The sequence below is a fragment of the Puma concolor genome, chromosome A1, assembly GCF_028749965.1.
Source record: "Puma concolor isolate L17-30 chromosome A1, mPumCon1.1.hap2, whole genome shotgun sequence".
In the NCBI taxonomy this organism is placed as follows: Eukaryota; Metazoa; Chordata; class Mammalia; order Carnivora; family Felidae; genus Puma; species Puma concolor.
Window position 1 is genome coordinate 153,222,965 of NC_141667.1, and position 65,018 is coordinate 153,287,982.

Here is a 65,018-nt window from a genome sequence, read left to right on the forward strand (position 1 = left end):
GGTGTTTGGGCGAGGGGGGTGGGGAAGAAGAGCCTGAGTGAATGAGGAGGCAAAACCCTCAACTCTGCTAGCTGGCCTCAGTTTCCCTCCAGTGCAAGAGGAAGTGGGATGAGGGGTCTCCCCAGGGCCTCTCTGCTCCTGGCTTTTGCGGGTGTGGGATATTCCATCCAGAGCCCTGTCTGAAGCCTGGCCCAGCGCCCCCCCAGCCCTGCCCTGACCCCCACTCAGGAGGGCAGAGCCGGGCAACCAGGCCTGGCCTCTCGGCCTTTCTGCCTCTCCCCCTCTCCAGGGAGTTGACAGCCCCTCCCGAAGCCCTGGAGAGGGCAGGAAATGGGCCCGGTGGGCCTGTTCGCAGGTAGTTGAGACAGGAGAGGAATAACCATATTAAAGGCCCGGAGGTGGTGGGGCCTCACCCCACCAGGCCCCCCTTGGCTCAGCCCCCTGCAAATCTCACACTCCCAGGCCAGCAGCTTTGAAGTCCTGGAAGGGGTGTGGCCAGCCCCCTCCTCTGAGCCCCCACCAGCTCTCCCTCCCCCAGACTCCCAGACTCCCAGTTTCCTCAAGCCACCTCCCCATCCTGTGCTGAACCAGAGCCTCCCAGTGCTGGGACCCCCAGGGCAGCAGGTGCAGGGCCAGCTCTGGGTCCCCCAGCCTGGCACCGAGTGCTGAGCCCACCCCCCTTACACACACGCACCCTGTCCCCAGGCCCTGCATGGTGTGACCCCCTGCCCTGCATCGCAGCCTGGCTTGAATGGGCTCCAAGATACCCCTGGCCAGGTCTTTGCCCTTGCCCTGTGGTCTGGTCTGGGGCACACAGTCCTGCCCTGGGGTTTGGGGGACACAGCCCTGGGATCCTGTCTTGGGATCATGACTCTGCTGCGGGGTCTGGTCTGGGGGACACGGCCCTGCCCTGCAGTCTGGTCTGGGCACACAGCCCTGCCCTGGGGTCTCATCTGGGGGATGCTGCCCTGCCCTGTGGTCTAGTCTGGGGGACATGGCCCTGCCCTGGGGTCCAGTCTGGCAGGACATGGTCTTGCCCTAGGGTCTGGTCTGGGGCACATGGCCCTATTCTGGGGTCTGGGGGACACAGCCCTGCCCTGGGATCTAGTCTGGGGATCATGATTCTGCCCCAGGGTCCCGTCTGGGGGACACAACCCTGCCCCGGGGCCCAGTCCAGGAGACACAACCCTGCTCTGGGGCCTCATCTGGGGGACGTGGCCTTGCCCTGGGGTCTCATCTGGGGAACACGGCTCTGTTCTGGGTCTGGTCTGGGGATCATGACTCTGGTCTGGGGATCATGACTCTGCCCTGGGGTCTGGTCTGGGGGACATGGCTCTGCTCTAGGGTCTGGGGGACACAGCCCTGCTCTGGGGTCTGGCGGACACAGCCCTGTCCTGGGGCCCAGTCTGGGGGACAGAGCCCTGCCCTGGGGTCTGGGGCATATGGCCCTGCCCTGGGGCTCGGTCTGGGATGACCTGGAGTGACCTCACTCCCTCTGCTCCCCCTTACCCCAAGCCCCAGGTCCTCCCCAACCTGCTCATCCCTCTTGACATCCGTTTCCCTGTTGGAACCCCATCTGCCTTTATGAAGCCTTCCTGTTATCCTAAGGACAGGGTATTGTGAGGTCTCGGGCTGGCAGTCAGCAGCTTCCTCTCTGGAAGCCCCTTGGCCTCTGGCTAAAACGGGAACAGAGTACCTGACCTGTCTATGCCACCCTCCAACCTGGATAAGCTCAGTGTGGACTGTACATGATCCCCAAGGACAACATCCAAGGTTTGAGGAGATTGGGACAGTGCCTCTCCCATCCCACCTGGGTGGGGGCACTGCCAGCCCTACTGTTCATAGGCACCAATGGGTAAACTGAGGCATGCTGGATGAGGGCGCTCTCCCCTGTGTGAGTGCATGAGGGCCAGGCCACCCCCATGTCCCTCCATAAAGTGGGGGAGATGGGAGCACACTCCCACCTGGCCCAGTGACCTTGGCCCTGGAGGGTTAGGTGGTGATGGCCCCTTCGCTACCTTGTGGGTCACCTGGAAGGGCTTCCAGGAGGACGTGAACATGGGGCACACTTTCTATGGCTCTTTCATCCTCTCCCAGGCCCCTGAGGCCCCCTCCACTTGTGGGAGTCCATCCCTGTAGCTGCCAGGACCAGGCGGGGTGCCCAGGGCACCAGGGAAGCCCTGGGAGGGCCCCAGCCAGGGAGCCGCCACCGCCCGCCTGGCAGCTGGGACAGGAGCTAGTCAGAAGGTGCTAATAGACGTTTAGCTGCAGGCTGGCACCTCAATCACGTCTCTCTCTCTCTCCTTTTTTTATTTGAGTCTCTGGAGTGCACGGTAAACAGTCATTTGGCTCTTGGGGCCCTGCAAATTGGTGTTTATGGTGTGAGGACCAGGACTCGTCCACCAAACAGCCCAGCTGGCAGGGACGGCATCGTCTGCCACCCTCCCCACCCCCCACTGTGGAGGCCCAGCTCTAGGGGTGTCTCATTCCCCCAACTCTAAAGGACGAGGCTGTCCTGCTTCCCACAGCCCATCTAAGTGGGAGGGTTGGCACATTGCAGTCAATCCTGGAGGGGCTTCCAGGAGGAGGTGAGACTTCCATGGCAGAAAGGCCCCTCCAGAGAGGAGGTCTGTGGGCTCCAGCTTCCCCAGGGGTGCCCTGCATCCAAGCCCAGTCCCTGTCACCTAACAGGCCTCCTCCAAGTCCCAATGGCAAATGTCAGGACCCCCCTCCCCCCCACACACACACCCCTTCCCAGCCCCACAGCCATCAGCACAGCAGACGGCAGGAATGTGGGAAGGCTGGAGCCTCAGTGCGCAAGGCTTGTGGGACAAGGGCACTGCCTTCCTGTCTGTCCCTCGCCTGAGAACTGGGTGCAGAGAAGCAGGTAGGCCCGTGCAGAGCCTCCAGAGCGTCTGAGCACCCCCTCTGTCCACAGTCCACACGGTTCTTGCTAGACCAGGCCCCGCCAGCCTGTAGCCTGCAGTCTGCAGAGAGGCAAGGCGGAAAGTGAGTAGGGCCACTTGAGGTCTGCAGCCCTGTAAGTCACTCTTCCTTGAGTGTGCTTTTAAGTCCCAGGCCTGGGCCAGAACCTTGGGAACTGAGGCGGGGGGCCACACCACCTTCCTGGCCACAGCCCGGAGCTAGCTCCTCCTCTGCTCCAGAACTTTCCATAGCTCCCCAGTGCCCACAGGATGGTGTTTGTGTCTCAGCTTGCACCTGCTGCGATCTGCCATCTGCGATCTGGTCCCACTCTGAGCTGAAGGGGGTCCTCTGATTCATGTCAGAGAGACTGACAGCAGGTAGGGCATGGCTTGCTCACAGGCACTTGGCAGAGTCTCAGGGGAAGCAGAGCCCTTAAGTCATACCCACCCCCCATGCCTTCTTTCACCCTTGCCTCCACCGCTTCAGCCACAGGGAGGCCTGAACAGCTCTGCATGTGTGTGCATGTGCTTTGGTGGCCAGGGGAGGGCTCTGATGCCAAGCCCTTCCTTGCCTTGTCCCTCGAACTACAGACCAGAGCCTCCAAAGGAGCCCTTCCTGGCTCTAGGGCCCAGCTCTCTGCCTACCGGCAGACCCAGCTCCCAACAGGTCTACCCTCCCCAGCCCCAGCCCCAGGCCTTAGGCAGGCCAGGCTGGATGAGACACATTAATGCCCCTGTTGGGCCACTGGCGAGCCACCCAGTACTGCCCCAGCGGCCCATATCCCTGCCAGCACTCCTGGAGATGGGGATGAGGTGGGATGGGGGGAGCAGATGTTTCCTCCCAGTTAGGGAGGACAGATGGCTGATGTGGGGAAGCCGGTGGGGCTGGGGCCCAGCAACCAGCTTGGACCAGCAGGCAGCTCAGCCCGGACCTGGGGGCCTCGACTTCCCCTCCAAGCACTGGGACTGCAGCCTGGTTCCAGACAGCTGTGAGGGTAACAGGTATGGTGGGGACTCTGATGGAGGGGGGTGCTGCAGGCGGGGGACTCCCCACCTGTCCCTGTCACAGGGCCTGTCACATGTTTCGTTCCTGGCTCCAGGCGAAGCCCCTCCCCTGGACAGACCCTCCACCATGAGCTGACCCAGTCCCACAGGTCAGGTGCCTACATCCTCAGCCAGAGGAGGGACGTGTTGGCTTCCTGTGTCCCCTGCCCTGGGGGCTCTGAGCAGGCCCTTGGGGACATACCTGTGCCGGGAAACCAACCAGGGCCTCCCCAGGGTTCCCTCTGCAGCCCTCAGGCAGCAGCTCCAGCAAGATCTTGGCACACCTGTGGCCTCCAGCACTGGCTGTGTTCCACTGTCAGGTGTCATGAGGGATAATTTCTCTCTGGCCATAAACACCACCAGACCTCCCAACGGGACCTGGATGCCGGCTCAGGCTCCCCCAGTCCCAGCCCTGCTCTTCTGGGCAACCCAGCACACTGCCTAGAGGCCCAGATGCTGGGGGTGTGGGCAGCAGCATGATGCTGTGACCTTCTCTCCTCCCATCCGTGGCCAAACAAGGCCAGCTTTTGTCAGGGCCTTGGCCTTTCATGGCCTGTGTCTCCCTCTCTGCAGCCAGGCCTGGGGATATGAAGTCTTTGAAGGTTTGGCTCACAGACCCCAGGGTCACCGGCTTCTCACCTGGTGGGCCTCAGATCCCCTCATCTCCCCATGCCAGCTGCCCTCACAGAGAACCCACAGCCCTGAACCACCTGGGGAGCCAGGAGCCCGTCTGCGGCCAGTTCTGGTCTCTTCCTCACAGATATCCTAACAGGGTGGTGGGAAGAGGCTTGAGACCTCCCTCCCCTAGAAAAGGGGCTCCTCAGGTTCTGGTGCACAGCTGGGCCCGTGGGTAGAGGATTTGGGCTGCAGAAGACAGGCCAGCCCACCCCGGCCTGGGAGCCAGAAGCAGTGCCTGGACCCCAGGGCTGGACAGAACCTAACTCAGGCCATGTCCCCCACCCCTTGGTGGGGCCAGAAACTCAGGATCTCTGAGGGGCAAGGTGTGAGGAGGTGGACTCAGGGGCCCAGGTGGGGCAACAGTCTAGGGGGTGGCCCTCAGGGGATGGGGGTGGGGGGGAGGCGGGTTGGGCGCGGGCAGGCGCTGGCGGCAGATGCCAGGACACCGCGATGCCTTCAACTGGGCTTTTTAATTAACCTCGGCCGCTCTGAAGGGCCCCAATTAAGTGGAGAATGTGATGGCAGAGTGGGGTCAGGCGGAGGGGCGGGCTTTAATTAAAGCATGGAGAGTTCCCAGCCCGGTGGCAGTGGCCTGGGCAGGAGCGCCCCCACCTGACCGTCTCCGCCCGGATCTCCTCGGATCTCTCTCCTCTGTCCCCAAGAGCCAGAGCCACTGTGACCACCAGGTGGCCTTCCACCCAGCAGACCCCAGCATGGCCCCAGGCCCCTCTCTGAGCCTGCTGGCTGCCCCTGAGACCCACCCTGCTCTCCTGTCAGTCATCTGCCCAGGAACAATTGACAAGCACTTAGTGAGTGTCTATATAGTGTGTCCATGCAAATGTCCTGCCTGTCACTGGGGGACAAAAACAGTAAAACAAATAAATGCATCAAATGTGTCGTGTGTAGTAGAAGAAAGCAGAGGTAGGGGCAGAGAGAAGCAGGAGGGGGAGAGCACAGGTACACAAAGGGAGGGAGGGAGCTTACCTGGGGTGGGCAGCCAGTGCAAAGGCTCTGGGGCAGGAGCCTGGACAGAGCTGAGGAGCTACAGGGCCCGGAGGACCTGAGGCCTGTGAACTGGAATGAGCTGGGGGGAAGAGGGCATCAGATGGCAGAGGCCATGGGCACAGAGAGGGGGAGGCTGTTAGCTTCACTCGGTGCCTCTGACCGGGCCACTCACTAGGTATCTGACCCCCGTGGCACCCCTCTCTGCTTGTTGTCCAGGTGCCTGGGCTTTGCATGATGGGATGGTCAGTGAGACGTGTCTGCAGCCCTGAGAGAGTCCATGCATCTTGACATGTGCTCCAGGCCTGGGCCTGCAGCCTGGGTGGGGAGGGTGGCCAGCAGGCAAGGGAGCCCTGCCCCACAGCGGCCCGTCTTTCCCCAGGTAGTTGGCTGAGGCTTGCAGGGCCGACATTCTACATGCCTGGCTTCCTGCAGACACGGGGCTTTGGGGGCGACAAGTGAGGGAAGCAGGGTGAGGGGGTACTCTCTGGTAAGCTAATGCCAGGCCTGCTCTGCTGGTGGGAGCGGGGTGCAGGGCAGGGGATGCCCAGGAGGGGACTGCTCTGTCCCCAAGAGCCAGAGCCACTGTGACCACTAGGTGCCTGAGCCCCACAGCCGACTGCCTGCCCAGCGGCAAGAAGTGGGCCACCCTGTGGCTGCTGTGTGCAGGCAGCACCAGGACAGGCACAAAGAAGGGACACGGTGTCCACGGGGTCCCCATCCTTCCAGCCCGTGTACCAGCTCAGTGAGTACAGAAGGCTGCCCAAGGCCCTGGGTCTGCTAATGAAGTACCACAAACGGGGGGCCTAGGACAGACACCCAGGTCTGGAGGCCAGGAGACTGAAGTCAAGGTGTCACAGGGCCTCACTCCCTCAGAAGGCTCCAGGAGGGTTCCTCCTGCCTCTCCCGGCTGCCAGGGCCCCAGGCGTTCTGGGCTTGTGGCCATGTCTCCCCAATATCTGCCTCTGTCACCACATGGCCATCTCAAACCCCCCTCCCTTGTCTCATAAGGACCCACCCTGATCCAGGATGCTCTCACCTCGAGATACCCCACCTTGATCACCTCTGCAAAGACCCCATTTCCACATGAGCCCACATTCTGTGGTCCTGGACCACCGGGAATTTGGGGTGACACAGCTCCATCCATTGTAGAACCTGTGGGGTAAACACAGGCACTGTGGCCATCTCCTGCACCTCATGCAAGACCTCAGGCCAGTACATGTCCCCGAGATGCCCCAGGTCCCGAGCCCCAGAATGATGAGATATCGTGTATGAAGACTCATCTGAAGCTTTGTGGAGCTTGTGGCCAGGCCACAGAACCAGAACAGGGACCATACAGGCAGGTGGGGGGCCTCGCCTGGGGTCCTGGACACCCTTGCATGTGCAGCAGCAGCGGGCTAGCCCCCAATCCACAGCAGAGTCCCTCAGCTCCAAGTCCTCCACCCAGCGGAGCACTGGGCACCTACTGGGCCATCAGGAAGCTGCCCAGTGGCCCACGGCCCCACTTGACAGCTACTTTGGGCTGGGGGCAGTGCAGCCTGGGGTGTGGTCTGTGGGATGTGGCCCTGCCCTGGAGGCCTGAAGACTCCAGGAGGGTCCTCCCCACCTCTCACAGCTGCCAGTGCCCCACATTCCTGGGCTCATGGCCAGGGCTTCCAGAAGCCAGAATGCGTTCTGGGTCCCCCAGACTCTGCGGGGTCCCTCCCTCCCACTGTCCTCTGTCCGGGTCCTGAAAGAGGGAGAGGGAGCAGAGACAAGGACACAGACACCAGCCCCCCTCACCCTTGGTGGGTGGACCTCAAGAGAACAGCTTCATCCAGGTGGAGCCTGGGACTGTACCCCTCACAATCTGTGTCCCCCTGCACAACCTGTGGGGGCTCAACTCCTTCCTCCGTCCCCCCACCACCACCTCACTGGGTACCAGGCCCTCCCCAGCCATACCTCAGGTCCCCATATAAGGTCTTTCACCCACCCCAACTGACCACATCACGAAGGGACCCCTACCCCTTTACCTACATTGCTCTCCCCCCAACAGGGTATAATATACTCAGATGTTCTCCAAGGACAAAAGGAAGACCCTCTAGTCTAGCTGTTCTCATCATCACATGCCTCTCCCACCTCTGACTTACTTCTACTCAAGAAATAATGGAATCTTAGCTCTAGCTCACCTTGAGCAAGCCTTACCTGATGCCTCCTGTGTTGAAAAACCATTCAGCCTCCTCTTGCATGCCACCAGCAACAGTAGTTCACTCATGTTGTCCCAACCTATGGAGCTGTTCCCTGCTCTGTGCTGGCCCCTTGCCAACCTGGCTGCACCGCCAGCCCCTGAACATTCCCAGAGAACTCTAACTTGAGCAGGCCCCAGTGCCAACCCCCCAGAGCAGAGCAGCTCCATGTACTCAGCCGTGTTCCCTGATAGGACACTGCAAACCTGGTTCCCAGGAGCTCTGAGTTCAGATACAGGCCCTGCTGGTGGCCACCAGCAGGGTGACCCACTTAGAACCCAGGTAAGAGTCCCATTGGTCTCTTTGCAGGATCCGAGGGAGGATTCCTTCAGAAATGGGAGGGCCCCTCTCTCCTCCCTGGGCCCCCAAGGAGAGAGGCAGGCTTAGGCTTTATTTCAGGTGAGAGGGCAGAGAGCAGGGGTGCCACAGGAGAGGACCAGGACCATCTGACCCCAACAAGGACATTAGGGGGCAAGAAAAGGAGGTGTCCTGTGGACGGTGGGGCCCAGGAGGCCAGGGAAGACCCAGGTCTGAGACCTCCCCCCCCCCCAGGAGAGAAGCCCAGCCTGGCCAGGCCATTGTGAGTATTCACCCCGTCCCCTCTGCTGGGGGGTGCAGCCACATGCACAGCTGCTCCGGAAAGCTGGTCCCAGCATAAAGGGACTGCTGCACACACACCAGCAACCCCACTCCGGGCACTGTGGAAGTGAAAGCATTTCCCACAGTGCCACATGAGGGTGTTCCTTGCAGCTGTGTTCACAGCTCCCTCTGGACTGGCAACAGCCCCTTCGGCGGGATGTAGCAGCCGGGGGTGAGGTGCATGGCAGCTGGAAGATGCTGCGGGGGTGAGCATGGTCTGCACCTCTGTTGGGGTGTGGGTGTTACAGGGTACACACAGATGTGTCCACGTCCCCAGGCTCACTGAATATCTGTGCGTGCCAATTTAAAAGAGAAAAACTCGGCAGAGCACCAGGACTGGGGCTCCAGAGACCCCATTGGTCACCACGGCCACTGGTCCTGTCCTCAGGCCTTGGTGTCCTCTTGTGTGGAGGTGGAGGAGGTGGGTGAGTCCTAGGACTCTAAGACAAGCTGACTGTCCCCAGCAGAATGGGAGCAAAGACTGGTTCCTCCTCCCCCGCCCCACCTGGGCTCCTGGGGAAGTGGGTGCTCAACAGACAGGCACCCTGGCCACTCTCCATGGGCATGGCCGGAGGCTGGGGGTGCAATGTGCCCCGGGATCAGGTAGAGTACCCCCCAAATCGGGGCGGGGGAGCCACAGAGCCAGGCCCAGGCATGGACGGGGCTGGGGGTGCAAGGGGACTCTTCCCAGAGTGCAGACTCCTGAAATGCACTGGCAGTCTGCACCCCCATGCATGCCAGACAGCAGGTGCACAGGCAGACACTTGCCAGCGGAAACCCAAATCCAAGAGCTTTGGGGCTGCAGTCTGTAGGTGTGGCACTGCCCTGTGTCACCCACCCTGGCCTCCTGCCAAAAAGGGCCCCTGGGCCAGAAGCAGGGAACCTGTTAGCAGGTTCTTGGGCCGCACCCAGCCCTGCAGAGATGGTTAACTTTGCGTCATGTTGACCAGGTTGAGGGCTGCCTGGATGGCCAGGAACGTGTCATTCTTGGGTGTGTGTCTGTGAGGGCATTCCAGAGACAGGAGCATCAGAAGCTGTGGACTGAGCAAAGATTGTCCTCACCAAAGCACGTGGGTTTCCTCCAACACCCCGGGTTTGAATAGAATGAAAGGCAGAGGAAGGGGAATTCTTTTGCTGCCTGAGCGACACCTCCTTCATCTCCTGCCCCCAGACACCAGTGCCCCTGGTTCTCAGCGATTACGATGACACCAGGCTCTCTGGGGTCTCCAGCTTGTGGATAGCGGAGTCTTGGAATTCCCGGGCTCCGGAACCATGGGAGCGAATCCCCATAATAAATCTTGTCTCATCTAGATCTCTGCATGTCCCTATGGTTCCCCTTCTCCGCAGAACCCAGACCGATACATCCGTGGGACCTGGAGGTCCAGCCATGCCCCAAGTGGTTCAGATGAACTGCAGCCTGGGGTGCACGTGTCCACACAGCCTGGCAACAAAACTGACCCCCTGCTAGCTCCCGGTTTCCTCTCCAGCTGGCGGGAGGCATGCTTTTACCTGGTGGATCTAAAACCTTCTGGCTCCTGGGTGGCTCAGTCGGTTAAGTGTCTGACTCTTGATTTCGGCTCAGGTCATGATCTCACCATTCGTGAGGTCAAGCCCTGTGTCAGGCTCTGTGCAGACCACATGGAACCTGCTGGGGATTCTCTCTCCCCCACTCTCTCTGCCCCTCCCCTGCTTGTGCTCTGTCCCTCTCTCTCTCTCAGAATAAATCAACTTTAAAAAAAAAAAGGAAGCACTAAGTCCTTCTGGCTACAGGTTCAGCTGTGCGATCCAGCAAATACACCCATTGCTGGCTGGGGTGGGGGCTAGGGCCAGGTCAACCACAGAGACCCCATTCTAACTACCATGAGGGAGTGGCGCAGGTGGTGGGGCTGATACTGGAACAGGCAGACTACTTGCCACCCTCTCACGAGCGGAAGGGCCATCTGAGACCCGGAGATGTTGGGGGCCACCGTCAGTCTAGAGTGGGGAGGCTGTGTGTGCCGGGGCCCCCTGACAGCCTGGTGAAATGGGCCCTGTGTCAGAATGAGGTTTGATCAGTGCCTAGAATAAATGATGCACCATTTCAAAAGGAACAGATCCAGTTACTGAAAGCTGACAAACATCTGGGGCACGTGACTTTAGGGGTGAGGATTGTATGGACAGGACGCCAGATCCAAAATGCAGTAAGGGTGGTCAGAACCTTCCAGACCAACCTCCCAGACCCAACACCTGCAGGGGGTCCTGCTGGCTGCATTCCAACTGCACCCCCAGAAAGCCAGGAGTCACGACAGTGAAGGGCCTCATGGAAGGGTCATGGCATGCAGGACTGCTGTGCCTGGTGGCCTCGGTTAGCAGCACCAGGTGCAGCTGACACCCTCCCTGGCTTCAGTGGTGTGGGAGCAGAAACATTCCCCCTGCTCCTGCAACAGCTACAATGTGACATCAAAGTATCTGAGGTTTCTGTGGCAAGTCCTGTGCGCACTGCTGTTTGGGAGTGACGCCCACATTCAAAAGGGCAGGAGATGCGAAATGTCAAGCAGAGGGTCCTAAGGGTACCCCCCCACCCCTTGTGGTGTCTGCTGAGCAGGGTTGAGAACCAGGCTGGAAACAGCCCTGCCGGGTGGAGCTGGCCTGCCAGGGAGAACCAACCACCCCAGCACAGAAGGGAGCACGGCCCCAGGCCAGGAGCGGTTCCAGTCTGTCTCAGGAATGGCAAGGAGCCTCAGGGGCAGGGCTGGGGTGAGGGTTCAACAGTAGGGGTGCAGGGCAAGGAGGGGCTGACATAAGATGAGGAATCTGAGGCAGGAGCAGCTATGGGGAGGATGAGGACGTTCAAAGGCCCTGAGGTAACACAGGACTCTCATGTGAGCGGAGCTGCTCTGTGGCCATGACCTTCTGGGATGACCAAAGAGGTAAGAGTCAAGGCCTGGTTGGCTGCAGCCCCAGCCCAGGCCCAGCCCCAGGCCCAGGCCAAGGGGCAGGGCAGCCCTGGAGTAGGGGGGAAATGAGGTGTGGATGTGAGGGCTGGGCCCACATGGTCAACCTTCAGGCTGCACCAGGAAGGACATGCAGAAGGGTGGGCTCTTGCAGAAGGGTACGGGCGCTCTCCGTACCCACTTGTCTGGATAGGTTTTGGGGTCCTCTCTGGGTCCAGACACAGGCAACACCAGGGCCCCTCTCCGCATGCTGTCCAGAGAACTCTTAGAGGGGATATGCATGTTGCTGTGGAGGAACCCAGGATAACTAGAGAGCAGCACAGAGGCAGTGAAGCACCTGTGTCGTGAGAGGCAGTGTGGGGTCGGCCGCAGGCTTGCTGGAGGCCAAGCTCCTCGGGCCCCAGTCGCAGCCTCATGACCTGCAGTTGGGCTTAAGCCTCCCTGAGCAGACTCAGCCTGCCGCGAACACTGCCCACTTCTCAGGGGCCGCAAACAGAGCTGTGTGAGGTGCCTGCCAGGCTGGGGGTCCTGGAGGGTGTGAACATCTGCACTCCCTGTCTTTCCTGCTCTTGCCCCTTTGCTCCATCCAGTCCTTGGTCTCTTCCCTGGGGTGGGGGTGGGGGTTCCTGTTTAGCATCCTGGCGTCTGACCTGGTTCTCCTCTGGGAACCCCCAGAGGAGAGGAGCTCGACCCCAAACCCCAGCCAGCCCCCACACCTCAGGTCTGGCTGAAAGTGAGAATGTGGGCTGCGGGACCCTGTAGACAGCTCACCTCGCCCCCTCCCGGCTGAAGTTGGGCAGGCGCCCTGCTCCATCCATCCATCCCTATCCCCAGACTCCAGGGAGGAGGGTCAGGGAGGCCCCAAGTAACCCTAGGTAACCTCGGGTGAGCAGCTGGGCCTCAGTTTCCCCAGGTAACCACCTGGCACTTCCTCATTCCCTGCCAGGGGCAGGGATCCTTCCCCTGCTGTGCCTGCATGGGGCCCCCATAAATGTGTGGCTTGGCCTGCAGATGGTCCCTTTCCTCAGAAGAGGACACACCAGGTGGATGGAATCAAGAGGGAAAGTGAATGCCTTTACCTAGAGGTGGATACACAGGAATTAATCTTCCTAAAACTGTGCATGTATCTTTCATGCCTATATATTTTTTCACAGCTTAAATTTCAAAGGAAGCTTCAGAAGACGTTTGTGGGAGATTGGCTCTCTGGGGGTGGGGAGCCAGCACCAGCAGAAGGTTTTGTGTCACTCCCTAGAGATACAGACTCCTGAGGGTAACTTTGCCTGAGCATTTGTGGCATGTTTAGGGCAGGAGAGACCCCCAGACAACCCAAGCAGATCCATGGAGGTCGCATTTTTGAGCTGGGAGCCTCAGGCAGAGGAGGGAGGATGATAGCACTGGGGGCAGATGCTGCGGTGCAGATCACAGACTGCTTCATCCATAAGGGGTGAGGTCTGGGGGAGGCTGGGACTGCCAGGTGGGACCTGCAAGGCCTGGCTCACAGGGCCATCAGCCTCTCAGAAGATGGGTTTGTCATTGTTTGGGGCTGGAGGGCAGCTGAGGAGGACTGGGGCAGCCCCCCAGCTTGGAGCAGACGGGGTAGGGAGGCAGAGAGGAGCAGGAGGCTGCTCGACAGGCAGCAAAATACCTCATTCCCTTCTCTGACAGGTGATGGCCCTGCTTTGTGCCCTCTACAACACACGGGTCTGGAGAACCCCTCCAACAATCGTAACAACCCTCTCGAGTGGGAGACCCCTCAAACCAGCACGAGGGGCGGGGGGAAGGAGCCCAGGTGGCAGAAAGGAGGGGAACCGGGGTTGGCAGGAGGCCAGAGTAAGCTTCCATGTGGGGTCCACAGCCAAGCCCTGAGCCTGGAGACTATGGAGAAGGGAGGCGACTGTCCGCGTCTCCCTTCTGATCCGCCCAAGGTTTCCCGGAGAAGGGGTCTCCACCTTCCAGTTTCCTGGGTCTGGGCTCCTGACCACCCCAGAGCAGCACTGTCCCCTCCTTGGCTTGGTTCCTGCTCAACCTGTCCAACTGGAAGGCTTCTTCATGTGATCTGCAGCATGTTTCCCCAGGGGCGCTCTTCCGGGCACGCGCGCGGCTGCTTGGGTCACTCCAGGACCCGGACCACCTACTGGTGGCCACCATTACCACACCGGGGGTTGGCGCCCGGGGAAAGGGACCACAGCCCGCTGCCCGCTGGTCCGCTGGGACCTGCCTGGCCGGGGAGGAAACAGGAACCCTCTCTTGCACCCGGGCGCCGCCTCTCCCGGGGCCGCAATCCCCTCTTCGTCTCAGTCTCCCCATCTACAAAATGGACCGGTGGGTTCTACCTGGCACCTCCCCTAAGAAGCGCGACAGAGGCGCGGACTGACTCCGCCCCGAGTCGGGGAAGCGAGTGCGCAAGCGCAGAGGCGGGAGGGGCGCGGCCCGGGGCGGGGCGGAGTCCTTGTCCCGGCACTCCCGCCCCCAGCCAGGAGTCTGCGCGTGCGTGCTGCAGCAGGGGTGGGCGGGGCCGCGGGCAGACCCGCCTCGTTCCCCAGCGTTCCCCGCGGCAGCAGGCACTGACGTGGCCGCCGTCAGAGCCGCCATCTTGTGGGAGCGAAACCAACGCCTGGCTCGGAGCAGTAGCCTCGCCGCGGCCGCCGAGGGTGAGGCGGCGGGCCGGGGGCCAGGGGCCGGGTGGCGGGGGCCTGCCAGGGCTACGCACGCACTGCCCACTGCCGCGGCGGAAGGGTGTTGAGGGCTGTGGTGAGGACAGGCCGGGAGGGGGCCGAGGTGAGGCTGGGGCGGTGAGGCCCGAGGCCGGGCCGGGGACCGGGGACCGGGGGCCGGCGCGGAAGGCCGGGCCGGGGGTCGAGTGTGGGGAGGGTGTCGAGTCGAGGCCGAGGTCGAGGTTGGGATGAAGATCGAGGCGGGGCGGGCGCAGAGGGCTGGGCTGGGGGTCAAGTTGAGGCCGGGTGGAGGCGGGGGGCGCCGCGACCGGGATCGGGGTCGAGGCGCGGGGGGGGTGGGGCGCGGGCTGCGCCGGGGGCCAGGAGTCCCGGGGACGGAGGCCGGGGCAGGGGTCAGTCGCACCGCGGGGCCCCCGAGCCTCCGCCGTGGTTCTCGCGCCCCCCGGAGCCGCCGGGGTGCACGCCCGGAAGTCCGGCCCAGGCCGCGGGCTCCCCAGGAAGCGGTGCTTCCTGCTCCGCCTGCTCCGCCTCCCGCCTCGGGGTCTCGAGGACCAGGAAACTGGAGCCCGCGGCCCGGGACGCCGCCAAGGTCACGCGACGGCCAGGGTTTGAGCCCAGTTCCTGTTGGCTGGCAGGACGGGGGCGGGGCTGCGGGGCGAGGTCCCGGGGTCTGAGTGCTGGGCACTTGCTGCCAGCGGAGGATCCGGGCGCTCGGCGGGCGCGTCCGCGTCTGTGCGGGGCCCCTTTACCAAAACTTGCTGCAAGCCAGGGCCTACTTCCTGGTCGTGGCTGGCGGAGATGAGAACACTCTTCCTTCCTAGTTGGCGCCTGTGGACGGGCCGTCGGGGGCGAGCTGCCTCCGCGGCCCTGCGTTTACTTGTTGCACAGTCGGGGTGGGTCTGGGCGTGGGAGACGGTAGCTTGCTTGTCAGTACCGAGTCCCGGAGCCGTGCGGCGGCCCGCCCTCCCGTTTTCCCCAGTCACCGAGTAGTTGTGTGCTGGTCGGTCCCGCAGGACTGCAGCAGCGCCCGTAGCGAGAGGAGAGGGTCCCGGAAGTGGGTGCTGCCGCTCGGGTGTCCCGGTAGGCTTGTTTCAGAACTAGTGAGCGAGTGGTCAGCACTCCTCTGTGTGCCCGCCGTCTGCATGGTCGGACCTGCGTTTCCAGCGGTGCGTGTGTGCGAGACGCCGGGCCACGTCGTGGCTCCGCTGACACTGGCCAGGTGTGTGCAGTTTTCAGCAGCCACATGAGTGGCCACAAGTGCAAGCGCTGTTCGCAGAGGGGTCTGCATGGAAGGAATGGAGTGTGTGTGTGTGTGTGTGTGTGTGTGTGTACGTACCCCACGTCCGGCCATTTCCGACGCAGAACTGGTCTGGTTGCTGGGATGAGCGCATATGTCTCTGTCTCCAGGAGGCCCCTGGCAGGAGTGTATGTGTATGAGCCCCAAGTCTGGAGGTGTCCAAGCACAGAGCTGGTTTGGTTGCTGGGTGAGTGCACACGCCCCTGTCTTCAGGAGGCCACCTGGCAGGAGTGTGTGTGTATGAACCCCATGTCTGGTCGTGTCCAAGTGCAGAGCTGGTCTGTCATTGCTGGGTGAGCGCACATGTCCCCGTCTCCAGGAGGCCCCTGGCGGAGTGTATGTGTATGAGCCCCAAGTCTGGTGGTGTCCAAGTGCAGAGCTGGTCCGTGGTTGCTGGGTGAGCGCACAGGTCCCTGTCTCCAGGAGGCCCCCCTGGCAGGCGTGTGTGTGTGTGTGTGTGTATATGAGCCCATGTCTGGTCGTGTCCAAGCACAGAGCTGGTTTAGTTGCTGGGAGAGTGCACAGGTTCCTGTCTCCAGGAGGCCCCCTGGCAGGAGTGTGTGTGGCTGAGCACAGAGGTCCCTGTCTCCAGGAGGCCCCCTGGCATGGTCCCTGTCTGCAGACACAAGACTGGAAATGTCTGGCTTGGCAAACGGCTAACTTACGTGCTGAGCAATCAGCTTCTAAGGAAAGTGCAGAAGGGGAAGCTGGTTCTGGCCTCTCATGGTTCTGCTTTGTAGGTCATGTGGTCTGGTTACTTGCTTTGTGTCATGGACAACTCAAGAGGACACTTCCACTGCACTTCCCTGTCCCGTGGGCTCCGGTAAAGTCAGCGTGAGCTATGAGCTGCGGAGGTGATGTCACAGTCACATGGAAACCCCTGTGCTCATTGGAGAGCCTGGAGGCCGGGTCTCAGGGTTCCTAAAATGAGAGAGTTGAGCTGTGCTCTCTGCTCCTCATTGGTGTGGCAGTGTCCAGTCTTTTAGAAGCGATTTTGACCTGGGAGAGGGTTGGCCGGAACCCTGCCTGCTGGCAAAGGACGGCTTTGCCGAGTTTATGAGTGTGTGGGGGAAGGGGGTAATTCCAGGTCACAGTGTAACCGCTCGGGTGCTTGTTCTGGTGATTATTAGGCACTCTTGAAAGCATAGGTGTGTGACAGTTATGGCATTGCAGCTTTATGGCTTTGTCACTGTTCAGGAAGGTGGTCCACACTTGGAGGGGTCGGGTGGCCTGATTAGTGGAAAGCAATGTGGCAAGGTTGGCACAAAAGCATCCAAGCTCCTGATTCCTAGGAGTCCTCAGCAACCCCCTCTCCCCCCCCCCCCCCCACCTCCTCAGCTTCCTTCCAGGAGTTGGAAGCAGTGGCAGAGCTGACTGATGCGGGTACGTGCCACCCTCCACTGGGTCCCCATGGACCCCTATTTCCTGGTTTCTGCACACCGTGGCCACCAGAGCTTGGCATCCTGTCATCGGCAGCCGTGACTAAAGTCGGGAAGCAACCACAAAAACATAAAAGGCAGGGAGATGTTACAGATGTGGGAGTGATTCTGTTCAGGAGGCCGACTTTTCTGTATCTCTTGAGGCTACAGAGGTGACCCTTAGTGCGTGCCATAAATTACTGGATGCCCAGTTATGATCCACACACGGTTCTAGAAGTTGGAAGTGCATGGTAGATTTGGGAAACACTAACTAGCGTTAAGCAGAATTCAATAAGCTTTGCTCCTTGAAGGGGTGCCAGAAAGGGTTCTAAGAGGCACTTCATCTGGCAAATACCTGATGCTTTTTGGTTTGTGTTACGTAGGAAATCAGTTTTGTGGAGTCGTACATGGAAGCTAAACAGGAAGCTTGGGGGTTCTGGTTCTCTAAGGTCCTGAAAACTTTACTGTGAAGTGTCAGTGTCCCATCGGTATGACTTCAGCCAGTGGCCAAGGAAACAATTTCAGGATTCCGTCTGGTCTCCTTCGTGAAGAGTGGGAATGAAGGGTGAGTTAGACATGCCAGCGTTTTGATCACTGGATCCAAAACAAAGGCTGTCTCAAACATTGCTGTCAACAGCGTTATCCTGTGAATTTTCCTGTCATCTATAGGTGAGCACGGGGTTCCTAATTAACTGAATCCATTAATTTATACTTAAAATACTGTCTGTTGTGTTGATTTTGGTGGTGAAACTTGGCTGAAGATATTTACAGTTTTCAGTGTTTTTGTCTGTCAAAGTGATGGGAGACTGCCAGTTCCTGGGGAGATGGACGAAAAGGCACTAAGTCCCCGTTGCTGGTACCTGAGGGCAGGTCCCATGCAGTCAACAGTGACTTTCAGTCTTAGTTCCTTCCCTGAAATGTCCAGGACGGTCATATTGCTCCAGTGTGGAGTTCATTGTTGACTGGATGGCTTCTTCCCCACAAACTCATTTTTAGGAGAAGTGTATGTGTAGATGTGTGTGATTAATTTCTGCGCCCTGATAGATGTGCTTTTACAGTTTTTCCTCCTGTCCCTGACGGTCAGTCTCGGATGCCCAGGGAAGTGTGCCTCAGAGGAGGGAACGGGTGGATGTGTGGTGCTGGGGCAGTGAGCAGAATGGGGTGCAGGGTCCTGCGGGTCTGGTAACAGAAAGCCTCTCCCAGGCAGGGGCACGTGGCTGTTTGGAGAACTGTCAGGAGCAGGTGAGGAGGGCAGGGGGGCCTGGGGAGACCTGCTGCAGGCCAGTGGTCCTCATCCCCAGAAAGAGTATGTTCCATGTGCCCTCAGGTCATAAAAAGTCTGATTTCTGGGACACCTGGGTGTCTCAGTTGGTTAAGTTTCTGACTTTGGCTCAGGTCATGATCTTGTGGGTTCGTGTGTTCAAGCCCCACGTTAGGCTCTGTGCTGACAGCTCAGAGCCTGGAGCCTGCTTCAGATTCTGTGTCTGCCTCTCTGTCTGTCTGTCTGTCTCTCTCTCAAGAATAAATAAACATTAAAAAATTAAAAAAAAAAAGTGATTTCCTACACTCCATCGTGGTTTGTGTACCAAACCACTTTTTCTTTTTTGTACGCAGCCTTGATAGATGTTCTGAATTTTCCAGGAATGTAACTACCTTGTAAATCAAGGGAGATTGCATTCTGTTCTCTGTGGTACCTTCTCAAGAGCTGCCCTCCGTTTCCAGGAGAAAATGGCCTGTGTGGTGGATGCAGCCGCCCTGTGTATGGGAAGTGAGCGTGTGGGTCTGCAGTGGTCCCTGGTCCCTGGTCCCTGGTGGGTGGTTCCTCGGAGCTTCCTGTGTGGGGGCTCACACTCGCCAGCAACTCACTGTCCTGTGACTTCCCTGTGATGAGCAGATGGAGCTGCAGGACGGGACGTACCCCAGCTGTGCCGGCTGCTAGCTTCCTCTCGGGATGGTGGGGTGGCACTGTGAAGCTCCACGGGCGTGTCGGCTTCGACCCTTGTGAGGACCCTTCCTGGCGGGTGGTGTGCAGGCATCTGACTTTGCCTAGTGGGCCCCTGCTGGTGCCAGAGGGGAGATAAGGATACCAGGGCACAGGCAGGTACCCGGGGTGGGGGGGCTGCCTTTCAGAGGGTGAGGCAGGCAGATCTGGGGACGAGGGGGATGGAGAGGAGGTTCTTGGTTAATGTTGGGGGTTTGGTGTTGGTGGAGACCTGTGGGGAGGAGTAGAGATGGGGTCCTGTGGAGGGTGGCACCAGAGTGTGAATGCAGGATGCTGACCTGGTCCGGCCTAGGGGTCGGTGGGGACCCTCGAGAGGCTTCAGGTGGAGAATGGTGTGATTAGGCATGTGAACCAGAGTCATCCCCCACCCCCCACCAGGGCTGCCTGAGGTTGCAGACAGGGTCGGAGGAGTGGTTCTCAGAGCTGTCCGGTGCTGGGAGTTCCGGAGGAGGGCCCGCCCCACCCCCAAGCTTCCACCAGAAGAGGTGGGGCTGCGGGTTTTTAATTTTGTTCTCAGTAATGGTCCCTCCAAGTCCCTTGAAGACCCAGACCGAGGGTTGAGGATTGGCCCCTGTGCGAGAGAGCTTCAGGACCTCCTGCCACCCTGGGTGGTTTGCAGGAGGGCTTGCTCCTACCTCCCCGTCCTTGGAGGGTGTGGACGGGGGTCTCTGGCCCCTTGGAGTCCATGTGGTAGGAGAAGGTGCAGCGACTGGCCGCAGCACGTTTGTGGGGGACCCCACCGAGAGAGATGCCCCTGACAGTCTGTTCACTGTGCACGTGCTGGCACTCCTCACCCTTCTGCCCCACTCGTGTCCTGCTCGCCCTCCGTGTGTGAGTGTGCTGAGCTTGGAGCCAAAGGGCTGCTTCCTGCGGATGGTGGAGTAACAGACTGAGCGGGCACCTCCGTGGAGAAGGTGCTGGGGGTGTGGCCAGGGTGGGGCCCCAGGGTCTCTGGACACATTCCCCTGTGTTCCCCTGCAGCTGGTCCAGGCTTGCGCGGATTGGTAAGGTCGGTGGTAGGACCCTTCTCAGGCCGATAGGTGCTGTACAGCTGCCATGGTTTCTCAGATGCTGCTTTGCCTTGTGCTCACAGATTACTTGAATTTCCCCGTTTTCGGCTCAGTTTGTTGTGCATTTCAGTGTTGTCGGTTGATGCAAATTTGCTTTTTTGATCTTCATTTTTTTTCAGTAACAAGTCTTTCAGACTTGACTGCATTTGGGGTCAGAGAGGGTATCTGTGCCCTTAGGTGTAAGCCAGAGTAGAATGGGAGGCCAAGTGTCCGTCCTATGGGCTAGAATACTGTGGGACCTTCATGACTGCAGGAGCCAGAAGTGGAAGGCCTCGTGGCCAGCAACCAATCAGGAATAAGAAAATACTGTGGAGCGGTCCGCGTCTGCCATCAGGACAGATGCAGAGAGCTGAGGGGCTCTTCCACACAGCAGCATCCTGGCCAGGCTCAACTTGTGTGTCTCCTTCTCTCGGGTTGGAGACCATGTGCCACGTGTGTCCAGGGTCCTGCGTGGACCGTGTATGCTCCGTCCTTGTTGTCTAGTTGGAAAGTGTGACACGTGTGTCGAGGGTCCTGCGTGGACTGTGTCTCGTTGGTCCTTGTCTAGTTGGAGACACATGTGACATTTGTATTCATTGGTCTTCTGTAGAAGGGTATTGGTTACATTGGGCTAGCCTACGTAGGATTTTTTTTAATATATATATATTTTTTAACAATTATTTTTGAGAGAGACCGTGAGCGGAGGACAGACAGAGAGGGAGACACAGAATCCGTGGCAGGTTCCAGGCCCTGAGCTATCAGCACAGAGCCCAACGTGGGGCTCGAACCCATGAGCCCTGAGATCATGACCTGAGCTGAAGTCAGTGTCAGACAGATTTTCCACCCACCGAGCCGCTCAGCACCCCTTAGGATTTTGCTCCATTGTATACATTTCAGAAGAACAGAAGTTTGGTGAAGTGTTTAGAGAGTAGTTATGTTACAAAACAGTAAGTAAAAGTGTAAGACTGAATAAGGGGGAACTAGGAACCGTAAACATGTTCTTCTGTTCAGTGCCTTGTTTTTTGTAGCTGGTGGTGAGCAGGGTTCGTTGCATGTGGTTAGACTGTCCCACCGGTGCCTGTTCTGGTGGACAGTGGACAGTGGCCCTTGGGTATTCACATTGCTGTGTTACTGTTGATAGGAGCTGCAAGTGATGAGGAAACTCATTTCTGGGTGTTACATTTCACATTTAATCAGAAGCTGGCAAAGAGCCAGCTAAATTGAATCTCAGTAGTGTTGTGCCCTTGGAGTCAGACCTGCCAGGTCCTGCCCCCACCGTCAGCCACCATAGGCTGAGTGTGAAGTGAGGGGTGGGGGTGGGGGCTGGGATCACTGCACAGGGGCCAGCCCTTGGGCCTGACTGGGTCCCGTAAAACACCCTGAAGGTTTGTGCCGGAAGGCCCGATGGCAGTCCTTAGGCAGTTCCTCATCAGAACTGGCCTTGGGGTGCTGGTCAGAATGATCTGGTTCTGCAGTGTGTGTTTCATATGGAAAGTTCCTAGTGGTACAGGGTGGGGGCAGGGGGGGGTTGGGGAGCTGGGTGAAGAAGAAGGTACACATGTCTTGGGATGTGGTGGTGGGGAGCTGGGTGAAGGTGGAAGATAGACATGTCCTGGGATGTGGTGGGGGAGGGGGAGCTGAGTGAAGGTGAAAAGAGACATGTCCTGGGACGTGGGGGGCAGTGTGTTGACCCATTGACAGTACTGGATGGTGTTAGAAACCTTGGAAATTCTCACAGGAGAGTAACATGGAACTGTGTGAGGTGGTGGGTGTTAGCTAGAGTTGTGAACACGTAATTACAGGGAGACACCTTGTTGCATACCTGAAACTAATACAAGGTATAGGTCAGTCATAGGAATAAAACTGATGGAAATAAGAGAGATCAGTCCACTTAGGTGCCTTGGGTGTGCCGGGCTGTGTAGTGTCCCCTCTGGCTGTGTGGATTCCTGTGTGTCACACTGCGTTAGGGCTCTGTGGTGTATCTGCCCAGCACTAGTACTGGCACGTTCAGTTTTCCTGGTCCACTGGTGTTTACAAACTAGGTACACTAGGTAATATACTCTGCTGTAGAAGAAGCCCTAGGCTACAGAATGACATGTTGTGCTGATGGGCAGGGTGATGGCCTGAGGTTTTATTTGTTTAGCTGAGGCCCTGGAGTCCAAAGCTGGTGTGCAGAAAGCAGTTTGCAAGAGATTACATGTGATCATATGGCCTACAAAAGTAGAGGGCCCCTTTTATTTATGTATGTATTTTTATTTAATTTTTTAAGAGCGCGCGAGCAGGGAAAGGGGCAGAGGGAGACAGAATCTCATGCGGGCTCCACGCTGAGTGTGGACGCAGGGCTCTATCCCATGATCCTGGGATCAAGACCTGAGCTGAATCAAGAGTAGGACGCTCAGTGGATTGAGCCACCCAGGAGCCCTGAGCCATTTTACACTTAGGATCTATATGTCAGGGATGGATGGGGCTTTGAGTGATTGATAACCTGTGCACATAGGTGGCTGCTGTGTCAGGAATGGATGGGGCTTGAGTGATTGATGACTGGTGCACATAGGGGGCTGCTACAAAGCAGTTGCTCATTCATGAGACCCTTAAAAAACGGTTCCTAGTGCATATGAGCTCTGGAAAAATCAAAACGAGGGTATGAACTGTGAGGCGGAACATGTTACTGTATGTAAGTTGAGTCCAATAAACTTGACTTGTAAGAAGTGGGGCACCTGGGGGGCTCAGCCAGTTAAGTGTCTGACTTCAGCTCAGGTCATGATCTTACCATTGGTGAGTTTGAGCCCTGTGTCGGGCTCTGTGCTGACAGCTCAGAGCCTGGAGCCTGCTTTGGATTCTGTGTTTCCCTCTCTCTCTGCCCATCCCCTGCTCGTGCTCTGTGTCTCTCTTTCTCTCTCTTAAAAAATGAATAAAAAAGGTTAAAAAAATTAAAAAATAAGGCTGAAAGATGAAGAGCTGAGAGGTCACCCAGCTTTTCACTCATGTAGGGAACTCAAACATCTGAGCTCCCCTTTATGGAGGAGGCCGAGTGGTGCATCGTGTCCGCAGTGCAGAATGGAGCCCAAACCCCAATGTGTTTGTCTCCCTGGGTCAAATCAAGCTCCAGGTTGGTGGTTGCCTCTTGGCCATGATGGCAAACTGCTCAGGTCATCTTGGTCTTCGCTGGTAGAGATTCTGCTGAGTCGATGATTTCAGAGAAGGTGACAGACTTTGTTCCTTGCTTACTCTGAAACCTCAGAGGCCTGTCAGAGGAGAGGCTGGGGTTGCAGGCGGAAGTCACAGTAAGTTTTTTCTCTTTGGCAGCTAAACCAGTCATGTTGGATTCATTTATTGGAGCGGAACGGGCGTAAACTCACAAAGCTACATTTCTTTCTGGCTGGACTGGCTTCCCCACGGAGGCCCCATTGCTGGCCTTGACCTGTAGCCACATAGACCTCTTTATCCGAGAACGTGGGCCGCCAAGGTCTTTGCTTTACGTTGTTTCTGGTCCTAACAGAGGGAAAACTTGTTCCCTCGAGGCTGTGGGGCTGGAGGGAGCCCTTCTGAGAAAGTCTGTGTTTTCATTGCTCACTGATGCAGAGGGTCATCATCGTAAGCAGGAAAGATGGATTTTGATTTGAGCTTAAGGGATTCTGGTGGAAGAGGGTGTGACATAGGCCACAGGATGGCTCCGAGGTCCACCTTTCTCCTGAGGTCCACCTTTCTCCTGTGGCAGATCCTCTGTTAGGTCTTGACATTTTGCAAAACAGTAAATGTGCTGGGGTAGGCCAGGAGCCAGCAGGGTCGTGGGCCAGGTGCAGGTGTAGACGCTTCTCGGCTGGGGGAGACCAAGTGCCCGTGTGGTAGTGTCTTGCACCCGAGACTGCACGCTCACCTCATCAGTCCCCTTGGGGCTCCAGAGTTTGATGTGTTGAAGAACCACAGGGGAAGGACCCAGACCACATTGGTAACAAGGGCTCAGCAGAGCCGAGCAGGCCAGGGGCAGTGTGTGGGCAAGTGGGGACTTGGGGGCTGGTGGCGGCACGCTGGGGGGAGGAGGCTAACCGGAAGTTTTACCCTGAGATGGTCCGCCTGCCCATGTGGGGGCTGGGGAGAGTGCAAGTGACATTTTTACCCCTCGGTCCCCAGGACTCTGTGATCATGGTAAGGACAAGATTACATTAGTGCTAAGACAAGTGGAGATAGCCCGCCCCCTCCTGTCTCCCCGAGATCACCCCTGTCGTGGCTCCACTGCAATGGCCACATCTCTAGATGAGCGTGCTGATGGCACCCCCTTGGGGGTCCGCTTGGACAGTGCGGGCTGGCCTCAGCCTCTGGATCACCCTCACCCCAGCAACAGGAAGAGTGTGGCTGGGGGAGGGATCACCTGCTGCAGAGCCAGGTGGGGATGGCATATGTTTCAAGTGATCTCTTGTGTTCATTTTCATCCTCGGGCCTTCTGTACCTGTCATCAGTTTTTCCCTTGCCCTGGGATGGCCAGGCCCCACTGTAAAGCCATGCCTGTGGCATGTCCCCTTCTTGGAGTTCTGCCTCCCTCCTCCACCTCTTTGCAGGGACATGGCCCTTGTTCTGCCCTTCCCCCATCGCCACCTTGGCTGAGGGCACTGCTGTGTCACTGGGGTAGAGTGCTGGGACCCTTGGTGTTCTCAGACTGCATCTGTGTCCGTGTCTGTACCCCAGGCTCTTTTCAGGCTAGCGGTTTCTGTGCTCCTGCAGGGTGTCACAGCAGAATCTCCTCCCCACGCTTTCCTGTGTTGTTTTTTGAAGTTTCCATCAGTCAGATGGTAAATTTGTTTGTTTGGTTTAGAATTTCTGTCCTTTCCCCCTCATCCTGCAAGCCTTGGGAGCTGTTTTCAGTTCACAGCATAACCACGGGGAAGGCACAGACTCCCTCACAGCAGCGTCCCCACCTGGGGGACCTGCATTGATGCTGCAGCACCCAGGGCCCATCCTTTCGTGGGGAGGACAAGTATGGGATGACATGGACCCATCACGTGATGGCTGTCACCACCCTGACAGCCCAGCCCCCCTGTGTCCCGAGTCATCCCTCCCTTCCCTAATCCCCGAAGCCACTGGGGGGATCCTTTTCCTGTCTTCGTGGTTTTCCTTTTCCAGAGAGCTGGGCACTTGGAGTCCCACAGTGCGCAGCTGTCTTGGATTGGCTGCTTCCACTTAGTGACATGTGGTTAAGCCATTTCTCTTTAGCGCTGAGTGATGTCGCTTGGTGTGGATGGACCGCAGTCTCTTCACCCGTCACCTCGTGGAGGACGTCTTGGTTCTTCCAAGTTTGGGTGGTTGTGGGTAAGCTGCCGTAAACATCCGTGTCCAGGATTTTGTGTAAAGGCCCAGAAGCTTGACTGCTGGGTCGCACCGTGCAACAATGTTTGTTTTTTTGAGAAACTATCAAACCCTTCCACGGTGACTGTGTGGTTTCAGGTCCCCACCAGCAAGGCAGAGTTCCTGTGACCCCCCCTCCATGCTATGCAGCTTGTGTGGGTGTGGGGGGTTTGGGTCCTTCTCATAGGTGTGTAGTGGGCAGCTGGGTGTTCTCGTTTGCATTTCCCGAAGACATACTGACTTGGAGATTTTTCTTGTGCTCATTTGCCATCTGTAGGTCTTCTGTGGGGAGGGGTCTGTTAAGGTCATTGACCCATTTTAAAATTCTTACGTGCAGTTTCAGTCTGTTGGGTATCAAGTTCTAAGTGTTTTTTTTTGGCATTTCTTAGATGGCAGTCCGTGATCAGGCGTGTCTCTTGCAAATATTCTGTCTGGTTGATCTTCCCGTTCTCTTGACCCTTGACCTGGTTGTTCCCGGATTGGGAGTTTGTAGCTTTCACAAAGTTCAGCTCATCAACTCTTCTATTGACCATGCCTTTGGTGTTGTATCTAAAAAGACATCCCCATAGCGAAAGTATCCTTTTTTTTTCCATCACGTGTGCACAGGTTTGTGTGTTTCACCTTGGCAGTCAGGTCTGCTGTGTTCTGACTCCCCATTCTTGTTTTGTGGGCACCGGGTCCCCACCTTGTTGGCTGCAGCCATGTGAGGGTTGGGGGTTCTGTTTGTTTTTTCCTTTGAAATAGTCTTCTCTCTTCCTTCCCCCCAAATTCCTTCTTTTCTTTTGTTCTCTTCCATTGGTGGCTCTTAGAGGGAGACTTGCATGGCTGTTTGCGGTCATCCAGATGCAGGCAGCCGTGGGTCCTGGCTCGGCGGCCTGTGGGTGTCTGTCCTTGTGTGCAGCACAGTGTGCACCCACACCCTCCCGCCTGGACGTGGGTGGCAGAGTTCCTGGGTCTGTTGCTCCTGGAAGGTCCAGCCACATTCTCATTGCTCCCAGAACCTGTCTCCCCCTTTTTCTGTTTGTCTTTGTTGCTTGGGCACCTATTCATTAGTGATTTCAACAGCGAGCCGAGTTTGAATGTGTGTGTTTGGTCCGTTCTGTGTTCCCAAAGGATTTGTCATCCTCTGTGTATATTAGGAGAATGGGCTGTCTGCAGAAAAGGAAGCGTTACAGTAAAGGTCGTTTTAAATTTTAATTTTTTGAATAGGTAATAGCAGCAATAAACTGTCAAAAATGCACTGAGGCGCAGCGTCCAGCCGGCTCATTCACTGGAGCGTGAGACTTTTATCTTAGGGTTGTGAGGCTAGGCCCTACGTTGGGTGTAGAGATGACTTAAAAATAAAATCTTTAACAACAGCAACAAGTGCACAGAAACCAGCTTGAAGGCCTCTGCTGGCATGCCCAGGCCCGTGGGAGCGTCAGGTTCACAGTGGGGTGGGTGATTTCCACCCAGTGCTTGACTGGACTGGCACAGAACTGACAGGCGTCCTGGCGGTAAAGTGGGTGTGTTGGGTGCTGACCAGGAGTGGGAACGTGTGTGGTCTCAGCTGGTGACACAGGGCAGACCTGTACCCTCCGCAACTCCCGCAGACCATGGAGCTCCTGGCTGCTCCTGGGGGTGGGGGCCGGATGGCCAGGCTTCTTCCTGGCCTTGCGGGCACTCTGTGTAAAGGCTGCCCAGCGCCTGGGTGCTTGGCTTCATAAAGGCAGCCAGCCATAAACACCCAGATTCCCAAACAGTGTGCATTTGAGAAGGTGGCCAGCTCTTCTAGGTGCCTGTTTGGAAATGAAAGTGCCCGCCTATGGGGAGGTCAGGCCCGGGTGGCTCCTGTGCCCTGGGGGCTATGGGATGGAAGACCACTCCCTTGGGCCCAGTGTTTCTGCTCTGAACGAGGGGAACCTGTGGCAAACGCAGTCCCTGATGTGGCCCATGGGGTCGCTCCCCCTGGGACTTCATGGCCTGTGTGCTGCCCAAGAGCCTAGATGCTGTCTAGCTCCGAATCCGGTCTGTGGGTGAGCGCTAAGCTCTGAGCACGTCACGTTGGTATGGTTGGTTCTGGCCTGCGTCACTGCCGGGATGGTTGTTTCTGGCCCCTCTTGTTGCATGGTTGAGGAGCTTGCGTCCTGTGAAAGCCACAGCCATTCGGTGAACAGCATTCCCTCTGCGGGTTGTACATCAGTCTCCCTTCTGCTACTTGGGAACCAGGTGTGGTCAGCTTCCACCCTGTGAGCTGTCAGAGGTCAGACCTGTCCTTCCGCCAGAGCGCTCCTGCGCTGCTGGCCCTGGGCAGCACAGAGACCCAGGGACCCCTGTCTCCACAGGTTTCTCTGGCCAGTGTTGCTCCCCCCAGTCTACAGCATGGGAAATATCTTCGCAAACCTCTTCAAGGGCCTTTTTGGCAAAAAAGAGATGCGCATTCTCATGGTGGGCCTGGATGCTGCAGGGAAGACCACCATCCTGTACAAACTGAAGCTGGGTGAGATTGTGACCACCATTCCCACCATAGGTGAGGAGACCGCGGGCAGGGGGCAGGGGGGTGCAGCAGGGTAAGGGCATGGGCCTCTCACTGCTTGGGGTGGCAGGCTGACCGGGGTCGTGACCCCCACAGGCTTTAACGTGGAGACAGTGGAGTACAAGAACATCAGCTTCACCGTGTGGGACGTGGGCGGCCAGGACAAGATCCGGCCCCTGTGGCGCCACTACTTCCAGAACACACAAGGTGAGCGGAGGGGCTGTGGCCTGCGGGAGAGGCTGGGGCGCCATCGGCGCCCGTCCTGACGCCCACGGCTCCGCAGGCCTCATCTTCGTGGTGGACAGCAACGACAGAGAGCGCGTGAACGAGGCCCGTGAGGAGCTCATGAGGATGCTGGCGGAGGACGAGCTCAGGGATGCCGTCCTGCTGGTGTTCGCCAACAAGCAGGTATGCGCGCCCGTGGGCCCCGGCCATGTGGGGTGGGAGGTGGGAAGGGGTGGTCCCTGCTGCCCACTGACTGGAGGTCGTTGGCCTCTCCCACCACCAGGACCTCCCGAACGCCATGAATGCAGCCGAGATCACGGACAAGCTGGGCCTGCACTCGCTGCGCCACAGGAACTGGTACATTCAGGCCACCTGTGCCACCAGCGGGGACGGGCTCTATGAGGGACTGGACTGGCTGTCCAATCAGCTCCGGAACCAGAAGTGAGCCGCGTCCCCTCCCCCCCACTCCCTCCTTCCACCCTGCTTTACTCTCATGTGGTGTGAGTGCCAGAAGCTGTCTCCATGGTCGGTCACAGTGTGCTTCACCATGCTGTAAATGTGCAGACGCAGCCTGCAGCCGGGTTTTTATTTAATGTAAATAGTTTCTGTTCCCAACGAGGCAGTTTCTGGTACTCCTATGCAATATTACTCAGCTTTTTTTATTGTAAAAAGAATCAGCCCACTGTTCAGTACTGAGAAGGGATTTTAGGCTCACGGGGCCCCCAGGAGTTGCTGTCAGGGCCAGCCTGGCGCTCGCTTCTCCTATGGGCGTTAGGTCTGTGTTGGACTCGATTTTGGTGGTTGGTTTTTAACCCGAACTCAGTGCATTTTTAAAACAGATAAAAACACAAGGCAAGGAGAACACTTGAACACACGGAAGGGAGAAACGTGCCTGGTTAGGTTCTGCGGTAAAGGGCTGGCGTCTGGTCCACCGGTGATCCGTTTCCTGTCGGGAACGTGACGGGGCAGAGCCAGCCATGGTCTATCCTGCATGGTCACGACAGGGTCCCCGTGATTTGCTGTCTCCGGTGGTCCTGCCTCCCCTAGCGTTTGTCCTCGCCCCTGTGCCCACATGGCCGCCCGGGGGGATGGGCTGGGGGCTGCGGCCACCACTCCCAGGGCCCTCAGGGGGACCCCCGGAGCCCCCGTCCACATGTGCTTTCACTCCCTCAGCCTGCAAGGGTCAGGTTTGCCACCGAAATGACGACGTCTACTTTTTTCTTTCGTATTTTGATAAACACTGAAGAAGCTGGAGCCGTTCAACTTTATCTTGGGGAAATCCTCAGAACTGGTTTATTTGGTGTCGTGGAACCTCTTACTGCTTTCAATACACAATTAGTAATCAACTGTTTTGTATACTTGTTTTCAGTTTTCATTTCGACAAACAAGCACTGTAATTATAGCTACTAGAATAAAGTCTCTTAACTAGTTCACGGCTCTCCAATGCTTGGTGCCACTAGCCACAGCTCATCTCTGGGAACAGGAGCAGGGCACCCAGGCCACTGGCTTCGTGGCAGGTGTGGACGTGGCCCAGTGCCCTGGCAGTGACTGCCTCATTGGCCTCCCTGCTGGCAGTGCCAGGCCATGATAGGGACAGCAGGGTCACTGCATGGGGACTTGGGGGGGGGGGGGGCTGCTCTAGCCCATATCACCTGACCTGTTGAGGGGATGGAGGGCAGGAAACCTTGGCCAAGCTCTGTGTTGCTGCCATGTAGGCCATCCTTGAATCCTGAGTGCCCTGACTCCCCAGCTGGCTGTGACTATGGACTGGCTGGAGTCCAGGCTCCCTTGCCCTGGGGATGCCCAGTCTGGCCCTTCCCCCCACTAACAGGTTGAAAAGCCAGGGCCAGGGTTAGACAGACATAATTTTCTTTAGTTTGATTAATTTTCAAATCCGAAGCAAAAGATGCATATTTCCTCATTAGGGACCCAGCCTGGGTCCTGTGCTCACTCTTCTGGGTTGTAAGAGGTCCCCTCCCTGCAGAGGAGGGGAGGCCTGGGGGAGGGAGCTAGTGCCCCAATTTGCCCCCCTCTCCAAGGAGTCCAGGGGGCAGGTCCCTTGGCACCTGGAGTGGGGTGGGGGAGACTCCAGGTACAAGTCTTCAGCCTCATGATCTACATGTCCAGCCTGTCGCCCAGGGTGAGATGTGACCCAGGTCTCCTGGTACATCTGACATCACTGCCCAGGGACAGGCCCACCAGGGTCTCTGGCTGGTCTTACTGGAACCCGACACCGTCATGTTCTCCCCTGCCCCCTTCTACTGGAACATGTGACAACCTACCCTTGAGTGTGAAATACTTTCCCCTTAAAATAACTTTATTTAAGTACAAAGAGTGAATTAAAGAAAAATAGAAGTAGCTGTACTTGGCCACCCCAAAGCCGCACGGGGGCTCCCCAGGCTATGCCCCCTGCCCTCCCGCCAGGGGCTGTCTCTGGGGCCAGGGCCCCTGCAGGGGGGGCGGGGAGGGGGTCTGCTGGAGGCTGGAAACTGTCAGCAGGTCTGGCTTCAGTCACTGTGGTGGCCACGCCGCCGCCTCTTACAGCTGGGTGAGGAGGAGCTGGAGTCCGAGTCGCGCCTGCGACGCCCGGGCCTGGGGAGACGGAGAAACCGAAACCCGGTGGGTGGGTGTGAGGCTGCCCTGCCTACCCCACCTGCCAGGCTGCCCCAAAGCAGAGGCACACCTACCCAGCAGGAGCTGGGGGCAGTGGGGAAGTCCCCCTGCTCCTGTGTGCCTTCTCTTTCTTCTTCTCTTTCTTGTGCTTCTTCTTTTTCTTCTTTTTTTTCTCTTTTCTGCTTTTCCTGTGGCCCTCGGGGCTGCAGGGAGGGGCAGGGCACACAGTGCTGGGCGGTGAGAGGGTCGCACCGGGTACCGACCACCCTCCTACCGCTAAGTAGCGGCAGGTACAGGCAGCTCGAGGGACAGTCCCTTGCGGCAAATGCCACTTGGCCCCCACCCCACCCCACCACGTATGCCCCGATAGGTGACAACCCCACACCCCCTATGCAGGGCACCAGCAGAGCGCAGGGGCTCGCCCTTCCACCTGAGCGCCTCCCTCCAGAGACCTCAGCAGGCAATGGGGACCCAGGCCCCTGAGGGAAGAAGGGACAGGAGCTGGGAAGGGCACTAACCCAAAGGCAGCCTGCAGCCGCGCCACTAAGAGAACCAGGAGTTATGTGCAGCCCCACCCTCTCCCTGGGAGCTGGGGGGCGGCCCTTACCCCGGCTCCGCCTTCTCGTCCTCAGACCTAGGCTTCTTCCTGGAGGAGGCCGGAGAGGACGCCAGCCGGCCACTGTCCACGCGATGGTGCTGCGGTGGGAGGCCACTTTGGGGGGGGTGCGTGGGAGGCGCCCCGGGATGCCAACGGGGAGGACCAGCTCCGGTTTCCCGGACCGGGGAACGAGAGTGCCCCACGAGCAGAGACGGCCAGCCCCTGACCCTGAACCGCGGAATCCCCGAGTGTTATGGGCACTTACCGTGAACACGGAGAGCCCCAGCTTGGCGGCCTCCTTGTCTTCTCGGGACAACGCCACTCGGCCTGCGGAGCCACTGCGGGAACGCGGGTGATAAGCCCCCCTGGTGAGAACGCCCCGGCCTCCCTAATCAGGTCGCACTTCCATTTGGGCAACTTGGGCAGAGTCCACCCCCCTCGCAACACACCTGGAGCTCCCCAGGCCCAGCAGCCGGTCCACTCCCTTCTCCTCGTGGTCCCCTCCTTCCCGCTTACACACCTCGACAAAGTCCTGCGCGGAGGGCCAGAGGGTGCTTGCGGCAGGAAGCTCGCGGCCCTGCCCCGCCTCGCCCCCGCCCCCGCCCCCCAGGAGGATCCCCTCACCTCCTTGCTCAGGCCGGTGGGCTGCTTCCGCACGTTCTTGTAACCTCTGCGGGGGCGGCACGCGCGAGCTTCAGGGAGCGGCCGGCCTCGCCTGGACCCCTGCTCCTCCGTCCCCGCCGCGCCCCCCCACCCGGAGCTCCCCCAACCCCGCGGGGTTCACTCACAGCGCCGCCATGAGCGCCTCCTGCTCTGCCTGCCTCACGGCCGCCAGCTCCTCCTCCCGGCTCAGTCCCGCGCCGTCCGCCCGACCCTTGGCGTACCAGGTGAGGTCGCGGCCCTTCTGCCAGCGGCCCACAGGGGCCATCAGCGAGTTGCCTGTGGAAATGCAGCGCCAAGGGCTCGGCCCGCGGGGTTTGCGCGGCACCGTCGCTTCCCGCACCCGCGGCCCGTGCAGCTCCCGCGCTCCTCGCGCCCCCTCGTCCCCCGCACACGCACCCCCCAGCCCCGGGCCTGGCACCGCGCTGACCCAGGTAGTTCTCTCTCTGCTTGTCGGTCTTCACGTCCTCCCAGCTGAACTGGTCCTGCCCGCCGCGCACACCGCCCCGGCTGGAGCCGAACATGGTTTCCGGCCGTCCAAAGCCCCGGCCTCGCCGCCCCGGGCGGCGCCGCCGCCGCCGGCGCCCGCTCCCGCGTCGCGTGCCTGAACGTCACACCCGCGCTGGCTTCGCAGCGCCACGCGCGCATGCGCACTGCTTCCTCTCCCGCGCCAATGTTTGGCACGCTTGCGCACGGCTCACTGCTCCACTTCCCCTGGCGTTCGTTCAGCGCGCCTGCGCCCCGCCCTGGGGAAGGAGCGGTCCACGGCGCTGGGCCTGGTCCTGAGCATACCGCTGGCACAACAGCTGTTGTTAGGAGCCACATTGGGCGGCTGACGCCGGGGTCCAGGGCTGCGCTGGGAGAGGGGCGGCCCCTGGGAACCCCCGACCGGCGCCCCCGGAGATCGGGGTGGGGGGGGTCTCCAAGCGCGCACCTAGGCTCCTGGCGGTCCAGGCTCGCCCCCTGGATCAGCAGTCCCGGAAGGGGGCGGCTCGAAGCGGCTCGGATCCGGAGGAAGCTCCCTAGGCACCCCTGCGGCGTCGTGCACTGCCGCTAAGTCGTCTTGGAGTCTGGGCTTCCCCACGTGTGGCCCGGAGAGCCGACGCCTCCCCTGGGCCGGGGGTTGCCCCGTGGGGGCTCCAGCGCGGGAGCGTAGAGCGCCGGTCTGACACCGCAGGCTCCTCTGGGGAGCGCGTAGGCCACGGGGGCCGCCTGTGGTTGGCCAGGCAGGGTCAGCCACCAGGGTCTGGACACTGGAAGCCGTCAGCACAAAGTCTGAAGTCCCCAAATGGGCCTGGAAGGGGGGGTGGTACTTGCGGAGGTAGGGAGGATCCGTGTATAGGAAGTCCCTGGGTCCTCGAAGGTTGTAGCGTGGATGGAATTCTTTGCTTGACCAGACTGCTCAGGTCTCCAGAGCTCTCCAGCCAGGCCTTGGGCCTCCGGTCCGGCTTGCCCAGACCCCTGCCCTCAGTACCAGCAGGATCCCATGACCCCTGGTCAGCTTGCCCAGGCCCGCCTCCTCCCCGCCCCTCCCTCCGCCTCAGTATCTCAGCAGGATCCCATGCAGATGTGGGGCTGCTGCCAAGCCTGCCTTCAGCAATGATCCCATTAGGTGGCATCTGCCAGAACGCTCCCTACCTGGGTGATTCCTCTTAGTAATTTCTCATTACCAACACCCACCCTTGCCTTTTGGCTACAAATCTCCTGCATCCATCATTGTGACCCCACTTCAGGTAAAGTGCCTTGCCATCTTCAGAAACGTCCTGGCTACCTTGGGATCAGACAACGCCACTGGGCATCTCACAAGCAGGGAGCTGGAGGGCAGGCACAGGTGCAGGGGCGGTGCATGTCCCTGTAAACCTGTTCAGGGCCAATGTGCTCAGTGGACCAGTGGGGACTCAGGAGTCCAAAGGTGGGTGCTTAGCCCTACATCCCTCTCTGGGAGCCACAATCAGACGCCAGCACCCCTCTCCAGTCATGCCGGGAACACCTTCCCCACCATCTGTCAGGCAGCGCCCCACAGTCAACACCCAAGGGCAGCCCGAGGCTGGGGCTGGGCCAGCTGCACTTGGAAAGGTTAGGACTTGAGCCTCCAGTCTTGCAAAAGCCTGACCAAGGTGACACCCACCACAAGAGGGAAAAGTAGCAGTCAACCACAAGGCTGGTCTGTTGTAGCTGCACCGGGCGGGGCTGCAAGCAGAGTCAGTCCACAACAGGGCCGATGGCACCTCCTGTTGGCATTGGGTATGGCAGAGAGCGCCTCAGTGCTGGGCAGGGTGGGCCAGCCACCAGCAGGGATCCCAGACACCCTGTTCCTTCCACCCACTTCCACCCCTGTGGCTGCCACACTCCCGCCAGGAGAGCCTGTGGTGCCCTGCTGGAAGGCAGTGCAGGGGGGGAGGGGGCTCCAGGCCCCGAGGGCTGGCTCTGCAGTTCTCACCCGACCCTGTGGCCACAGAGACCCCCAAGCCAGACACGCACACACCAGAAGGATAGGCAAGGCAGAGGCGGCTTTGTGAACACACTATGTTTAAAGGCTCACCCTCCCCACCCACGGTGTCCCCAACCCGGCCAGCTTCCAGGCACAGTCACTTTTTGGTCCAAAACTGCTTGTACCGCTCCACATCAAAGTCGTCGCCCAGCTCTGGCTCCTGCTGCTTTTGCTCTGTGAGCTGGGCCATGCGTTTCCGGAACCGGGTCCTCCTCTCCTCTGGGGACAGGGCGTCCAGATCCACGGGCATCTGTGGGGAGGGGCTCGGTCAGAGGGCCCAGAGCCTTGTCCCTGTCTCTGCTTCACCTTGTCCTCCACTGTGTGGTTCAGGTTTTCACATTTCGCTAGGTTTGTCTGCCTTCAAAGCTCTCAGTTGTTTTCCCAAGACTGATGCTGGTCAGACACGCAGCTCAGGGCTGCTCTCTGGTCCTGACGCATGGAGCTAAGTCCACTCTCCCTCCTCCCTCTCCTCATGGCCCCCGTCTCCCCTCACCCATTAGGCTGCCATGGGTGCTGAGGCCACAGCTCCTGCAGGAGCAGCTGCTATGGCCAAGCCTGCCAGGACCCACACCCCAGGGAGTACAGGGGAGGGAGACCCACCTCAAGCATTCGCCGTGGCTCCCGATAGCGGATGTGGATGGTGGAGCCATCCTGCTTGATCAGGAGCACAGGGTAGAGGCGCGCATAGGCTTGCCGGCGCACGCGCGTGAGTGAGGCCCTGTTGCTGTCAGCGATCTGGGAGGACAGGTGCAGGTGGCGACACGCAGGGGCAGCCCCCATCAGCACGTGCTGCCGCAGTAGGCTATAGACACAGACGTGCATGTGCGTGGGTCAGTGGCTGGTGCGGGGACTGGAGTACCCACAGGGCCCAGCTGTCCAGCTCCCGAGGGTGCACACAGTGACCTGCACCAGAACAGGGCATGGTCATAGCAGCTGGGCAAGATCACGAGGCTTTCAGAGGTGTGAAGGCAGAGGTCGGCAGCGCAGACCCCAGTGGGCTTCAGGCACCATCCCTGGTGAGGGCTGGCTGTACAGTTCAGGCACTGGACGCCAGCATCGGGCAGGAACCAGACTTCCAGGGGAACAGAGACCTAGTGCTGTGGCCCGGACCTTCGTGTCTCCCCCGGATTCTGACACTGAAGCCCCGACTCCCATGATGTGCTGTTGGAAGTGGGGCCTCTCAGAGGTGGTTAGGGTGAGAGGAGGTCACAAGGGTCCTCACAGTGGGACCGGTGCCCCTAAAAGGCAAGAGACCGGAACACTGCTGTGAGGACTTGGAACCAGGAAGACAGGCCTCCACAGAACCCTGAGCTCAGACTTCCAGCTTCCCCACTCCCAGCCCCCGTGGCCTGCTGCTGGGGCAGCACAAGTGGACCGAGATACCCAGAGCCCACCTGGCTTCTGAGTGTGGCAGATACTCGGCCTCCCTCCGTACAGCAGGGCGTGTGCTCTCGAGTGACAGGACAAGGGAAGCCCCAGTCACCCCACTCTGCTGGGCCGCATGACCCCCAAGGTCTACTCCAGTCTACCCTTCCTGCAAACTCGGCTCTAGCCCGGGTCTGAGGATGAGGGCACCTGACCGACAGCAGAGTTCGAGAACTCCCTGAAATGTCTTGTATGCCAGAGGTGGCCCTGTCTGCCCAGTGTTCTTTCACACACCCATGGCAGGCAGGCATCCCAGTAGCTCCCCACCTGACTTTGCCAAGGCTCTCGCTGCATGAGCAGCCCCATCCAGCCCACACCTCCCACCTGGTCCCCACATCAGCTCCACAGAGACCCCGTACTCTGCAGGTGGGGGTGTCTTTCAGCTCTCAGGCCTGCCCCTTCCACAAGGCAGGCTGACCGCGTGTCCTGCAACCTCACAGCCTGGCACAGTGCCACCTGCCTTGTGTGGAGCTCCTACCACACCCAGCTTTCCCAGCAAGCCCTCGGGCCGAGGGTACATCTCCTCCCCAAGACTGCTGTTATCAGGGCAAGAACCACACTGCATCTGCCGTTAAGTCACTGGGCACTCAGTATGGCAACAGAAAGCCAGTCCCTGCCATCAGTCATGCAGATGGTAGACAGGACACAGTCACCTCGGAGGACCCTGGGTTGGTGGACTGGGGAGGCTTCCAGAAGGGCTGGAAGGGATGTTGGGTGTTCCCTCACGGTAACAGCGTTTCTAACATGAACTTTCTTGGGAACGCTGCACTGGAGTCCCTTACCTAGCTTCACACTACCCGCAGCTTCCGGTGCCCCATCCCTCTCCCTAGATGCCACAGAACCGACTAGGACCCTGCTCTCCTTTAGCTCTGTGGCAACACTGTGATCACACCATACTTCTCATCAGGGAGAGGACACGACATCAGGGGAAGGGCAGATGAGGACACAGTTCCAGTGGGAGCAGTGGGAAGGACCCAGAGTCAGGCTGGGCTGTGCGATCTGAATAGGAAAGTCACCACCACCACCATGTGTTTGCTGCTAAGTGCTCACAAGTCGCTTCTGTTCTGCCCTTGACACCTACCATATCATCTGTATGTACTTGTACATACTCTTCAGATAAACACGCTGGCTAGGCGGCCCCATGACAGCAGTCCCTAGGGGCCTGGAAGTCCCTGCTTACCCAAGCAGACTGCCCATGGTGGCCATTCTTCCCGGGGGGCCCCTGTGGTACATGGAGGCTCAGGATCAGCCACTGGCCTGGTGTGCAACCTGCTGGACAAGAAGAAAAAACACTGATTGACTAGTTATTTATGTCTTAGGTTTTTATTTCAGAGAGAGATAGGGGAAAGGAGCAGAGAGAGAGAACCTTAAACAGAGAGAGAATAGACACAGAGCTCAAACCCACAACCCTAGGATCATGACTTGAGCTGAAATCAAGACTCAGATGGTCAACTGACTGAGCCACCCAGGCGCCCCTTGAGAGTTTTTTAAAAGACAAGGTTTCCCACCTAACCATCAAATCCCAGCCAGGAAGAAACCACAGACCTAAGGACGTCTACAACAGGGAAGTTATCACCGGGTTTCTGCCAGTCCCTCCCAGTAAACCGTCAGGCTCTCAGCCCTGACTTACCATTAGCATCATCCGTGGGGGTGGGGGTGGGGGGTGGGGTTCCTGAACCCCGGATGCCCAGGTCCTACCTCCCAAGCCTGAGTCCGTAAGTCTACGGCAGGGCCCAGACTCTCGGTAGTGGGTTACAGACGCAGGGAAGCCATTCTGAGGATGCACCTTGGGGGTTTCCCTGGTTCCCAAGGTCACCTACTTCTCACGACACCCCGCGATGTCGGGATTATAAAAGGAGAGCCGAGACCTGGAACTACTGTCCCTGAGCCCTGACCCCCAGGAAACCGTCGGTGCAGAGATCCGTGCACGACAAGCCAGGAATTTGACAGCCCAACCCCTGCCTGGGATGTCGGACACTCAGATCCCTGGCAGAGAGACCTCCCGGCCGAGATGCGCAGCTCTGCTGTGGGGTCCCCTACCTGATGGGCAAGGGTATCTGCAGGCCTCCCACCGCCTCAGGAAGCCACTTCGCGGGAAAACGAACTATCCAAGCGGATGCCCCCCCATGCTCTGTCGCCCTCGAGGGCCGGAGGCGGGGCTCGGACCCTCCCTCGGGGAAAGTCCTTGCCACCCCGCGACGCCCGCGCCTTTCCGGCACCACCCTGCCCTGCTCACCGGAGCAACCTCGACTCCCAGCGTCCGGGCTTCCGCCGGCCACTGGGGAACGAAGGCGACCGCAGGTACAGCGCACACACTCTGGGATAACCCAACGCGCCGTCCTGCGCAGGCGTCGCGTCTCGCGGCGCTGACGACACGTACGAGGGGCGGGGCGAAGCCGGCGCCGTACTATTACGTACTGACACGGCCCGGCGATGCTCAGTGACGTTGACCTCCGCGGGCGCCAGCGGGCCGGCTCGGCGCCGTGACGTAGGTCGCTACGGACGAAGGCGGGCCGGCGCGGTGCTGACGTAGCCCCGCAGGCGGGCGGTGGAGGCGGCCCCTCATGCTGCGACGCCCGCTGGCCGGGCTGGCGGCGGCCGCCTTGGGCCGGGTCCCCTCGGACGGTGAGCAGCGGGCGGGCGAACGTCGGGGCGCGCGCAGGCCGCGGGGCTGGATCGGGGGCCGTTCGCGGTCAGCCCTCCCGTCGCACTGGTGACGCCGCTGTCGCGGAGACTCGGGGGTTGAGCACGCGGGGTCGTGCCCTGGGGCCCCTGCGGGCCGCCCCAGGGCTGGCCGGCCGCGGTCCCCGCGAGCAGAGCAGGGCAGTGTGCTTGTCCATGAATGTAGTTCGGCCCCTGTCACGGGCCGCCCTTCTCGCGTACGCGCGCGCGTTTCCGCGCAGCGCAGGTGCTTCTGGCAGCTGCTGCTCTTGTGTAGAGGAATTAAAAGCTGGTTCCCTGTGTTAGTTCTCAAAATGTAGGAGGGGATTCTCCTGGCTCGTGAAGCTCCAGACAGCTTGTAAATCCCCCGCGGCCTGAGGACCTCACGCTGGATGCCGTTGTGGACCCTGCTGCATGCGGAGGGGCAGAGAGGGGGAGCAGCCTGACACCCCTCCCCAAGGTGGGCCGCACAGCACAGCCGGAGACTCTGGGAGAAGAGGGTTCTGAAGGCCCGTCTGTGGCCGCCACGCAAAGCCCCCACAGTCTTCCCTGGGCTCAAGAAGGGAAACTCTCCTGGTAGTTTGGCTCTTTGTGCTTCAGCTCCCTCCTCCGAGGGCAAACCCAGAGGGGTCCTGGACAGATGGAGCTGGCCCCTCGGAGGTCTCCCGCACCTCCCCCCCGCCCCCCGGGATTGCTGCGGGTTCCTGACCTGCCCCCAGGGTCCAGCGCCCCGAGGCTGTGCGGAGCAGGGAGTTGGTGGCAAACCTTTGTGGCTTATGGGCGTCCTAGGTGGAGCTCAGCTTCCGTCAGTACCCGACGCTTTAGTCTGGGCTGCTGGAAACTGCGCGTGTGGTGTGATTAGATGCTACTTTGGGAACAGGAGAGGGAGTGAGCCTAGGTCATTGGGGGTGCTGGTTTGGGGAGGAGCAGGGAGGCAAGCCACGTCATTGTTCCACGGGAAGGAAGGGCAGCTGGGAGCTGAGGTGTTAGTGGCCAGTGTGGGGTAGGGCCCACAGGGTAGGGCCCATGGGGCGGGGAGGACACAGGCCAAGATGTAGCTGTGTGAGTCCCCTACAAGGCTCCTGGGCAGCACACCTCCCAAGCACGGACTTGTGGACACTCTTCTGTCAGTCTTACATATCCTGGACCATGGGCTGGTCGTGAGGGACCCCGGGGGTGGGGGTAGGGGGGACCCTGGCCTTCATCCCCAGGAGGGGCCTGGGATGCATGTGCTTTCCTATCACCACCGATGGCTGAGTGTGCCCCGTGCTGCCCCCTTGTGGGAACCTCCCACGTCAGCTGCACACAGCAGGCCCGCTCACAGCCCAGGTGGGGCTTTCTTCAGTCCTGGGAACACATTGTATGGGTGCTTCATCTTTGGCTGGAGCCAGTGGGGCAGCAGTTAAGAGGTGTCAGGTTCTGGCAGTTCTGAAGGTTAAGACTCTCCATAGGTTTCTTTTTTGGCCACGCCCATTTTCCTTTTTTTTTTTTTTTTTAAAGAAGTGAACAGTTGGCTTCTGCTTTTTGCTGAGTGTTGTGTTGCCAAGAAAGAAGATCCAGACTATGGAAAGAGGAGCAGGAAGGAAGGGGGCGTCCTGATAACGATTAGGAGTGCAAGGACAAGACCCCAGTCTCTAGGAGAAGGATGGTCCCTCCCCTTGGAGGGCCTGGGCTCCTTCCTGCTCTCTAGTTTTTATGCCCCAGGCCCTGGCCAGGTGCCAGAGTCCTGCACAGTGTCAGACAGCCCAGCTTCCTCTCAAGGAGGGAGTAGTCCTACCCCACTGGGGACTGGAAGTGGGGAAGAAGACATCAGCCACTTTGTGGGTATCCTGAGAGCTATGCGGTTTCTCAGGGCCTCTTGGCTTGGTTGTACCCCACACACAGCCCTGCCCATGCAGCCTTTTTGGGGACAGGTATGACCAGCCCTTTTGGTCCAGATCCACTTGGGCAACCTCCTTCACAAGAGGACACACTTGAATGTAGCTGGGGCCTTGGGGCCTCCAGTCCCATCCCAGCTGGGTGTGCTCCTGTCAAAGGTGGCTTCTGTCAGGACTGTGCCACCATGGCCACTGGACATGGGGCCCAGGTAGTGGCCTGTGTTGGGGTGAGGGAGCTCAGCTCCGTGGGCCCCACGTCAGGAAGGACTTAGTGCTCTTGGCTGGCCAGACCCCACTCCTGCAGCATGGCCATGGCTGGCCAGACGGTGTTCCCACCCCACACTGTCAGGGTTTTAGCCCTTGAGGGAGGGCAACAGGGAGGTCTGGAGCCTGGGCTTGAGGGTCAGGTGGGGCCCAGGAGGATGCCCCTGCCGGGAGAGGCTGGCAGGGCGTGGCATTGCTTCAGAGCCAGGCAGGCCGCTCTTGCCTTCAGCCCACCCTGAGTGTGCATCTGCTGCCCATGGCATGGCGGCCAGTTCCGGCCGACGGGGAGGAGGCCTGGAGGGTGGGGCTCTGGGACACACACGCCTGGGACAGGGTGGAGGGTGGGGTGGTGAGTAAGACCGTGTGGCACTTCCATGTGTGCAGTCTGGCCCTCACTGAAGACGTGTCTCTCCTGGTGCGTTTGCAGTCCTGGGATGTCGGAGGTGCAGGGCTGGCACCACCGGGGAGTTTACCGCTGGGGGCTGCAGGGTGCTTGCAGGTGTGTGGGGGAGGGGGCATCCTGGGGCAGAGGCACCTGCCTCATGAGGTCCGTGGTGGAGAATCCCTAGGGGGATCACTCCGAGATGGGTCCACAGGTTCCCCATACATGTGCTGCTGTGAGCAGGATCTGGGCATCCTCCTGCACAGCTCCCTGACCACCACCCTGTGTCCCCTCTGGGCCGCCCTGCCCAGAGGAACTCGTGTTCCCAAGGCACCAACACACCACAGGCTCCCAGGAAGACCTAGGTGGAGGGCCAGGGCGAGGTGTGGGACGGACAGACCCCTCCCTCCACTCCCATCCCCAGACACACCCAGGGCTGTCCTGCCAAGGAGAGGGCAGCTGCAGTGGGCCTGGGCCTGTGGGCAGGAAGGCAGGACCACCAGAGTTCACTTGGGGGTCCAGTGGGATCCTTGCTGGGAAGGACACCTGGAAGAGGCGTCACCTGAAGGCGATGCTCATCAGTGTGTTGACGGCTTCTTCCAGGTCCCTGCCTGTTGTGTCTCCAGCAGAGGGTCCCTTTCCCCCCCATCCTCCTCAGGGCTTGTCCATAAGGTGAGGTGGTCTCAGAATAGCGGTGCTTTAGCCAGATTACTGTGTTGGCCTACATCGAGGATTAGGAGATCGGGGCCCGCCCAGGGACCTGCGGACAGGCCGCCCTGGCTGGGATACAGGGCAGCCAAGGGGAGTCTGCCAGCCACCTTGGGGGTCCCCAGATGGAGCCCTGCAGGGGCTGGCAGAGGAGGGAGCTGCACCAGCCCAGCACAAGTCCCCCTGCGTGCCCCTGTGCGCCAGGGGTGCCCCAGCCCCCAAGTCTGCACCTGGCCCTGCTCACGTGTCCTGAGCACGAGGTGTCTGGGTGGGTGAGTTGAGGAGTGGCCTTTTCCTGTGCTCAGTGGGCGGGGCTGGCTGCCTTGGGAGGGATTTAGTGCTCAGAGAGTGGGGAGCGAGCAGGGATTACCACCCCCTGCGGGCTCTTCTGGAACCACCCCAGGCTGGTCCCTGAGTCTGCATCCCACCAGGAGGTGGGTCCTGCTGGGCATGCTGGGGGTGGTCGGGTGGGCGCAGAGCTGGGCGGCTGTCATCTGGAGCTCCCCCCCCCCCCCCCACCGCTCCCTGTCTTGAGCCAAGTGCTAGGGGTGGTCCACCTGCCCAAGCATCGGAGGGGTGAGGAAGCTGTGGTCCCTTGGGTTCCCACGTCCCACTGGAAGCTTCCAGAACAGGGCTCAGGTGCTGCTTACTGACCGAGGCTGTCTTGGGTGTGGTGCCTGGAGACACAGGGATGGGGACCCTCCCAGGCTCCAAAGTCCAGGACTGCATGGCCAGGGAACTCACATCTGTGGCTAATGTGTGTGACACCAGCTAGCCCCGGGTGAGGCACAGCTAGGTTGGCGCTGGGTTCCAAGTCCAGCTCCGTCCCAGTCCCTGGCTGACTTCACACAGGGTAGCGGGGGCACCAGCCACCCCACCCACTTCCAGTTCTGGGTACATCCCTCAGGCCTCGCTGATCCCCTTTCCCTCACCCACAGGAATGTCAGGACCAAGGCCTGTCGTCCTGAGTGGACCATCGGGGGCGGGGAAGAGCACCCTGCTGAAGAGACTCCTGCAGGAACACGGCAGCATCTTCGGCTTCAGCGTGTCCCGTGAGGCCTGGGTTGCAGGGGCAGGGGGCAGGAGGGTTTCAGGGATGCTGGGGGTAGGACCAGGCCACCTCCTGACCCACCTGTGGGGGAGCCCCACACTGCACTCCCTGACCTGGGGCCCCCACACCCACCTGTGGGGGAGCCCCACACCACCCAGAGCCCCACACTGTACCCCCTTACCTGGGGCCCCCACACCCACTCGTGGGCTGAGCCAGGCCCTGCAGAGAAGGCCATGCATGGGTGTAGGGGCACCAGGTTCCCAGATTGGTCATAGGTGTTTGTTCCTAGACACCACGAGGGACCCACGGCCTGGAGAAGAGAATGGGAAAGGTGAGCTCACCCCTCGGCGTCTGTCTCATCTGAGAAATGGACCCCCACACAGGGTGGGCAGGCAGCATGCTGGCACCCAGGAAGAGACGGGGTGGGGGCCCCAATCTCTGCATAAGGTCCCTGAAGGCACCAGTCTTGACACACATGCCACTCCACACATGGTCCTCTGATTGATGTAGACATCACAGTTGTGTACCATCAGGGTCCCTCTGATACTGCGGGTATCTTCTGTGTCTTAGTAGGATCATGGGAGTCCCCTGAACCTCCCCTGTCCAGGCCGGTAGTGTCCAGGATCCCCTGTCCAGGTCAGCAGTGTCCAGGCCCCCCTGCCCAGGCCGGCAGTGTCTAGGCCCCCCTGCCCGGGCTGGCAGTGTCCAGGCCCCCCTGCTCAGGTCAGCAGTGTCCAGGCCCCCCTGCTCAGGTTGGCAGTGTCCAGGCCCCCTGCCCAGGCCGGCAGTGTCCGGGCCCTTCCCGAGGCTGGCAGTGTCCAGGCCCCCCTTCTGAGGCCAGCAGTGTCCAGGCTCCCTCTAGCCTTCCTTTGGAAGCCAGTGGTTTCCAGGCTCTCCTCGGTGTCATGTGTGTGTTCTGCTCAGCGCCTAGAACAGCCCCTCCGTGTGGGGCGGACGGGTGCACCGGAGATGCTGGTCCTGGCCACACTTGGTGCCCAAGCCCCTGGTGGTCTGGCCATAGGCAAGGCTCAGATAGCCCCTCCTTGCAGATTACTATTTTGTGACCAGGGAGATGATGCAGCGGGACATTGCGGCTGGTGACTTCATTGAGCACGCGGAGTTCTCGGGGAACCTGTACGGGACCAGGTGGGCCACACTTGGCACCTCCACACCCTCCCAGGGGCTCTGCCTTCAGCTGGATAGGACCTCTGAGGGTCGTTTGGGCAGTTGGGAGTCAGGTCCCCAGCCCAGCCAGGGGTCGAGCTCTGCAGGCCCCTCCTCCCAGCCACCTCTGTCCACCTGGCCAAGCCATGGTGAGGTCCGCGGGCCCCTCTAGGGACTGGCGCTCAATGAGGACTCCAGCAATCTGGGTCTTCTAGGACCACAGGCTGTACTCAGCTTGCTCTCTCAGCAGTGGGCTGGCATGGGGGTGCCCCCCAGTCCCCAATACTTCTCTGCCAGCTCTTCCCACCTGGCTGAGAGGCCTACGTCAGCCTGTGTGCACATCCTGTTCGTGAGCCGCTGGCAAGGGTGAGCCAGAGACCCTATGAGACCCATCTTGCTCCATCCTAGGCTCTAGGTACAGCTGGACAGGACAGTGGGGCTGTGTTGGGTGGGTGCCTGGTGCCCTGGGGCTGTGCAGTGAGCCCTCCTGCCACTTCCCACAGCCACCCTCAGCCCAGCAGAGGGCCCAGCACACGTGTACTTCCATAAAGGTGGAGGAGGTGCAGGGGTCCTGGTAGGTTTCTGCACTCATGTCCGGCCAGGCCCATGCCCTGCTGAGGCTCCTTGAGGCCATGAGGGGCTGCTGAGCCCCAGAAGCCCCACTGAACATTTGCCGCCCCTCTGTCCTCCCCACTCTGTCCTCCAGCAAAGCAGCGGTGCGGGCCGTGCAGGCCATGAACCGCATCTGCGTGCTGGACGTGGACCTGCAAGGCGTGCGTAACATCAAGAAGACCGATCTGCGGCCCATCTACATCTTTGTGCAGCCGCCCTCGCTGGACGTCCTGGTGGGGGGTGGGCCTGGGCTGGGGTGGGGGGGGCGGGGCTGGGGGCAGGGCCCGCCCAGACACCCTACCCTCCCCTGTGCCTCAGGAGCAGCGGCTGCGGCAGCGGAACACAGAGACTGAGGAGAGCCTGGCTAAGCGGCTGGCTGCTGCTCGTGTTGACATGGAGAGCTGTGAGTGTGGGCACTGGCCACCTGCCGTCCCCCCAGGCTCCTCACCCACCAGGGAGACCCCCAGGGTCCCTGGTCACCAGAGATGACCCTGCCCTCCCTCTTCCCCCCTCCCCAGGCAAGGAGCAGGGCCTGTTCGACCTGATCATCATCAATGACAACCTGGACAAGGCCTATCAGGCCCTGGAGGAGGCACTGTCCGAGGTGGGCTCTGCAGGGTCAGGACTTCTCTGTAGTGCACGCAGGGAGAGGGGCTGGGACAGACGATGTGGCCTGTCCCCTGGGCCCTCCTGATGCCCTTCTCTCCCTGTGGCAGGAAATCAAGAAGGCCCAAAGGACCAGCCACTCCTGAGAGGGACTGCCAGTTGTGTCCTCCCCAATGGGGACTCCGCTCACATCAGCCAGCACCTCCTCCCCCCAGACTGCTGTGTCTGGGGGACCCTGGCCTCCCCTTTCCCCCTCCTATGGGAGCCAGGCCCATGTCCTAATAAAAACTGCTGTGTAACCGTGTCCCTGAGCCTGTGGGTTGCCATCTTCAAGCCAGGGTGTTGGGGACTGGACCATGCTGTCCATCACAGACCCCGACTCCTGGCTGCCCCCTCAGTGCAAGAGGCTAGTGGTTCAGTTCTTTCTGGTGTCTGCTGCTCTGGGCAGCCCACCCCCAGCTTCCCTGTGCACTGCCTCCCTGGGGCTTCCTTTGCCCCTCCCCTAGGTCAGGGAGGTCAGTCTTGGGCGCTGGGTGGGGCCCTCATGGAGTAGATAAGGCCACTGGAGAGCATTGCCTGGTGGAGGTGCCCTGAGGCTGTGGGCAGTAGGACCTGGGGCTCTTCCTGCCTGAGCCCCTCCTGTCCTGGTCCCTGAGCTGGGCTGCAGTGGTGGCCCAGGATCTGATGCAGGAGGGAGCTAGAACCCTGCATCCTGGGGGCCTGTTTGGGCCTAGGGCTCCCCTCCACCTCGTGCGTGGTCCGCTGGGCCCAGAAAGGCCAGCACAGGGAGGACCCCTGGGGGCTCCTGTTGGGGTTCCCAGATTCCCGGAGTCTCACAAGACACCTGTAGAAGCCACCCTTCTCGAGTCAGGGCTGCTGTGGCTTTGCCGTGCTCTTTGCCTGGCTCTTTGCCAGCTCACCAGCAGGAGAGCTGCTGTCCCCTAGCCCTTGTCCGTGCCTATGCCACGCTTCTGTGGTGGGACCCAGACAATGGACACAGACTTGAGGTGGCAGGGAGTGGACAGGGAGGCTGGACTCTGTCCCAAAGCCCAGGTGCAGAGAGAAGGGCAGGTGGGAGCCTGGCCTGAATCTGAGGGCTACTGGACACCCCCACCCCAGGCCTGAAGGCAGGTGAGGCGGGGCCAGGCTGATGTGCAGAGGAAGGGGGGGCAAGTAGGGGAGGCCCCTTCCCTTTCTGGGCCCTGTCCAGCCCCAGGGACAATCGGGGATTCAGACCCCAGGCCTTGGGGGGAACAATGGAGCCCTTGAAGGCCCTCCCCCCACATTGTGCTTGGTGGTGAGAGGTGGCTCTGGGTCGGGCCCACGACTCGTCCAGGCACATGCCCTGGGAGGGCCAGTGTCCGGCCGGCTGGCAGGTGGAAGAGCTCAGGGACTCACATTTCCTGGCCTGGAAAAGGTAGGGCACTGCCCAGGGGCCCAGGTGTGGGCAGCCCTCTGGTGCAAAGCGTCAGGCACCCTGTCTGTGGGCCCAGGCTCGCTTCTCCCAACAGGGCCCGCCCTCCGTTGTGGTGGGGGAACCTGAAGCCCCAGGGGCTGTGCAGGCCAGCTGCTGAGCAGGAAGGGAAGGGGTGCTCTTCGGACATTCCCCAGCAGCTGGGGCTCCTCAGGGCGCTGGTCCCACTGGCCCACGCCAGCCAGGCAGCTGCAGTGTGTCCAGAGGCTGGGCCTTGGGCCTCAGTCTGCTCAGGAAGGCTGGGGAGGCAGACACACCCGGGTGGGTATACCTGTCCACCCAGCACACCGTTCCTGACCTGGCCTGGGGCCTCTTTCCCACAAGTCCTCACGGGTGCCTGCTAGGCGTCAGGGGCCCCAGGGGTCACCGAGGGCAGACCAGACCCCTGTTCTCCAGAAGCGGCCCCCAGTGTGCCAGAGATGTCGTGAGTGAGTCGTCTGGGCAGCCCAGGGGAGAATGGGGGAGAGGGCGGGTGGCCTGGGCAGGATGCCAGGCCAGGAGTGGCCCAGGCCTGTGGCAAGCTTATCCGGAGAGGGCAGGTGGGTGCAGCGATGGTGTAGGGCATGGGGTCTGTACAGGAGGGTCTGCAGGGGGTGTCCAGGACCTGGGAAGGGTGGCAGGAGCTGGGAAGAGGGGGGAAGGGAGTGGAGGTACCCACCTGGCTGTAGAGGGAGCGCGGCCTCCTGCCCTTGTCGGCGGTGCCTGGGAAGGTCTGGAGGGTCCCAGAGTGGGGTGCCCTTGAGGTCCTGGCCGGCTCCCCATGCCCAGGGCTCTCTCCGGGCCTCTCCGCAGTGGTGGCCCCAGAATCACCATGACTCACTCCCCAGACACAGCCCCTGTGGGACGAGGACCCCTCCCTTCCTGGGTTGCAGAGGAAACCAATCAGAGGGGCCCTGGGTCCTGAGCGGGGAGTGTGGTGGGGGGGGGGGGTGAGGGGAGGCACTGTGGCCGCAGAGGAGGGCTGTCCTCAGCCTGGCCAAGCTCCCCCAGTGCATCCTGCCTCTGCTGAGCACCCATGTGGTGGGTCTGCAGGAGGGGCTTGTGTGTGTGAGCAGAGGGTGAGGTGGGTGAGTGTGCTAACGCTTGTGTGTGCACCTGTGAACACGTGTGGACATCTGCATGTGGGCTAGCACTGAGTTGGATAGGAGGGCATCAGGAAGGCCCTAGGACCCTGTGAGGGTGGGGGCTTCATTCTGAGTGCACAGGGCTCCCTGGGACCCAGTCCTGTGGGCCTGTGACCCCAAGGGTGGGCTGTGGGGGTGGAACCTATAGGTGGAGTGAGGAACAGGAGGGGGCATGAAGGTAGCACCTCTGGGGGCTGGAGAGGGGAGGGAGAGGGGAATGGGAACCTAGGGGATGGCAAGGAAGGGAGACAGGAGGCATCTGGGTGAGGGGCTGGGGAGGGGAGACAGAGGTGGGGAGCCTGGGGAAGGGCCTGGTGAGGGGAGACAGAGAGGAGCCTGGGGGCTGACCAGTGTCCACACTGACAGGGAGGCTGTGGTACCCTTGGGAGCTGCAGGGGGCAGATGAATGTGGCAGAGGGTCACAGGTTTGGGGACTCGGCAGCCTAGGGGTATGCAGTTTCCTCTGGGCCAGGTGGTCCAGGTGGAACCTGACTGGGGCATCGAGGACACTGGTCCAGGGGCCCAGGGAGGGACATGCAGGACAGAACCCCGTGGAACAACCACAGAGCAGACAAGGGGAGACCTTGGGTGAGTCCCACGGCTGGGTGAGGCCCTGGGCTCTGAGCTAACGCATTCAGGGCCGTGCAGGTGGTCACATGAACAAGGGGCCACCCAGGGCTGGGCATGCTTAGGAAGGGGCTAGGCTCTGGAGCCCCAAGGTCCCCAGGGAAGAGTCCCACTGCATATTCAGTGATTCTCAGCTGAGCATTCCAGCGGGGGGGGGGGGGGTGCTGGCAGCCCCACCTCAGTGGGAGGAAGCCCCGCCTGCCCTGAGAGGGGCTCCTGGGAGGAAGCTGGGTCAGGGATGGGAAGGAAATGGCTGGGCAGGCCCTGGCCCTCAGCCCCTTGCACACCCCCTCCACTCCCAGGACCTTTGTCCAGACCCAGGGGTGACAGGAGCTTGAAGTGCAGAGCCCACCAGCCTCCTTCCGAAGTCCTCCCTTCCCCCAGCCCCACTGCTGTCCCCTCCCAGATCCTGACACCCAGCCCGAACACTTGCTGATGGATCCCGCTGAGTGCGATCCCACCCACACCTGCTCTGAGGCATCTAATCTGAGCAAAGGCCCCTGCAAACCAGCACCCCTACACCCCCCAGGTGGTCACCCCTCCTTAGGGTCAGGGTCCTCTCTGGGCCTGCAGCCCTAGGAAGCCATCAGCCAAGGTCCTGTTCCCTGCCTGCAGCCTTCAGAGACATACCTGCCAGAGGTGGGGCGGGGGGCACACCAGGAAAGGGGGCTCCCACTGATGGGGCAGGAAGGTACTGCAGTGTGGTTATTTTACAGCCTCTCATCAGTGCACCGGTGTCACTACCACTGTCACTACCCTGTCATGAACATAAGTCCACGTTCTTTCTCTGTGTCCTTCTTCTGCCCTGGAGTCCACCAGGGGCACCAGAGCATTTGCCCTCCAGCTCCTCCAGTCCCCCAGGGACATGTGATTGTTTCTCAAGGGTCCCCCCAGGGTTTCGGGAGGTATGTGGTCGTCTCCCAAGCATCCCCGCAGGGTCTCAGGAAGCATCTGGTCATCTCCCAAGGGTCCTCCCAGGGTCTCAGGAGGTATGTGGTCATCTCCCAAGCGTCCCCGCAGGGTCTCAGGAGGCATCCTGAGTCTCCCAAAGGTCCCCCCAGGGTCTCAGGAGGCATGTGGTCGTCTCCCAAGGGTCCCTCCAGGGTCTCGAGAGGTATGTGGTCGTCTCCCAAGCATCCCCACAGGGTCTCAGGAAGCATCTGGTCATCTCCCAAGGGTCCCCCCAGGGTCTTAGGAGCATCTGGTCATCTCCCAAGGGTCCTCCCAGGGTCTCAGGAGGTATATGGTCATCTCCCAAGCATCCCCGCAGGGTCTCAAGAGTCATCTGGTCATCTCCCAAAGGTCCACCCCCAGGGTCTCAGGAGGCATCTGGTCGTCTCCCAAGGGTCCCCCCCAGGGTTTCGGGAGGTATGTGGTCGTCTCCCAAAGGTCCACCGGCGGGGTCTCAGGAGGCATCTGGTCATCTCCCAAAGGTCCCCTCAGGGTCTTGGGAGGTATGTGGTCATCTCCCAAGCGTCCCCGCAGGGTCTCAGGAGGCATCTGGTCGTCTCCCAAGGGTCCCCCCAGGGTTTCGGGAGGTATGTGGTCGTCTCCCAAAGGTCCACCGGCGGGGTCTCAGGAGGCATCTGGTCATCTCCCAAAGGTCCCCTCAGGGTCTCGGGAGGTATGTGGTCATCTCCCAAGCGTCCCCGCAGGGTCTCAGGAGGCATCTGGTCATCTCCCAAAGGTCCCCTCAGGGTCTCGGGAGGTATGTGGTCGTCTCCCAAGCATCCCCGCAGGGTCTCAGGAGGCATCCTGTAGTCTCCCAAAGGTCCCTCCAGGGTCTTAGGAGGCATCTGGTCGTCTCCCAAAGGTCCTTGCAGGGTCTCAGGAGGTATCTGGTCGTCTCCCAAGGGTCCCCATCCTGGGTCTCGGGAGGTATTTGGTCGACTCCCAAGCGTCCCCACAGGGTCTCAGGAGGCATCTGGTCGTCTCCCAAAGGTCCCCCCCTGGGTCTCAGGAGGCATCTGGTCATCTCCCAAGGGCCCTCTCCCAGGGTCTCAGGCATGTGGTCGTCTCCCGAGGGTCCCCCCGCTCAGGGTCTCAGGAGGCATGTGATCGTCTCCTGAGCTCCAACCCCCCCCCCCCCAGAGTCTCAGGCATGTGGTCATCTCCCAAAGGTCCACCCCAGGGTCTCAGGCACGTGGTTGATATCTGGTCATCTCCTGAGGGTCTCAGGCACGTGGTTGTCTCCTGAGGGTCACCCCCATGGTCCCTCCTGGCATGTACTTTTCTGCAGGGTCTCATGTGACATTTAGTCATCTCTTAGGGTCTCCTTAAGGTCTCGGGTGATATTTGTCTCCTGAGCGTGCCCCCAGGGTCTCAGTGGCTCGTGGCCATCAGGTCTCCTTGTCCACGCTGCCGGGTCCAGCCCTCAGTTCCCTTGTGATCACACCCCTGACTGTGTTGATGTCAGGTATCTGTAGCCGCCTCTACAACTGTTTCCTGTTGTCTCTCCATTACCTGGGTGCTTTCTGCGGAACACCAGGGCATCTACACGTGTGCTACAAACCGGCCTCTCACTGGGGTGGGGACTTGGGCCAGCGTCCACTGTCCGTCCCTTCTTGCGGTGCCGGCTCTCTGGAAGGGCCCTGCCGAGGAGTGGGGAGCCGTGTGGCATGGGTTGTATAAACTGTGTAGAACTCCCTTCTCTTCCACTTTAATTCGTTTAGTCGTTTATATCAGTACGGACTCACACTTACTTTATAGTCTAGTTTAGACGCTAGAGTCCAATCTGTAATACTGCCTTATTCCGCTATCACCCAGATAGGTGCAGCTTCCGACACACGGCGCTCCTGCGACGTGCTGCCGGCTCCCTCACTGTGTACGTGTGCGCGTGTGTGTGCATGGCTGTGAACTCATGTGTGGGCGCGTACGTGAGCATGTGCGTGCTTGTGGGCATGAGTGTGCGCGCAGGCATGCTCACGTGCGTGCTTTGTGCGTCGGTGTGCGCGTGTCGGTGCGTGGGCTCCCGCTTGTGGGCACCGGGGCGCACGCGTGTGCGTGCTTTGCGCATCAGTGCGCGCGTGGGCGTGCGCACGTACATGTTTGTGGGCATCGGTGCGTGGGCGTGGTCACATGCATACTTTGTGCGTCAGTGTGCGCGTGTCATTGCGTGGGCTTGTGCTTGTGGGCATGGGGCGTGCGCGTGTGTGCGTGCTTTGCGAGTCAGTGCGTGCGTGGGCGTGCGCACCCCAACTCATCGGCTCTTTGCTCTCCCGCCCAAGCACGTGCCCTGGCACCTTTCTTGTCCCCAACCTGGCACTGGTCGCTTCTCCAGGAGCACAGCGTCTTTTATGGAGAGTGGGACCGTGGTGCGTGTGTTTGCTGCTATGGATGTTTGCGCATCTCCACCCTGTCAGTTGATAGGCAAGGGAATACGCGTGTGTACAAACCCTGTGCACACTCGTGCCGGTGACATTCTCTAGGGAGCCATCTGTGTCATGTTCAGCTAACACGGGTTCACAACCAGGTCTCCCACGCTAACCCACGACCACATGGGACATTCCAGCACCCCCCCTCCGCCAGTCTACAACCCCCAAGCAGTGAGAACCCTAAATCTGATGGGTGCTGCCTGTGACCCATCAGAGGGTGATCTCTGCCACCCTCCCAAAAGCAGCCTGCCTCCCCCAGTGCGCAGGGGATGGAGGAGAGGAGCCTTGCTCCCTACAGCTCCTGCTGGCCCGATTCTCTCCTGAGCTGAGGGTCTGGAGGGCCTGCTCTGATGTGCCCTCTCTCCAGGGCAAATCTCATCTCTGGGGCTCTGACCCTGTGGGCTTGCCCCCCAGGGCATTGCGCCGTTCCTCACACCTCCCGCAGGGTCTGCCCCAGTGCAGAGTTAGAGCTAGTCCAAGAGTCCCCCATGCAGGCCCCTCCGCTCGGTCATGGGCGTGGTGGGCACACATACACCCGGGAATTGGCACACCCTACAGTGAGGTTCCCCCACACGCCTAGAGCTGGTTGTTAAATACCACACACCAAGGGCTCTTCCTCTTTCCACTTCTGGGGCACCCTCCTGGCAGGAAGAGAAGAGGTGGAGGCCCCTCTGCCACCCCTTTCCTGGGTTCTTGCGGGGTGGGGCTGTGGGTGTCAGCCTCCGGTGATGTGGTTCGGGGCAGGGACATATACTGGAAGAGTTGAGGTTAGAACGAACTGGGGGGTGGGGGTGGGGGGGAAGAGTCACTGCCTTAGATGGGGGTTGGACAAGGCAGCCTCGGAGGGCTGGGTGTGCATGTCTGTGTACCTGAGAGTGTGTGTGCATGTGCACCAGTGTGTTTGTTTATAATTGTGTGCAGATGTGAATGTGCATGCCTAGTGCTTGTACAAATATCTGAGTGAACCTCTGTACATTTGGGTTTTAAGTTTATTTCTTTTGAGAGAGAAGGGGAGGAGCAGAGAGAGAGGGAGACAGAGGAGAGAGAGAGAGAGAGAGAGAGAGAGAGAGAGAGAGAGAGGAGAGAGAGCATTCAAAGCAGGCTCCATGCTGTCATGGCAGAACAGGGCTCAAACTCACGAACTGTGAGATCATGAACTGAGCGGAAATCAAGAGATGCTCTACTGACTCAGCCACCCAGGTGCCCCAAACCTTTGTGCATTTGCTTATAAGTATGTGCACACACGAGCATGCACGTGTGTCTGTGGGTCCATGTGCCCTGCTGTATGCACATGTGTGTCCGAGTGCATGTGTGGCTGTGCATTTGAGAAGCGCGTGTGCCTGTGTGGCTCTGAGGGGCGCTGCGCACAGATGTGAGGAAAGAGGGTCACTTCCCCAGGAACCCAGGCTGCCCCCTCTTCCTGCCCCCACCCACGGGGAGAGGCCCCAGCTGCATAAAGTGGAGCTTCCCCGGAGCCCCTGCCCGCCTGCCTCTGCTGCGCCATCCCACACCTGCCCACGCTGCCTCCCGTGCCCATTCCAGAGGGAGGAGACCAGAAGCATTAGGCACCCTGGGGTCTCCTGTCCCCAAACTACTCAGCAGCAGGTACTGGCCTTGGTAGTGAAGGAGGTAGGGTGGGCGGTGGGAGGCTGTAGCCCCTCCCCCCTTCCTGGAGGCGCAGGGAGGTGAACTCAGTGGCCTTCTCTTCCCCGGCAGGGGCCCACCCAGGGATCAGCTGATCTGCAAGGGGGCACTGGTCTGGGACAGTGGTGAGTGGCCCCGCGGCTGTCTCCAAGTGTCACAGATGCCCTGGTGTCTGTGTGCCTCACGGACCAGTCGGTCCTGGACAGATGCCTGGCCTCACTTGTCTTCCCCGAGGGGATGTCTGGGCCAGGAGACAGCAGAGGGCAGGGTAGTGTCGGGACTAGAGAGAAAAACAGCCCAGAGGGCTGGGCAGCAGCCTGGGGCCAGCAGGTCCTTTGGGGGGGCATGAAGTGTATGGGGGTCCCCTGTACAGACAGAGGAAGCAGGGTGTGGAGGAGGGAGGGGGGAGGGGTGCACTGTTGGGGGAGACGGGGACAGATGGTTCTGGGCGGCCATGGGGCTCCAGGGGGTGGGTCTGGGGGATGAGGGCCAGTGGGGAGGGGGGAGGGAGCTGAGGAGCCCAGATCCTGGAGGCCTCCGGAATGCTGGGAACAGGACTCCATGAGACCCTCTCCAATGACCTGCGCGCTGCCTGGGTGCGGTGAGGGCCATGGATCTGAGCTGACCCTGAGTGGGGCGGCCCTTGGTTTCCCTTTTGGCCCCATGGCCCTGTGGCTCTCAGGGCCTGGGGTGGGTGGGGTCCCCAGAACTGGGGGACGGGCGCGGCTTATAAGGCGCTGGGCTATCTTGGGCGCTGGTGCTGCTGCAGGCTGGCTGGTGCCCAGTTCTGCTCACGGAGGCCCTGGCTTCTCCCGGTATCCATTCCCAGGATGTGGCCAGGACGGGGGGGGGGGGGGGGGGGGGGCGGGGGTGGTGGGCACGGCGCTCCTGGAAGGGCTAGGCAGAGTCCCAGCTCCGGGCGCCCGAGGTCCGCCCCCTCCCTATCCTCCCGCGACGCCCCCCCCCCCCCACCCTGCGTGCGCCCCTCCTGGTCGACGGTCCGTCTCCCCCTGAGGTTGAGCTCTGCTCCCGCTCCGCAGGTCCCACCCCCCGCCCCTATGACCAACATGAGCTGGAGTTTCCTGACGCGACTGCTGGAGGAGATCCACAACCACTCCACGTTCGTGGGCAAAGTGTGGCTCACGGTGCTGGTGGTCTTCCGCATCGTGCTCACGGCCGTGGGCGGCGAGTCCATCTACTCGGACGAGCAGACCAAGTTCACGTGCAACACGCGCCAGCCGGGCTGCGACAACGTGTGCTACGACGCATTCGCGCCCCTGTCCCACGTGCGCTTCTGGGTCTTCCAGATCGTCGTCATCTCCACGCCCTCCGTCATGTACCTGGGGTACGCCGTGCACCGCCTGGCCCGCGCCTCCGAGGAGGAACGCCGCCGCGCGCCCCGCCGCCGTCCGACCCGCGCGCCCCTGCCGCTGCCCCTGCCGCCCCACCCCGGCTGGCCCGACTCCGCCGGCCTGGGCGAGGAGGAGCCCATGCTGGGGGGCCTGGGCGAGGAGGACGAGGAGTCGGGGGCGCCCGAAGGCCTGGGCGAGGAGGCCGAGGCCGAGGACGCGGGCGCGGCCAAGGGCGCAGGCGGAGACGCCAAGGCGGCGGGGTCCCCGGGTCCCGCCCGGCAACACGACGGGCGGCGGCGCATCCAGCGCGAGGGCCTGATGCGCGTGTATGTGGCCCAGCTGGTGGCGCGGGCTGCCTTCGAGGTGGCCTTCCTGGTGGGCCAGTACCTGTTGTACGGCTTCGAGGTGCGGCCTTTCTTCCCGTGCAGCCGCCAGCCCTGCCCGCACGTGGTGGACTGCTTCGTGTCTCGGCCCACCGAGAAGACCATCTTCCTGCTGGTCATGTACGTGGTCAGCTGCCTCTGCCTGCTGCTCAACCTGTGCGAGATGGCGCACCTCGGCCTGGGCAGCGCGCAGGACGCGGTGCGCGGCCGCCGGCCCCCGCCCGGCGCCCCCGGCCCCGCGCCGCGCCCGCCGCCCTGCGCGCTGCCCGCCGCGCCCACCGGCCTGGCTTGCCCGCCCGACTACAGCCTGGTGGTGCGCGCGGCCGAGCGCGCGCGCTCCCACGACCGTGACCTGGCGAGCCTGGCGCTGCAGGCGCTGCGGGATGGGCACGCGTTGGAGGACCGCGAGAGCCCGCCGTGCTCCGGCCTCCCCGCGGCCGCCCGGGGGCCCCAGCGGTCCGGCGCCCCCGCCTCCGGGTCGGGCAGCGCCACGTCGGGGGGAACGGGCCAGGGCAGGCCGGGCACCAAGCCCAGGGCGGGCTCAGAGAAGGGCAGTGCCAGCAGCAGGGAGGGGAAGACCACCGTGTGGATCTGACGGCCCGCCCCTGAAGTGGCCCGATCCCCTGCAGGCCACGGCTGGGGTGGGGGGCTGGGGCTCTGGGGGAAGGCCAGGGTGCAGGGCGAGGAGAACCACCTGCCCTCTCTTTCTCCTCCGCCTGCTCCGGGCCACCCGGGAGGGGCACCAGGTTGAAGGCATCACCCGCTCAGCGTCACTGCCCCTCCCTGCCTGAGGTCTCCCCTCTGTCCAGGGGAGAAGGAGGAGGAGGGACCTGCGAAGGGTCCCCAGCTCTGATCCCTAAACCCGAAAGGGTTTATGGGACTGTGGCTGCGGGGGTGGGGGCAGTCTGAGCCTCACCTGTGTGTGTGTGTGTGGGGGGGGTGTGTCTTGGCCCTCTCCTCCCCCACCCTGCTCCCCTGATCAGCCCATGTGTGTCATGGCAGGCCCGGCGCTCGTCCATACAGCCTGCAGCAGCAAATGGGGTTCCCTCCCAAACCCCCCACCTCCATCCCCAATCCACTTCCTGTTTCCTACAGAGCTGAGAGCACTCCTAGGTCTTTCTGGTACAGAAGGGGAAACCAAGGTCTGGACGGGAAGGGAGGGACAGAAGGGGAGTGCCGCATCGTCCTGTGGGAGGGCCCCCCCCATCGTCCTATGGGAGGCCCCCCCCCCCCCCCCGTTCCCTCCTGTGCTGAGGCCCTGGGGTGGGTGGAAGGGACTGCATTCTCTGGAGCTTCTGTACCTCTGTGGTTCGGCCCCTCCCCCTGGGACAGACGTGTGGTTCTGCAAAGAGGCCGATAGCCTGTTGCCAGGGAGTGCTGGGACTCCCGTTTGGGCCATTCTGGGGGATGGGGATCCTGGCTCCCATCTACCCCTTCTCTGCCTTCCGTCCCCCTCCCTAATTCAGACACAGCCGCCAAAGCAAAGGAAACAAAATAAAACTAACTTTTGTTTACAACTGCCTGTTGTGTGTGCATGTGGGGCATGCGCACACGTAGGTTGTGGGTGCACACATGTATGTCTACCCTGGCACGCGCACGTGTGTGAGTGTGCCCGGGTGTGGTGTGTGTACATGTATGTGTGCGCACACGCGTGTGAGTGTGCATGTTTATGTGTATGGCCTTGGCCCTACTGGGACACCTGACTCAGCTCCAGTCTGGCTGGAAGAAGCAAGGCCCAGGCCAGTTGGGTGCCTTTCAGTGTTGGGTAGTGGGCGGGGCGGGGCTGGATGGGGGGCACAGCTGAACACACAGATGGTGACAACAAAGAACACAGCCTGGCACACATACCCAGAGCCTAAGATCAGCCTACAGTCACAGGCACGAAAGGCAGAGTACAGTGGATGTCATTATGTGGACGCTGGTCACAGCTTGTAGCGTGAAGGGCGGAGGTGGGCACATAGGTGGGGAACCCCATCGCTCTTGACCCCAGTGGTCCCCCAGTCCCCTTCAGGCCCAGAGCACCCCTCCTGGCCTGCAAACCCTCTTTGGTGTCCCCAGACCAAACCCCGATCCCAATGTCAGCCTGCCTCTGATGCCAAGAACACGCTGGGTCCCCTGGGGGAGCCCTGTCCCAGGGAGTCCCATAGAGCTATGCCAATCCAGATTCAGAGCAGAGACACACCTTGCATCTCCAAGACAGAAAGGGTCACGTGACCGGCAGTGTTGTCCTGGGGGAGTCAGAGTCTCTGTGTGTGGCTCAGACCTCCTCACAGCACAGTGACTCAAGAGTACCTGGCAAAGGCCAATCACTCTTATCGGCAGCCCCCAAGTGACACCATTTCCACTGCAGCCACAGGCCTGTGGGATCCAAGAGCAACCAGGATCCTTCTGGGACCACCAGGGTTACATTTTAAGAGGTACATGTGTGATAGGATCTCTGTGGCCTCATGGAGAATGCCATCAGCCGCATGGACCCTGCAAGGCTTAATCAGCTATGCCCCCCCTCCGCCATAGGTGAAGCCCCCTGACCCCACGCCGGGGACTGCTTTTGGGAATTTGCGGCCACTGACCCTTCTTAAACCACAACACTACCATCCTCCTATAAATCCCCTCAAGGGTATAGCCTGTACGATTTCTATATCTCAGCCCCCCTCCCCCACCCACTCTCAATTGGTCTAGATACAACGTGAGGCAGTTTGGGTCATCAGGAGGAGGACTCTCTCCCAGGGCTGCTGGGGAAACTGGTTTGCTGTGGGTCAGGCTGAGTATCTGTGCCCAGTGGTTCCTGCCAACACCAGTCTAGATGTCACGGTGAAGGTGTGTTTTTAGATGAGATTAACACTGGCAATGAGCATTCTTTGGTAAGGCAGATCGCCATCCCCAGGGTGGGTGGGCCTCATCCAATCAGGTGACGGCCATAAGAGCAAAGACTGAGGTTCCTGAAGAAGAAGCCATTTATGTCCAAAGTGCTGCTGTTGGTAATACTTGTGTCATCCTGATTGGGCCCTAGGATTCCCAGAGTGAGCATAATTCTGGGGGTGTCTTTGAGGTGATTCTGCATGATATTCACACTGAATCTTTAGACTGAGTGAAGTCCCTAGTGTGGCTGGGCCTGACCCAATCAGGTGAAGGCCTGAGTAGTGAAAGGGAACTCATTTTGCCTGAGTGGGCTGGGACATTGGTCTCCAACCTGCAGACTCACTCAGGCTGGGCCAACAACCCAGCCCTCAGGCCTCCAGCCTACCCTGCAGATTTCAGACTTGCCGGCCCCATAATGACATGAGCTGGTTCCTTGGAGAACCCCAGCTAATACACATCCTATCGGCCAGAGTGTGTTAACAGGGCATCCCGTTTCAAGGCTTGGGGCCTGCGGATACCACTGGGGGCCTTCAGTTTTGTGAATTTTCCATGGCCATGGTTTAGGTTCCCACTGATGCCATGCCTCACTGACGTCACGCCCTCTCCACTGATGTCACTGGCTGTCCCCAGCCTCAGCGGACCTGTGCATCACCCAGGGTCCTGCCTCTGACACCCTGTCATTGCAGACACAGCCCCAATGCTACGCCTGAACCAATCCTCTGAAGGACGCAGCATATAAGCTGCTTGGGGCTGGGAACTCCCAGAGGCGGTGCTTTATGCTCACTGTGCTACTTGGACAGACCCCTCTCAGTGTGTGCCTTGGTTTCCCCATGCACCTGGCATGGCATGAGGATGAAGGGCTGAACCCAAGGCACAGAGCCCAGGCCTCCCCGCCTCACCTCACTGCGTGGTGGTGGTGGTGGGGGGTGGTCCCTGAGCTGGGCTGGGGGGGTGGCCAGAACAGGAGCAGACGGGATGGCCTTCTTGTCTCACTGTCATCCGTTTCCACGGCTGGAGCCAAATGGCCGGCTGTTCGGGGAGAGCAGAGGGCCGTGGGGGGGGGGGGAGGGGGCGGCTGCTTGTGAGCTCCCAGAATGGAGGCAGCTTCCTCTCTGCCTTTGGGAAGGGAGGAGACCGTGAGGGGAGAATAACAGGAAGCCACCCCTGGCCCAGTGGCAGCTGGGAAGTAGGGTCCAGGACCCCCACGCCTGCTGGGTTCCCAGCTCTCCACCCCTCCAGGGCTCATGGCCTCAGAAGAAGCAATGGCACACAACCCAGGTCCACCAGTGCGGTTCCCTGAGAGGCTCTGCGGCCAGGCATTCCCCCCCTCCCCCGCAGCCAGGCAGACCCCAGCCACTGTCCCCAACAAATGCGGAGCTGAAGGTGCAAGGCAGGGGGCACCTGAGAAGGGGCAGCCCATGTGCAAGGATCCCCATTGCCAGGCTGGCCCAGAGATCTGGGAGGGCTTCCCGGAGTAGAGGGCTTGGAGAAGTGCTAGCTGGCAGGTGCAGGCAGCCACTGGCCACGTGTGGTTCTGGGCACTTCAGTGTGGCTCTTGTGAGAAGCTGAAAGTTTCATTTAACTTGGTCTGAGTTGCTGTGCACTTGACCAGCCCTAGTGTGGGTAGTTGCTGTGCTGGACAGCGCCGAGTGGACTGCGCCAGGAAGGTCGGGACGGTTCCCGGTGGCGCCGGGCGGCAGTGCTGGTGGGAAGCAGACTCCTCTGCTGGCCAAGGGGCCGGCTGACGTGAGGCTGGAGGAACGCGCCCCCCCCCACCCCCCACCCCGTGTTGTCCTGGCCGCTTCCTCTCCATCCTCCCCAAGCTGGCAGCGACGTGCCGGGTCACCTGTGGAATGCCAGGCCAGGCAGAGGAAGACCTTCTCCATGAAGGGCAAGCAGCCAGTGGCCAGCGGCCAGGGGAGCCACATACCAGGAATGGCAGGTCACAGCCAGGATGCCAGCCAGGAGGGGGACCGAGGGCCTGGGAGACACTAGGGGGCTCAGGGGGCCATCCGCATCCCTCACCATGCTGTCACCAGGCTTGCCAGGCCCGGCTGGGAGAGACCCAGTACCTCACAGGTTTGGGCAGCATGGTCTTGGGTAGGGCTGGACAGGACAAGGGGGAATTGGGCAAGTAGGGGGGCTGAGCAGCCTGAGGCTCAGGGATGGGCGGGCACCCGGCATTGGCGCTCCAACCGTGTGCTGATGGGCTGTTCACGCTGAGATGGCCCATGTTACCCGTGCCCTGGGGATGCAGCAGGGAGCCACATAGGCACTCAGATCAGGTGAATCAGCAGAGTATCCAGGGCCTTAGGAGGAGGCCAGGGTGAGGGGCCAGTGCTAAGACCTGGGGTGGAAGGCCGTGGGGTCACTAACCATGGAGCCGCAACCCCTTTATAGTGGGGTGCGCTTTAGCATTCACAGTTGTTCTCACGTGGTCCTCTCAGCATCCAGTCCTGAGAAGACCACCTGATCAATCCCAGGGGGATGCGCTGTGGGAGTGAGGTGTCACACAGCCACCCCACTTCCTGGATGCAGGTGTGTGGAGGGGAGGTGTCAGATATGGAGCTCTAGGGCCCTAGAGGGTGTGCAGGTCATGTTTGTGCAAACATGCTTATGTTTCAGGAACAGGACACTCAAGGGGAAATGCCCGGCAGGCTGTGGGTCTGGACTTTTGGGGAAATGCCCTGTGTGTGGACACAGACTTGGAGTGTGGTTGGGGGAATTGGTGACGTGGTGGGGACGCATGGAGCTGGGCCCAAGGATGGCCCTGGAGCCCCACACCGGGGGCTGGCTCGGCCTCGCCTCCAGCCCCGTTTGCACACAGCATTGGGACTAGAGCTCAGAGAGCTCGATCAGGACAGGAGGGGCAGTGGGCAGTAGAGCCCAGACCACACAGATCCAGGGTGGGGGCAGGAAGCCAGCTTCCATCTCCCACCTTGGCTGGGGCTCTGGGGAGTGCAGGAGAATTAAGAGGCAGTTCTTATGCAGCACACAGTCTCTCAGTTTCCCCCAAAGGGGAGCAAAAACAGGACAATAGCTGATGGGGGAAACAGGGCTCAAAAGCTATGCCCCCCAAATACCCACATGCGAAGCTCTGGTCCCCCGTGTGACTGTGTCTGGAGATAGGCCCTCCGGAAGTAATTAGGGATCCCCGAGCCCTGGCCCTGCAGGCCTGGTGTCTTCTCAGAAGAGACACCAAAGGTGACAAGGCACCATGTGCACGCCACGGAGAGAGGCCTCAGCAGACACCGGCCCTGTTCCTGGACCTCCAGCCTTCAGAGCTTTGAGAAACAGGTGTGTGTTGTATAAGCCACCCAGTGTGTGGCATCTGTTGCACAACTGATTCACACACCTAGGAAAACAGTATGGAGGTTCCTTGAAAAATTAGACACAGGGGCGCCTGGGTGGCGCAGTCGGTTAAGCGTCCGACTTCAGCCAGGTCACGATCTCGCGGTCCGGGAGTTCGAGCCCCGCGTCAGGCTCTGGGCTGATGGCTCAGAGCCTGGAGCCTGTTTCCGATTCTGTGTCTCCCTCTCTCTCTGCCCCTCCCCCGTTCATGCTCTGTCTCTCTCTGTCCCCCCAAAAATAAATAAAACGTTGAAAAAAAAAATTAAAAAAAAAAAAAAAAAAAGAAAAAAAAAAAGAAAAATTAGACACAGAATTACTGTATGAACCGGCAATTGCCCTCAGGGTACATTCCTGTGATAGTGTGATTTATAGTAAGAAATACGGACTTGGCCCTTGTCACTCTTTCCTGGCTCAGAGCTCCTAAAGCCCTTGGGTTTCCCAACTGAAGACAGCAATGAAGGTGTCATGGTGTTCATAACAAGCCCGAGTTCATGTTGTTGCGGTGACTTTGGAAAGTCCCTAGGGGGGGCACCTGGGTGGCTCAGTCGGTTGGGCATCCGACTTCAGCTCAGGTCACGATCTCGCGGTCTGTGAGTTCGAGCCCCGCGTCGGGCTCTGGGCTGATGGCTCAGAGCCTGGAGCCTGGAGCCTGCTTCTGATTCTGTGTCTCCCTCTCTCTCTGCCCCTCCCCCATTCATGCTCTGTCTCTCTCTGTCTCAAAAATAAATAAACGTTAAAAAAAAAAAAAAAAAGAAAGAAAGCCCCTAGGGATGGCGGCTGGTGGCTTATGGACCCCACCGTGGGACCAGAGGGTTGGAGGCTTCAGTCCTGCCCCTGACCTCTGGGGAGGGGAGATGGAATCAATCACCAACGGGCAATGGATTAATCAATCACGTCTATACAATGAAACTGAGAGGGACGGTCTTGGGGTTGGGGGGGGGGCTTCCAGGCTGGGGAGCACGTGGAGATGTGGGGAGAGTGACATGCCTGGAGAGGCATGGAAGCTTCCCACCCCTTCCCCAGTGCCTCACCCTGGGCGTCTCTTCCATCAGGCTGTCCCTGAGTCATATCCTTTTGTAATAAACCACTAATCTAGAAAGTGAAACATTTCCCTGAGTTCTCTGAGCCCCTCCAGAACATTCATCAAACCTGAGGAAGGGCCGTGGGAACCTCTGATCTGTTGCCTGTGGCTCAGAGCACAGGTGTCATCTGGACTTGGGGTTGGCACCTGAAGTGGGGGTGGTCTTGTGGGGCTGAGCCTGTGGGGTCTGACGCTGACTCCATGTGGACAGGGTCAGACTGGTGTGGCAGTCTGGTGTGGCAGACTTCCAGCTGGTGTCGCAGACTTCCCCTCAAGCACAGGGGGTGATCCTAAGTGTCAGAGAGAAGGGCAGAGTGTGAGCAGAGGACACACAGGAGCATGGTTGTACACACAACACCCAAAGGAACTGAGAGCAGGGTCTCCGAGAGATGTGCATACATATGGCAGCAACATCTACAACACCGAAGGGGTGGAAGTAACACAGACGTCCGCAACCTGTGGGACATCCATACAACAAAATCTCACCCATCCTTCAAGAGGAAGATCGGACACCTGCTACCGAACAGACGAACCTGGAGGACGTTATATGGCATCAGCCAGTCACAGCACGACACACACTGTGCGATCCTACTCATGGGAGTCAGGTTCCCGGAGACAGAGGGGACTGGGGGCCCCACGGGCTGGGGGCCGGGTGAAGGGGATTAGTGGTCGGCAGGAAGATGGCAAGTTCTGGATAGAAGTGGGGGACGGCTGTACACGATAAGCGCGCGCTGGCTGGGGCTGAACTGTGCGCTTGAGATTTCAGCGATGGAGACCCTCATCTTACATGCACATCACCATAGTAAAGCAAGAGGAAACCTCTTGGAGACCAGGAGCAGGGCAGGTGCGTCCTACGGAGGTGCCCAGCCAGGACAGTCAGGGGGCGGGCGGGAGGCTGACGGATAGCGCCTGGCCCCGCCCCTCAGGCACAAGCCCCACCTCATAGCTCCGTCCCCGCCCCTCGCCGGCACAAGTCCCGCCCAGCACACTTCGTTCCCGCCCCTCTCGAAGCTCCGTCTCGCGCGCAGGCCTGCCCTTCTCCGCACAAGTCCCGCCCCGCATGTCTCGTCCCCGCGCACGCCCCGCCCCCACGTGCAGCCCCGCCCGCCGGCAGAGGCCGCTGTGGCGTCCACCCAGTTGCCAGCGCCACCGCCCAGCCCGCCCCTTCGAGCCGCCTTACTCCTCCCTAAGATGGCGGCCGCGGCGCTGCTCCGGGGCGCGGCTCAGGGGCGCGGCAGCCGGGCCTGGCGCTGGCGGCTGCGTGCGACCCCGAAGCGCCGCCTCGCCCACGGTTCGAGCCGTCACGGCGGCGACCCCGCGGACGGAGCGACCTGGGCCTGCTTCCCGCTGGGCGAGCGCACCCTGGTGCGCGTGCGCGGGCCAGACTCCGCGCCGTTCCTCCTGGGGCTGCTGACCAATGAGCTGCCGCTTCCGGGTCCTGCGGACGGCGCTACCCTACCCCCGGCGCGGGCGGGCTACGCCCACTTTCTCAACATTCAGGGCCGCACGCTATACGACGTCATTGTCTACCGGTGAGAGCGGGCGTCTGCAGTACCTAAAGGGAGGGGGAAGGCGGAGGGGCGGGAGCCGGGGCGGGAACCGGGGCGGCAGCCGGGGTGGAAGCCGGGGCGGGCGGGGCCGCACGGAGGAGGGAGGAGGGAGGAGGGAGGAGGGGCGGGGACACCCAGGGGGAAAGAGGAGGGGCAGGCCGCCGGGGGAGGGAGGAGAGTCGGCCGCACCAGGCGGAGGGAGGAGGGGCAGGCCTCGGGGAGGGAGGAGAGGCGGCCGCACCCGGAGGGAGGGAGGAGGGGCAGGAGCCGGGGCGGGGCCACCCAGAGGGGCGGGGGAGGGGCGGGGCCACTCAGGGGGAGGGAGGATGGGCGGGATCCGGAGCGGGGCACCCAGGGGGAGGGAGGGAGGGGCGGGAGCCGGGCCGGGGACACACAGAGGAGAGGAGAAGAGGCGGGGACACCCGGGGGCCGGGGGGGGGAAGAGAGGAGGGGCAGGCCGCCGGGGCGGGAGGAGGGCGGGGACACACCGAGGAAAGGAGAAGAGGCGGCCGCACCCAACGGGAGGGAGGAGGGACGGGAGCCCGGGCGGGGCCGAGTCACTTAGGTGGAGAGAGAAGGGGCTGGGCTACCTAGGTGGAGGGAGGAGAGGCGGCCGCAGCCAGGGGGAAGGTCGAGGGGCAGGGGCACCCAGGGGGAGGGAAGAGGGACGGGAGCCGCGGAGTGGCAGGCCGCCTGACGGGTAGGGTGCGGATTGCTAGGGGTCACCCGGAGCCCGGGCATCTGGCGTGAACTCTCAGAGGCTGCGAAAGGATCTTCAGGGCGGGTCACTTGGGGAAGGACATGGGGGGCCTGGGCATCGAGGGGAGGACACCTGACCTGCGGCTGACTGGGCTGCTCTGGAGAGAGGGCCACCCTCCTGGGAGCCCAGCGCTGTCCAGCTTTCTGTCCCTGCCTGGTGCTCTCTGGAGTTTCTCCTTTTGGTTCATCTACTTCCTGCCTCATGGCCCCCTGTTCTGGTTTCCCAGGCGTAACACCTTGTTCTAGGGGTAGCTTGGGATTTTTGCTTTGAAAGTGGACTTTAGTTTTTGCAGCCCATTTAAGTTCACAGCATGACCGCGGGGAAGGCACAGACTCCCTCACGGCAGCGTCCTCACCTGGGG

General features: G+C 60.7%; 6 protein-coding genes across 15 annotated transcripts in view; 4 read left to right on the forward strand and 2 right to left on the reverse strand.

Moving 5' to 3' along the window:
* The first annotated feature begins 13,945 nt into the window (after positions 1-13,945).
* ARF1 (ARF GTPase 1) lies at positions 13,946-29,396 on the forward strand. The gene is made up of 5 exons (XM_025920207.2): positions 13,946-14,096; positions 27,551-27,735; positions 27,838-27,948; positions 28,025-28,149; positions 28,250-29,396. Exons 2-5 carry the CDS (start codon positions 27,588-27,590, stop codon positions 28,409-28,411), a joined length of 546 nt encoding a protein of 181 aa, XP_025775992.1. The 5' UTR covers positions 13,946-14,096; positions 27,551-27,587; the 3' UTR covers positions 28,412-29,396.
* An 866-nt stretch (positions 29,397-30,262) lies between these two features.
* On the reverse strand, positions 30,263-32,500 carry CA1H1orf35 (chromosome A1 C1orf35 homolog). Of its 4 annotated transcripts, XM_025920224.2 has the most exons (8): positions 32,268-32,457; positions 31,966-32,116; positions 31,802-31,847; positions 31,627-31,709; positions 31,443-31,515; positions 31,187-31,275; positions 30,654-30,782; positions 30,263-30,558 (listed from the first exon to the last, which is right to left on the reverse strand). In XM_025920224.2, exons 1-8 carry the CDS (start codon positions 32,359-32,361, stop codon positions 30,474-30,476), a joined length of 750 nt encoding a protein of 249 aa, XP_025776009.1. In that variant the 5' UTR covers positions 32,362-32,457; the 3' UTR covers positions 30,263-30,473. The 4 variants fall into 4 exon arrangements, with proteins under 4 accessions (XP_025776009.1, XP_086563125.1, XP_086563120.1 ...); XM_086706999.1 differs by lacking the exons at positions 31,627-31,709; positions 31,802-31,847 and having other exon boundaries at positions 31,187-31,258; positions 32,268-32,500; XM_086706994.1 differs by lacking the exons at positions 31,627-31,709; positions 31,802-31,847 and having other exon boundaries at positions 31,187-31,291; positions 32,268-32,500.
* Positions 32,501-34,346: 1,846 nt separating this feature from the next.
* On the reverse strand, positions 34,347-38,148 carry MRPL55 (mitochondrial ribosomal protein L55). 4 transcript variants are annotated; one of them, XM_025920192.2, is made up of 4 exons: positions 37,990-38,148; positions 36,934-37,025; positions 34,929-35,130; positions 34,347-34,578 (listed from the first exon to the last, which is right to left on the reverse strand). In XM_025920192.2, exons 2-4 carry the CDS (start codon positions 36,984-36,986, stop codon positions 34,426-34,428), a joined length of 408 nt encoding a protein of 135 aa, XP_025775977.1. In that variant the 5' UTR covers positions 36,987-37,025; positions 37,990-38,148; the 3' UTR covers positions 34,347-34,425. The 4 variants fall into 4 exon arrangements, with proteins under 4 accessions (XP_025775977.1, XP_086563174.1, XP_086563169.1 ...); XM_086707048.1 differs by having other exon boundaries at positions 36,835-37,025; XM_086707043.1 differs by having other exon boundaries at positions 36,835-37,022; positions 37,990-38,147.
* A 75-nt stretch (positions 38,149-38,223) lies between these two features.
* Positions 38,224-45,382, forward strand: GUK1 (guanylate kinase 1). Of its 3 annotated transcripts, XM_025920188.2 has the most exons (9): positions 38,224-38,378; positions 38,721-38,874; positions 42,584-42,697; positions 42,986-43,027; positions 43,746-43,842; positions 44,567-44,705; positions 44,791-44,875; positions 44,991-45,076; positions 45,189-45,382. In XM_025920188.2, the coding sequence occupies exons 2-9, from the start codon at positions 38,829-38,831 to the stop codon at positions 45,222-45,224; spliced, it is 645 nt and encodes a 214-aa protein (XP_025775973.1). In that variant the 5' UTR covers positions 38,224-38,378; positions 38,721-38,828; the 3' UTR covers positions 45,225-45,382. The 3 variants fall into 3 exon arrangements, with proteins under 3 accessions (XP_025775973.1, XP_025775972.1, XP_086563157.1); XM_025920187.2 differs by lacking the exon at positions 38,721-38,874 and having other exon boundaries at positions 38,230-38,378; XM_086707031.1 differs by lacking the exons at positions 38,224-38,378; positions 38,721-38,874 and adding an exon at positions 38,884-39,036 and having other exon boundaries at positions 42,581-42,697.
* Positions 45,383-46,007: 625 nt separating this feature from the next.
* On the forward strand, positions 46,008-56,248 carry GJC2 (gap junction protein gamma 2). 2 transcript variants are annotated; one of them, XM_086707072.1, is made up of 2 exons: positions 46,008-46,495; positions 54,362-56,248. In XM_086707072.1, exon 2 carries the CDS (start codon positions 54,380-54,382, stop codon positions 55,649-55,651), a length of 1,272 nt encoding a protein of 423 aa, XP_086563198.1. In that variant the 5' UTR covers positions 46,008-46,495; positions 54,362-54,379; the 3' UTR covers positions 55,652-56,248. The 2 variants fall into 2 exon arrangements, with proteins under 2 accessions (XP_086563198.1, XP_086563192.1); XM_086707066.1 differs by lacking the exon at positions 46,008-46,495 and adding an exon at positions 52,504-53,282.
* A 7,064-nt stretch (positions 56,249-63,312) lies between these two features.
* The window catches only part of IBA57 (iron-sulfur cluster assembly factor IBA57), a 7,817-nt gene continuing 6,111 nt past the window's right edge, over positions 63,313-65,018 (forward strand). Inside the window, exons 1-2 of the mRNA XM_086707082.1 lie at positions 63,313-63,395; positions 63,505-63,879. Coding sequence (XP_086563208.1) covers positions 63,539-63,879 — 341 coding nt within the window. The 5' untranslated portion in view covers positions 63,313-63,395; positions 63,505-63,538. The remainder of the gene's footprint in view (positions 63,396-63,504; positions 63,880-65,018) is intronic.

What these genes read in the sequence shown, in the direction of transcription:
- ARF1 (XM_025920207.2), top strand. Translation starts at nt 27,588, where the DNA reads ATGGGAAATATCTTCGCAAACCTCTTCAAGGGCCTTTTTGGCAAAAAA. An exon ending in CTACTTCCAGAACACACAAG is followed by an intron (nt 27,949 to 28,024) that starts GTGAGCGGAGGG and finishes ACGGCTCCGCAG; the next exon opens with GCCTCATCTTCGTGGTGGAC. An exon ending in TGGTGTTCGCCAACAAGCAG is followed by an intron (nt 28,150 to 28,249) that starts GTATGCGCGCCC and finishes TCCCACCACCAG; the next exon opens with GACCTCCCGAACGCCATGAA.
- CA1H1orf35 (XM_086706994.1), bottom strand. Translation starts at nt 32,485, where the DNA reads ATGCGCGCGTGGCGCTGCGAAGCCAGCGCGGGTGTGACGTTCAGGCAC. An exon ending in GCAGAGAGAGAACTACCTGG is followed by an intron (nt 32,117 to 32,267) that starts GTCAGCGCGGTG and finishes GCATTTCCACAG; the next exon opens with GCAACTCGCTGATGGCCCCT. An exon ending in TGGGGCTCTCCGTGTTCACG is followed by an intron (nt 31,292 to 31,442) that starts GTAAGTGCCCAT and finishes CCCCCCCCAAAG; the next exon opens with TGGCCTCCCACCGCAGCACC.
- MRPL55 (XM_086707048.1), bottom strand. Translation starts at nt 36,896, where the DNA reads ATGGGGCCGCCTAGCCAGCGTGTTTATCTGAAGAGTATGTACAAGTAC. An exon ending in AAGTACATACAGATGATATG is followed by an intron (nt 35,131 to 36,834) that starts GTAGGTGTCAAG and finishes CTGTGTCTATAG; the next exon opens with CCTACTGCGGCAGCACGTGC. An exon ending in AGCCACGGCGAATGCTTGAG is followed by an intron (nt 34,579 to 34,928) that starts GTGGGTCTCCCT and finishes CCCTCCCCACAG; the next exon opens with ATGCCCGTGGATCTGGACGC.
- GUK1 (XM_025920187.2), top strand. Translation starts at nt 38,318, where the DNA reads ATGCTGCGACGCCCGCTGGCCGGGCTGGCGGCGGCCGCCTTGGGCCGG. An exon ending in GGGCCGGGTCCCCTCGGACG is followed by an intron (nt 38,379 to 42,583) that starts GTGAGCAGCGGG and finishes CCTCACCCACAG; the next exon opens with GAATGTCAGGACCAAGGCCT. An exon ending in TGGAGAAGAGAATGGGAAAG is followed by an intron (nt 43,028 to 43,745) that starts GTGAGCTCACCC and finishes CCCTCCTTGCAG; the next exon opens with ATTACTATTTTGTGACCAGG.
- GJC2 (XM_086707066.1), top strand. Translation starts at nt 52,911, where the DNA reads ATGTGCACACACGAGCATGCACGTGTGTCTGTGGGTCCATGTGCCCTG. An exon ending in CCCAAACTACTCAGCAGCAG is followed by an intron (nt 53,283 to 54,361) that starts GTACTGGCCTTG and finishes CCCGCTCCGCAG; the next exon opens with GTCCCACCCCCCGCCCCTAT.